Source organism: Protopterus annectens, chromosome 17.part0, assembly GCF_019279795.1.
Source record: "Protopterus annectens isolate FY-2018-M chromosome 17.part0, PAN1.0, whole genome shotgun sequence".
NCBI classification, from domain to species: Eukaryota; Metazoa; Chordata; order Ceratodontiformes; family Protopteridae; genus Protopterus; species Protopterus annectens.
In genome coordinates, this window is record NC_056751.1 from 808488650 (window position 1) to 808560738 (window position 72089).

The 72089-nt window shown below is 41.9% G+C and overlaps 1 non-coding gene across 1 annotated transcript; it reads left to right on the top strand.

The window, feature by feature from the left end:
* Nucleotides 1–23414: 23414 nt before the first annotated feature.
* Nucleotides 23415–23520, top strand: LOC122791907. The gene has a single exon (XR_006363251.1). It is a non-coding gene; the product is annotated as a U6 spliceosomal RNA (small nuclear RNA).
* The last annotated feature ends 48569 nt before the right edge of the window (nucleotides 23521–72089 follow it).

The window sequence follows — 72089 nt, forward strand, 5'->3', positions numbered from 1 at the left end:
GTAAACTTACCCTGAACCCACTGGCATTGCCAACATCCTGGCAAACAGGTTCAGTGCAGATGTCTTCCCCCCATCCCCCCTAGGGAGCAACTATCCATCCCAACAGAGTGTAACCTCTCTAACATCACACAGTAACAGGTGAGTGCTGCCCTCCCCAAAGCATACATCACAGCATCAATGGGACCAGATAGTGTCCCGGCATGCATCTTACACGAGCTTCATGACAGATGTAACCCTCACATTACATCACTGTGCAATATCGGAATTACTACAGGATATGTACCCACGGAATGGCGTACAGCGACAGTGGTCCCACTACACAGAGTTGGTGCCACAAGGGACCACAGACACTATTGCCCTATAAGCCTAACTAGCCTGTTCTGCAACACTATGAAGCGTATTGTCATGGGTCTCTTACACATACACATCGGGAACCTACAGACACTGTGTCCTACACATTTCAGCGTTGTTGTGGGCAGATCTTGCCTCTTGAACATGTTTGTATTCTTTACACAGTTAACAGGTCCATCAACATACGGACAGTTGTCCACACAGCCTACCTGAACCTTGCAAACCGCTTCCACACAATAACCCACTGGGCCATTATGCATAGGCTCACCAGCGTCGATATGGATACATATCTCACATGGTGGATTGCTACCTGGATCAGGGTTAACACCCACATGGTCAGACTTGCAGGTGCCATGTCTGACTATACACCAGTTACACGTGGCATTCCACATGGCTCGGTCCTGGGACCTCTCTTGTTCAGTATATATTTGTCTGACGTACAGGCTACCACAGGGGGAATATGGCTGACCTTGTTCGCACTTGACTGCAAACTGGGTGCCATAATTAACTCTCCGGCTGCCACATGCATACTCAAACAGGGTCTCACAGAGATGGATGACTGGTGCCTGAGCCATGACCTACAGCTAAATGCCATTGTTTGCATAGTCATCCCCTTTGGGAATAGCAACATGACCACACATTACCACATTGGTAGTACTCCATTACATATGGTAGGAGTTGTTAGGTGATTGGGGACATGACTTTTTTGCACTGTCGCCTTTGACATTCACGTTGCCAAAGTACTCATATACTATATTATACTATACTCATCACAACCATGCTTGGTTACAATGCCACGTTTGGGGTGTACCTTACCCAACACCTGCAGCAACTGTACTGGCCACAGAAGTTCCTCACCAGGCAGATGTAGGGACTCACACGGATGACCTGCTCAGTTCGGATGCAGTAACTCCAGCTATACTCAGTCGCTTACCACCTACTCGGATATGATGTGTGCCTGTTGTTTACAGAAATACCCAACCCAGAATTACTGGACATGCTCCACCTCAGGATATCCGACTCCCTTGGAGCTACACACTCCAGGGACATATACCTCAGCACAGATGTTAATTGGACATGCTGGAGGGACAGATTCTTATCCCAGGGCCTCCACTCACTCCGGATTGCGATCACAGTTTCACATAGGCAGAGCCACCCACTGACCACCTACAGGGGACATCTTGATGGCTGTATGGGTGATCATATGTTTACCCCTGGGATATCTTGTGTGTCCCTGCTAGACGGAGGCACACTAGCCTAGACGTACATGGGCTATCTTGTGTGACCTACTATTCACTGGCACAGTGTAGTAATCTGACAGGGTTGCAAAAGCCAAACACACTCTGGCTAATCTTGTACATGCCCTAAGGCAGATAGCCTAGTATCGACCTCTGAACCTATACTTATGTTCGGAATGCACAATATTTATTGCTGATACTGTTTGCAGGTCTTTATCAACTTTGCTTTCCCAGTTTCTATGAACAACTTAGGTATCTGCAGAACATATTTGATTATGACAGGGTTCCACTATATTATATATGTGTCTGTTGTCATGTAACTGTGTGCACAGGGTGGATTGCTGGATAGTGAGAGGTTCCTGGGTTTACACATGCAACTGCCAGATATGTGTGGCCCACTGCTGTACTCAGACATGGCCTAAGTGTGTGAGCATGCCCAGTTCAGGCTTTCCATGTTTTGTTGCCTGACATTTGTCTCATTTATTCAAGTGTGTGAGCATGCCAAGTGTGACCTTTCAGTATGTTGCGATCTGAGGTCCACTACATTTGTGGATGTGTGTGAACATGACCAATATTAACATTTATACTGTGTGTGTGTGTTGGAAGTCAAGTTCTGTTCTTACTGCAGGACTCACCTTTGTGTCATAACTCAACAGGGATTATGCTATGCCTGCAGGGTTTCCATGAGATACTTTGCATAGACCTATCAACATTCCTTCATACTGGCTGACCACTGCAATACTGTCATGGTTTAGTGGTTCAGTACTTTAACTATAGTGCACAGTATCCTGGGTTCGAGGCCCATCACTGCTTTATATTTTCATACTGAGCAGATCAGACTGCTTAAGGGCCAGTTAAGCAAATATGAGCATGTTGGCTTTTGTTCAGCTATGCCCTACTTAGACCAGGCTTGTCCAACATTGCTGAATATTCACCAACTTTGCTGGACATTGCCCAATATTACTCAACATTGACCACAGTTGCACTAGTTGGTGTGTGCAATTCTGTTTGCAGAAACTACATGGTGGTAAATGCTGTTCAGCACTGCTTTACAATGCTTAACACATGGCAATCATGCCTCAGGTGGTGCTGCAGGACTGCCTATGTCGGATGCACATACTACACTCCCTGTACATGTTTGAAAGCAGGTCGTGTCAACTTAGGCATCCTTTTTACTATATGTGCGAGTCAGAGAGAGGTATCATTTCCAGAGTTCCTACTGAGCCAGTGTATGTGCTATGCATTGCCTCTTTGCCAAGGCCAAAGCATACTGGGCACGCCTCCTTCTGCCTACTGGGGCAGGCTCAGGTTGTTCCTCCTCCGAGTCACCCTGTGCCTCTGCAGGCCTTGGCAATGGTGGGGGGCTGTTTGGCCCTGCCCCATGCTGGTCCTGCTGCAGCTGTTTTCACAGGATCATATTATGTAGCATAGCACATACCATGACAATTTGGGTACATGTAGTTGGTGAGCATGGCAAGGCTCCAACAGATGTGTCCACTCACCGGGACCGTGACTTGAGCAGCCCAAACACATGCTCGATTACATTTCGTGTTTGTGCGTGTGCCTCATTATGGCATTCCTGTTCAGGTGTGTGTGCATTTCTGATGGGTGTCATCAACCATGGCTCCAGTGCATAGCCAGCATCCCCCACTAAGTGACCATGTGGGATGTCCCCATTGGAAAATGTCTGGTACAGCTATGTCAGATGCCAGATATGGGAATCATGGTAGCTTCCAGGGCAGCCAGCACACAAATTCAGTATTATGCCCTGGGCATCACACACGACCTGGCAGTTGATGGAGGGGAAGCCCTTGCGGTTGATGTAGACCCAACCCCGCTCGCCGGCTGGTGCTTTGATGCATATGTGCGTGTAGTCTATTGCACCCACTACCTCAGGGTATTCCGCTATTTGCTGGAAGAGATGCATATTGCTGGCCAATACCTCACGGGAATTGGGGAAATATACATGATCACTGACATATGCTGACATGGCATCCAGGAACTGGTGCAGTACCCTGGATGCTGATGCCTGTGATATCCCCATCATATCACCAGTTGGTCTCTGGAAGGTACCTGTTGCTAATATTCTTAGGCCAACACATACCTTGGTTTCCACTGGGATGGGTACCCCTCTGTTGGTTTTGTGTGTGAGGCATGGCCTGCACAGCTCAACAATTTGCTGCAGGAGGTCACTGTCCACTCTATAGAGCTCCACTATCTCCTGCTCATGTAGCCCCTGGTAAGTTACCCTGGGCCTGTACACTCTTCTCCATCTCCTCACTGTGGGTTGTCCAGCAGCATTTCCATTGTCACCACCCTCAGCATGTTGCATATGTCACCTTATAACAGCAATGGCAGCCCCTAACATTTGTCTCAGTAAAGCTTTTTCAGTTTTCACTTCTATTAGCTTACTGCAGTGTCTCTTGTGAGAAACATTATGGACTGTTGTTTGCAGAGTTTTAAGTGCTAGGCTGGGCTGGGCTAGTGTACTGCCTGTGTAATTGCCTGATTCTGATTGTTTTCACCTGCCAGCTCTGCTAGTACTCCCTGGTAGCTTCCTATTATTTGTTGTGCTTCCTATTTCCTTTCAGTTTCCTCGGGGGGGGGGGGCAGCGCCGCGCACACAAGCGCAAACACACTCACAGCAGCTCACACGCACACGCACATGCTTACACGGACTACAACTTGCTTATTCGGGTTAAAACGTGTGCACACCAGCGCAAACACGCTTACAACATTTTAAATTGCCTTATACATGCTTACTCCAGCTTAAACGTGAGCACTCATGCTTACACGTGCGCACACTGTCTTACTCGGGTTTACAGGCACGCATACCCGCTCAGCAAGAAACTTTGGTGTTATTCATGGCATACACCTTCCATTTCTTGACTTTACCTAGCCTACCTGTTGACACACCTCTTTCAATGTGTAAATGACAGCTGACACATGCCACTCTGCTCCAATGAGCTTCCCTTCTTTCATACATACCCCACTCGTGATGTCACCAATCTTCTACTCTGTTACTCCCCTTGTCCTACTCCTACACTCCACTGACTGTGCTCATTCACTATGTAAACCTGCGATTCACTATCCTAACCCTACTTTGCATAGGATTGCCTACTAATGCTTGGTTACATCTCTTAGACTGTGCTTCCCCCCTTAGCAACCTCTACTCGGTGGACATGTTGTCTTCAGCCTGCCATTCCCTTGCATTGTAAATTAACAATTTACATAAAATCCACATTTGTGGGTTTTAATTTTTATTTTTCTGGTTTTTAGAGCACAACCCATTTGCGCAGCGCTGCGCTACGCTTAAACATTGGAAATCGGAGAAAAAAATTATTTTTTTTCTTATTGCATCGGGAAATATTGCCATTGGCCGTATATTTGGCCATTGGCATGCTTCCTGCACTGGATGCAACCTTTATTTGGAGCTGTCACGGCTCCGTTTTGCTATTTGCAGAACGGTACTCAGTTGTCACTTAGTACATTTCTGCAGATAACACTGCTCTTACTCGGACAGGTTCAGGTGTCCTGAATCGCAAATCTACCTCATTTGCATGCCTTTTGCCTGCAATTGAGGTAATTTGCATAACCCGGCCCTGTCCGTGTAAGAGCCATTTTAGGAGCTCTCTTGCACGCCCCTGCAGGCTGTTCCTGGATCGCTCGTCGGACATGATGGCTGCATGGAGTCTTACTCTACTCTTAGACTCCGTGCAAGCCATCATGAATCCGGCCCGCTGAGAGACTCTTGGCACTGTCTTGATGTTATAAGAGAGATGAAGACCAACGATGAATTTGTAATGGTGACTGTGGATGTGATACATTTATTTTCTATTATACCACACAATATAGGACTTGAAATGTTTGAGAACTTTTTGTTGAGATATGGGGACATGCACACGGTAAAGAGAAAATTAATGGTGGAACTTATGGAAATGGTCCTACTAAATAATTTTTATTACATTTGAAAGAGAGTATTATAAACAGATCACGGGCATGGCAATGGGTGCCAGATGTGCACCCATATACGCCAATTTGGTTTTAGCTGAATGGGAAACACAGTGTGTCATCTGCAGTTATATGTCCAAAATAGCACTTCATTTGTGCTTTTTGGATGATATTTTGATTGTTTGGAAGGGGACTGAGGAGGAAGTACTAGAATTTGTAGATTACATAGGTACAATGACATCATTTTAAAATTCACTAGCAAGGTCTATGATACAACATGTGAATATCTTGATATACTGTTATATAAGGACAAGGGTATCTTGAATTCCAGTATTTATCGGAAAAAGACCTATTCTAATTTCTTCTTACATTTTAACAGTTGTCACCCATATTCCCAGAAGAAGAACATTATGAAGGGACAGATGGTGAGGTTGTCTAGACTTGTTAGTGAGGATGTCCACTTTCATAATGAAATGGTAAAATTGAAGGACATGTTTATTGAAAGAGGATATCCCCAAGATATATTGAACAGAATAAGTAAGGAGGTGGAAGACAAAAGAACAACTGTGTTTAAACCTATACTTAAAGGAGGTTTGGTTTATAACAATATTGTTACAAATGGGGTATATACAGAAAAGAAAAATAGGAGAGATGCTTTAATACTCCCATTTAATGAATCAGTGGGTAGGATCAAGACCACAGTACAAGAAACTTGGCAAAGTGTATTTAAAAGTGAACTGACTGACATTATAGGACCTTCACCTGAATGTATTTATAGTAGAGGTACAAATTTAAAAGAATTAATGGAAACAGATGCTAACTCGAATATGTACAAGATGTCCAAAATGAGTAAATGTGGATTATGTAGCATATGTAAATATATTAATGATGGACCATATGTTGCAATTTACAACTATAGGAGAACCATTAGATGTCCTGGATTTGGTAATTGCAACACTAAGATGGTTGTTTACGTTGCTACATGTATAAGCTGTTCCACATACTATGTAGGGAAGACTATTAGAAAGCTAAGAACACGTATTTTAGAACATGTTAGGGACATCAAAAATAAGAAATTAGTAAGTTCACTATATACACATAGTCAAAAATGTAACGATTTTAAAAAATGTTTATTTTTCGTGATTGACAGAGTCTCCCACACAATGAGAAGGGTGGGGATGATAAGACCCTATTGGAAGCTAAAGAGTGTTTGTGGCAATTGAGATTGGATGTTTCCAGTCCATCAGGTATCAACAAACATATCTCCTTTTCTAGTATATTAAAATACAAATCTCATTGTATTTAGTCAATATATTGTGGTGTTGCAATACAGTTTTTAACAGTGTATTTATGCATTAATGATTTTAACAATATATTTGAGCACTTTATATATTTTTAATTATATATTGTTGGTTTGAAAAAGTATGAAGTGCTTTAACATCATCAATTAATTGTGGTTTCTGATTGGTTTTTAGTCACTGGGGGTTGTGCTATTGGTCTCGCAATGTGTTCTATAGGGTTATTTAAAGGAATTAATTTTGTAATGTATTTCACTCTGAAGAAGCCCAGTATGGTGAACGGGTGAAAGCGCTTAGTGGATATGTGTTCTGTTTTTATCTAATAAACAGTGAATATGTCGTGGAACTGGTCGTGTTATTGTTTTACAAGTGTGTGGTACGTTCTTTGCAAGTTTTAAATCTTTAAAGTTTGTCAACTCATTACACTCTCAGAAAATATGTTCCCAATTATCTCTTTCTTCCCCATCACACCTCCAACATTTGCTGTCTACTTGAGGAAAAATTCTTTGGAGTCTATTTGGGGTATAAAAATACCTATGTAAACACTTCCAGGCAAATATCCTAAATCTTCTAGACTTTGTTGCATATTTGGGAGACATGCATATATTTCCCCATTGTTTCCTTGTGAATTGCTTATCCAATCTGTCTTCCCAATCTTTTCTAACCTCCTCTAATTGATTCTTATAGTTATCATACAATATTTTGTATGTTCTACTAATTATTCTTTTTTTAACAGCTGCTTCTGTTCTCGATTCTACTAAAAACTATACCAGTGTTTGTCTTTCACTTAGGATCCCATATTTCTTTCTCTTTGTCTATGCTCTGACTTCTATCCTTGATGGGGAAAGTAATCTCTAGCCTGTAGTCCAAATAAATTCTTGGCCTTTTCCCATTCTATTACATTTTCCTCTCTAATTATTTGCTCCCAATACCTTGGTTCTTCTGCAAGTTTTCTCCAATAAATTCCAGCCCCTTCTTGTCTATAGTCTGTATCCCTAATTCCAGTCATCCCTATTGGCAGAATCTCCTTTCTCCATTCCTGTGTTGGCTTACTTCTTAGAATACTTTCTGCTACTTTATGAATATAATATTCTGTATGGTTATTGTTATTCTCCTTAACGATCTGCATCCAAAATCCCAGCTTCTCTTTGTTTCTTATGCTTCCCCCATTTCATCATCATCCCTTTCTACTTTGAATTATAGGTTTCTGCTTGTGCTATGTATAGGAGCCTTAACTGCATAGCTCTGAAATAGCCTTTCAAATCAGTTAACCCCAAACCGCCCTATTCAGTTAGAAGAATCAGCATATCCCTCTTGTCTCTTGTCATCGTTTGTATCTTGCTATACATATCCATTTAACAAAGCTTCCAATTTTTCAGTTTTTGTATTATCTTTTATTTAGTCTCTTCCCACAAATCCTTAACAGCCACATCAGAATCCTTTTCAATGCATAGTCCTAAGTACTTCATTTTATCATGTCCCCATAAATATGGGTATTGCTGAACCAATTTGTGTGTGGGTACAAAATTTACAGCTATTGCCTTTATTTTAGCTTCATTCATTTTGTATCCTGAAAGATTTGAATCTGTCTCAAAATGTTCTACAACACTGAAATGTCCTTTTCTGTTTTTATTGGGTATAAAATAATATCATCTGCAAATACAGCCAGCTTTTTTGACTACCATATCAATTATATCCTTGAATTTCTGAGTCCTTATTTTCTTGTATTATCCCCTTATATAAAGGAGGCAGTCCCACCGACATTACAAATTTCCGTCCCAAAGCCATCCTGTCTCCCCTCTCTAAAATCCTTGAAAGATGTACACATCAACAATTTCTCCGCTACCACTTACAAAATAAGCTAATCACAATATGGATTTTGGCCAGACCACAGCACCTCCAGTGCATTACTATCATTTACAGACACTGTCAGTGATGCTCACAACTAAAATAAACCTGTACCTGCTGTTTTTCTTAATATATCAGAAGCATTTGACTATGGCCTTTCACACTAAAGTTCTCAACCAACTTTCCACACTTGGTCTATCATCTCCATCTAATCAGTGGTTCTCTAGCTACCTTGCCAACAGGTACCAAGCTGTAAAATGGCAAGGATATATCTCTGCATGCCTACTCATTTCCACAGGAGTTCCACAAGGATCCATCCTTGGCCTTCTACTATTCAATATTTTTATCAATAACCTACATTCATCTTCTTGTGAAGGCACCTTGATTCAATATGCAAATAACTCTACCATCATCTGCTCTTTAAATACCTTAATTCACCTACAAGAAATCACTCAACAAATTGTCATCTCCATTGAAACCTGGCTTAGAAGAGCACAACTCTTACTCAACCTCCAAAAAAAAAAAAACTCCTGTTTACCCCAAAAACCCACACCCCTAACAAAGCATCTTTAAAAATCTTTTCAGCAAATGACACTGAAATTGAATTAGTCCACCATACCAAGCTAGTAGGATTCATAATAGATAATCTTAAATGTGACCTCCGCATCCAAAGAAATATCAAGAAAACCAAAAAAGAACATCAAAAACTAGGTATGCTGGACATAAACAAACATTTTCTGAGCACACCCACAAAAATTAGTCTAGCCAAAACCTACCTTCTGCCCTCCCTACTTCATGCAGCACCAGTTCTAAATTTACAATCATCCATAGAAAAAAAAACTTGAAAGCTGGTACAACAGAATTACCAAGTTTGCTACTAATTCATCCTCCTCCCCCTTCACTTTAAAGCTCTGCATTCCCTTAGCTGGCTACAACTCCACCTCCACCTCTCTTACATTCAACTTATAACAATACATAAAAGCATACACAAACCATTAGCCTGCCCAGATCTTACCTCTTTAATCAACATATGCTTCTCTAAATGAACTGTCATATCAGAAGACAAACAACATCTCACTATAAATTAACCAAATAAATCCCCGGACAAAGCCTATACTCATATCAGTAGCAAAATAAAAAAAAAATGGAACTCTATAGCTCTAACCACCAGAACTATTTCTAACCTACCCACCTTTAAATGCTTCATAGAAGAATACTTTACAAAATCATGGACCTGCTCCTGTACCAACCCTGACTGAACTTACTCACTGTACTTCACTCACCCCTTCAACCTAAGTCACACCTCACAACCCTTACCAACCTCCAACTCCACTCCTTTATTTTGTTTTTCCTGCTACCTTACCTTGTCTGCTTCATCTTTGCAGACCTTTCCTTGTCCTTTTTCATCCATACTCCCTTAAACAACCTGAAGACACCCTGCCCTGCACTCTTGTTATAATCTCATATTCTCTCCATCCTTCTTCCTTCTATAACCATAATATGAACGCCATCTCCCATATTAAGACATCACTCAGTTTCCCCTCACTGTCTCTAATCATGTAATCTCTGATATCTCTTTAAATAACTTATTAGACTTGTCTCAGGTTTCATTTATTGTATACTAATCTATGTAACAATTAATATGACTAATGAGTTTTTCCTCACATATTTCACTAACCCATGTTATTGTTTTTCATTGCACTCTATTATGAAACATATGTTCTATGTTTTTCTCATTACAACATTAATTCACTCCTGTGTTTGTAGTGTAACCTGATAGTTTGTGATTTAAAGTATCTGTAACTGAATTTTGAAATATTGTAGTTGTGGAGCTTTTCTCCCTGTACTTTAGCTGAAAATGGGCACTTTCTGGCTCAGTCAGACTTTCCTGGTAAACTTATGCCAAATAAATAAATTAATGAATAATTTATTTTTCTCAGGACAAGCTATTGCATCTGCCTGGAGTTTTATGACCTCAGAAGCAGAGCATTTAGTTAACATAGTCCCCATGTTCTGATTGCAACTTAAAATATGTGTCCATTCATTCATTCTTCAGTTAACCACTTTATCCAATTCATGGTCAAGGGTGTGATGGATAAAGTGAAAACTGAAAATGGATGAAAAGGAATAGCATAGTCAAAAGCAATGGACCCAAGATATTTTCAAAGTATGAAACACATCAAGGAAGATAGGAGAGGAGAATTGCAATATTTGAATTTGTGAGCCAATATGAAAGCCAAACTTTTTTAACTGGTTATAATACACTAGGTGTTATGTTAGACTAAACGTGAAGTTTCTGGAATTATGTAGTTGGTGTTCCTTATAGATTAAGCTGGCTTAAAATGTGTCCACTAAATTGCGTATAGATTAATTTCTTACAGGGTCCTGTTCACGGGAAGTGATTTGTCTCAGAAAGGTAAATCTGTTATGTCATCTATACAATAAAGTCATCACATTCCATGCTTCAGAAGACGCCCAATTATTTTCCTTGGAAGACTGCCTCAGTAACTTTACTTTAAGAAGTGGTTGACTATCATAACTATGATTTGTCCTACTCTACTCATGAAGGGGAATACAAAATGGAAAGAGACATGACCACATTTGTAAAACAGCATTAGAAGACGATATTCTATGTTATAAAGATGTGCACTATTATACAACTTGATTACTAAAATTCAGCAGTGAGTTCTATGAAGAATAATCATTCAAATTCATCAATGAAGAAAGATCCACAAGTAGTGATTTACCATTCTATAAGACTGTCATCTGTTTTTTTATACATATATATACATATATATATATATATGTATGTATATATATATATATATATATATATATATATATATATATATAAAACGTGCTAGCTTGTACTGCATTTAAAGTGTTTTTTGCTACTGTTCTAACTACTTTTCTGGAAAAAAAAAAGTTCTAAACTTGTTTCCCACCTTTCCTGTAAATAGATTTGCTGTATCCAGGACTGTTTTGTAAGTTTCTGAGCCCCCCCCCCAGACCTTTCTGCGTAGCAGGGAAGCCTTCTAGCTTATTAGTGGGAGTGGTAAGCACTAGGTAGCCTATCTACCACAGGAGGAGTGGTTTCTGGCCCAGAAATTGTAGTTCATTGGCTGTTTGGGCAGTTTTTCCATCTCTTTCAACTTTCTGGATTAAAAGCATGTGTTTGCGCACCATGCAGCAGCACTCAGCTGAGGTAAACTATTACCACCGCCAGAAAGTCTGTTCTTCAATTTTCCCCTTAGAACGTGCTTGTCCTTTTACTTCTTGCACTTCAATTAGCATAATTGGCTAGCACTTTAACAGGCTTTTGTAGCATTTATTGTAGTACACTTAGGTGCTATCAGCACTAGCTGTTCCTACACAGTAACAGCACCAGTACTTATTAGTTATGACCACCCCTCCTGGTATGATTGTAGGGCGATTTCCTGTGCTTTCTCCTGTTAATCTGGTGCATTTGGGCATTCTGAGACAGTGTGGCAACTGTCTAATGTACACAGACAACCCTCTCCTCTTACCTCCCAACACTCATACCTGTGAGAGATGCACCTATATCACCAAACTGGAAGCAGTGCATGCTCCAACCAAGACTGGACTAGCTGGTCAAGAGGACAAGGTCAGCACCTGCAACTCACTACATAGAACACACAGCCCTCCAAAACACCAACCATCACAACCCACACATAAAAACACAAACCATACACCCACCTTCACAGAGGCTCTCAATAAAAATTTACCCAAACTACAGAGTCCCCTGAGACAGAAATGTTCTCGACCACCACAACACAACACCAACCCCAGAACACATAGCTCACCACCACAGTGTCCCCTCAACCAAAGCCTTTAAGGCAAAACACTTTGCCCAATGTACTCATCATAGGAGACTCATTTGTGAAGCACACTGATGTCATACTCACTAGATGAAAAAGGAGAAGGTGACAGTCAGTTGTCTATGAGGTGCCAGGATCTGCTACATAACACATGCACTCAGGTCACTCCACAACAAGTACAAACATGACTCATTCATTGTCCATGTGGGTGTGAAGGACCTGAGATGTACCTCCCTGGACATGAAAAGAGATGTGATGGAACTCTCAGATTATGTGGCCCAGGCAGGTATAACCCTAGCCCTGAGCAGTATTCTACTGTCACTCAGAATGATACCACAGTATGAGCAGAAAATGATTGACTTCAACAACTGGCTAAGTTTCTGGTGTCATTCTAAGGGGATCCGGTATCTGTGTGCCTGGAGCGACATGATCGACAGACCACGATGCTTTGCCAGAGGCGGCCTGCATCTGTCACCCCTGGAATTCTGGGTACTGGCTAAGGCTCTTGCCACCCCTACAGTGCCTTTTTTAAGCAGTGTTCCAAAGACCAAAATTCCACCATAACAGCTACAAACAAATGCAATCTGAGGGTCATGCTGCATTGCTGCTCAATGCTAGATGTTTAAATCTCAAGATGCACTCACTCAAAGCTCTCCCCAAAACGGAGAATGTTGACATCTGTGCTGTAATGGAAACCTAGTTTAAAGAGGCAGAAAGCACCCCTGCACTCCCAGGTTACAACTCATTCCATACCTTTTGGCCCCAGAATACAGCCAGAAGCTCCAAAGACAGTGGTGTCTCCATATTCTTAAAGGAAACGCACACCTCTAGACTAGTAGCCAAGCATAATGCATCCGAGATACTTCAGGTACAACTAATACTAGGCAAGACGATGATACAAGTCATAGCCTGCTAAACAACCCCAAACATGTCCCTAGACTCTCACTCCAAGTTCCTAAGCACCCTGGAATCTACCAAGGTCCAATCCAATACTCTCATAATCGGTGACTTCAATTACCCTTCCATCAACTGGGAAAACTATTCAAGTACCAATGTATAGGCCCAACACTTTCTAGAATTTATCAATTCCAATGCCCCAGACCAGCTCATTCTGACCCCCACTAGAGGAAGCAACATCCTCAACCTGGTTATCACCAAAATGGGAGACTGTTGCTCCACACCTATAATCAATTCCTCCCTGGTTAAATCTGACCACAAACTGATCACCATGGAAATCTCCATCTCACCTACACCCCCCACTAAGGTGACCACCCTGAAAAACTTCTCTAAAGTCGACTTTGGGCTCCTAAAAACAGAGGTGGCTAACTTCTCGGCACCCATGCCAATGGAAAATAGCTACATGACTGCCAAATCATACACCACTGCACTATATGAGCATGTACACAAATGCATGGACCTTGCCATACCGAACAGAACTAAGACACTCTCCTCCAAAAAAAGGAAGCCAATCTGGTGGTCCCCAGCCATCAATAAACTCTACAACAAAAGGTAGAAACTGTTGCAGGAAAAAATGAAGTTGCAAGACTGGAAAACCTCCCTTAACAGTCTCAACAAAAAGCTGAGATCCCTTATCAAATCCTCTAAAGCCAGCTATGAAGACATCAGAAACAACCACAAAGCCTTCTATAGCTATATCAAAAACGTCAGAGTGAACATACACAGATTTGCTCTGAGTTATTGCACAATAGCATCTCCTATACTGAGCCAACAGATATAGCCAACATACTGGCCGACAGATTCAGTGCCAACTTTACCCCCCAAGGGCCCTATCACAATACCAAAAGAAAGCCTCGCACCCACCATTTCTGCAGCACAGGTAAAAACTGCATTGTCCAAAGCCAAGCATACAAAATCCATGGGACCTGATAATATCCCTGGCTGCATCCTACATGAGCTACAAAACGAACTGGTACCACATCTGTGTGCCCTGTTCAATCACAGCCTTTCATCAGGCTATGTCCTTAATGAATGGTGCACTGCTACAGTCATCCCACTCCATAAAGGGGGAGCAACTACAGACCCTGGGAACTATCGCCCCATTAGCCTGATGAGTCTGGTATGCAAAGCTATGCAGAGCATCATCATGGACCTGCTTAACAAAGATATAGGCAATCTCCAAACTCCTGACCCCACACAGTTTGGCTTTGTCAAGGGGAGATCTTTATGACATCACGGCTTTCTGGACTACCCACACTGCATGCATTCCAACTCTGTAAGCATGGTTCTTCCTTCAGTCTGCATGTGTCTTCTTGTTTTGGAAAGGCTAAAACCACATCTCCATAAATGCAACTGGGTCCTGACCCTCCACTACTTCCTTCCTTCCTTTGGCTAGCCTGCATATTTTCTGTGTGGGTCATGTTTTCCAAATAATCCAGTTTCACTGCCCATATATCAGTAAGTCTAAGGTTATAAAAATTAATTCTTCCATCATACAGCATGGCACTGACTCAGGATGAGGTAACAGAGAAGTGAATCTTCTAGTCGGAAAAAGAAGATTTACTTCTCTATTACCTCATCCTGAGTCAGTGCCAGCAGTTGTTTAGTCCCAAAAGAGAGACTATAGAACATAAAAGCCGGACATGATTCTGCACGATCTTAAAGAGCTGACATAGGAAGTAGCAAGCCTCAGAAGTATAACAGGGGATCTGCAGGATGAGAAGGATATGATAATGTCCAACATAAATGTGGAGACAGATGTCAAGCTGTATGATGGAAGGATTAATTTTTATAATCTTAGACTTACTGATATATGGGCAAAGATAAATAAATACATTGTCTGAAACTGGATTATTTGAAAAACATGACCCACACAGAAAATATGCAGGCTAGCCAAAGGAAGGAAGGAAAGAGTGGAGGGTCAGGACCCAGTTGCATCTATGGAGATATGGTTTTTGCCTTTCCAAAACAAGAGGACACATGCAGACTGAAGGAAGAACCATGCTTACAGAGTTGGAATGCATGCAGTGTGGGTAGTCCAGCAAGCCGTGATGTCATAATAAAGCTACACAGTTACAAACTAAAATCATGGTTTCTGAAAAAAATCACATAAGTCAGTAAATGGATCTTCGTGCTGAACAACAAGTAAGAGATGGGGAGGGCAAGTCAACAGAGATGTTGATAAACCAAGTTCAAATATCTTCAGTGATATACCAGAATAGGAAAGAGAAGTGAAGCTGTGTCCTGTGGTACTCAGACAAATGAATATGCAGAGTAGCAGAAAATACGATGGGAGATGAGCAGTTCAGATTCAGATCAGAATGCAGCAGAACCGACACAATGTTTACAGGGAGATGGATGGTTGAGAAGAAACTAGAAATGATGAAAAAACTAGACTTGGAGAAAGCATATGACAAGGTCTCAAAAAAGCTGATTTGGGCAGTAATGCAGTGATTCAAGTCCCAAAAACACTGGTAGAATTAGTGCAAGATATATACAATGACCAAATGACTCGTGCGAACAGTGTTCATTACCACAGGGGGGTTCCCAGTTAAGTGGGTGTGCATCAAGTATTCGGCTCTGAGCCCACTGCTATTCATACTACTGATGGACAATATTAGCAAACATATCAGTGGTGACAGATCAACAAAGTTGCTATATGTAGATAATGTGGTATCATATGCAGGCTCTGAACAAGATCTTCAGCAGATAATAGGGGAATGGAATGCAAAACAGAATACATAAGACAGTTGTAATGGCAGCAAATGGAGGAAATCAGAAGAAGCTGAGAATTGAGATAGATGGTAAATAGTGGAACAGGTTAACAATTTGAAGTATCTGGGAGGGATGGCTCAGGAAAAGGGAAGTCTGAATGGAGGCTAAAGCTAGAATTATAGGGGCGGCAGCTAACTGGCACAGAGTGTCAGAGGTAGTAGATGACTGAAGAATGTAGAACTACTGTATTGTACAAAAACCTGGGCACTAAAGGCAGAGCAGTTAAGGAAGCTAGAGGTGACAGACATGAAGTTTTGCAGACAGGTTATTAGATGTACTGACATCTGCTTACTGCCCTGTTGATGGGGACACTTGGGTAAGTGAAAAAAGACTGGCTCCAACAGGTAGGGATGGGAGTCCTGAACTGACATCCATCAATCGTTTTCAATTGCCAAAGGCATTACAGCAGTGTTTTGCAGACAGGTGGGAAAAGCCTTAGATTTGACTGGTATGTTGTGTGCTTGTGGGCGGCTGTCTGTTTGTGGGGTGTAGAGGTGCGCCTTTGTAAGTGTGAGTAAATGTTATGCCTTACGAAATGGAGAGATTAAGAGTAAAACTGTGCTCGGTTTGGTCCGTAGTAATTTCATCATTGCTTAAGACATATAAATTGCTCTGTGTTTGTCAGTACATTGCTTGAGTACCCTGTTTGGAGTATGGTATCTCTGCTACAGCTGCTGTAATGCTTCAATACATGTTTGTCATGAAGTATGTATATGCCTATCTGATTTGGGGTAGAAGTGGTGGATCTCTTAACGGCGTACCCCAAAAGTGTCCCTAATTTTGATTTATACTTTCACTCTGACATACTACAATCCATAATGCTTTTTGATAAAGAAAATATGTTGGATTCTCATGAACAAATAATGACATTCATTGCAATTAAAGACTTTTTTTTTCAAAAAATGAATGCTAATTCATGTAGTCTTATTTTTGTGAACTTACTAAATCAGTAGTATTGCTATTTTCAAAAGTATCTGATTTGGAAGTTTTCTCCATGAGTCAGTTGCTGAGAGGATGAGAGATATGCTACAAGTATACAACTAAGACAAACTACATAAAACAATAGTAACTGAAAGTGCTGGGTCACATAAGAGGCTTGGGAGGTCATTGTTAAGAAGAAACCAAGAAATGTTTCATTGTTGTATAAAGCTTGGCATTAAATACCATAGTTCAGGTTATGCTGTAACAGAATAACTATACAAAGATAACCATATGAGCAGCCAGAAATCAGTTCAAATCAAATATTTTACTGTGCACCTTTTAAGAAATGGATAGATTGGCCTAAACACTGGAATGATGTGTATGCTTTTTTAGGAATAATTCCTGGGAAATGCTATTCAGAAGTGAAGAGACATATGAGGGAACAGTTTTAGTGGCACACCAGGCTGTGATTTGTTTGATGTCTACTGTCATGCAAAGTTAACTAATTAGTTGAATCTAGCAAAGCTGGAAATGCGAGACTCAATTTCATTGAAGGAGGGGAACAGGGAGAAGGAGTAGCTTGGCCAGGAGATGAAACTTGCAAATTTATCTCCATAATATTTTAACACTTTTGTGAGCTTCATTCAGAGAATGTGTAGTACATCAGTAGGAACAACACTTGTAAAACTCACTGCAGTCCAGTCAATGACACATGATCTCTAGACTCTTAAACTTGGCGATTTTTTTTTTTTATTAAAGGGACACTATCCCACCAGAAATTTCAGCTACCTGCCTCGGACTGAGATCTAAACATTGCCAATTGCTCTCCCACTTTGTGACATCACTTTTGATACAATCGACAATCCCACCCACATTATCAGATTTCTTTAAAAAAATTTTTATTCCCTGTCCAAGATATGTTTTGTCTGGAAGAATGAAAACTTCTGCTATGTCGTTCCATGCAACATTGCAATCACCACTGTATCCTGCATAGTGACTTTTCCAGACTGAAAGTTACACTTTTAATTATTTATAAATGCAATTTCAGCTATTTATAGTCTGTGCTGTTGCAGTACATGCATCCTTTAGAAAGAGTAACGGGCAAGAGAGGGAGATGCCATTGTAATATAATGCAGTTTCGGCAGGCTGATATTACTGATGTTGTGTTTACTATTTTTCATTTAATAGTTCAGTTGATCTTTTATAATGATTTTCAATTGAGTACATTCTTGCTCATTTCTTTTTACAGAGCAGTAAGGTGTAGTCATTACATACTAGAGTTTACAATATGTACCAGTGTCTAAATGCCGCTTTATAAATGCGGTATGCCGCTTTGTAAATGCCGGTTTGTAAGAGGCAGTATATAATGAAATCCATAGATATGGAGAGAAATAAAATGAACTGTGTATAGCAAATATTTATTCCACACGCAAATACCAATGTCATTAACGCTTTAAAATCAAACATGCGTTTTCGTCCAAATGATCTGATGAAGTCCTAATTTATGTGGACGAAAATGCATGGTTGATTTTTAAAGCGTTAATGACATTGGTATTTGCGTGTGGAATAAATATTTGCTATACACAGTTCGTTTTATTTCTCTCCATATCTACGGCTTTCTTTTGGTTTAATAGTGACTTTCGGAAGCTTCCACTGTTGGTAGTATATAATGATATAACTGAACTTGCAGTTCCAAGTGCAATATATTTTTTAACATTTTGTGCATAGTAAATCTAGGAGTTCTTTGCAGCTTGAGTCAAACAACAAGGTTAATTTTTTCACTGCTATTGCACTGTAACCTACTGTAAGTTCGTTGCAGTTCAGTGATATTTTACTGCAGGGAAGTAACTATTTCTGTACCGTGTAATATGCCCCCTCTTGATTTTGCATGTGTTCTTTGCTATAATATTCTGCAAAGTACATGAGAGAATGCTAGATTACCAGTCCCATCCAGGGAAAAAGAACAGTAATAATATTAATAATAATATAATTTTGCTGCCGTTGTGTATTTTCTTTTCATTCCGCAAGCTGCTTTATAAGGAGAAATACTTTGGTCAGTGATGAGGAGTAGAGAGTATTGCAACCAGTGGTGTTCTCTGCCTACAAGCTATATATGTCTGATCTAGTAATTTTGGATATCTTTTAAGTTTGTTTGACTGTTGTCAGTGAAGATTGGGTAACTGTCCTGAGTGTTGTGCATAAGTAAAAAACAGTAAAGAAAACATATGAACCTGGACATGGTCTCCACAAATGGTTCATAGGTTCATAGGTTCATAGGTTTATACTAGGCTATCTGCCCTAAGGCATTTATAAGCCTAGCCCAAATTATTGTGGCTTACGCCACCCCTTATATGAAAAAATACTGTGCCCATTAGTTTGTTGTGCCTCTGTCCAGCAGTGACCCAGAGATGATTCCCGGGGTAAACCTACGATCTCCCATCCACAGGTCTAGATTTCTCTTGAACAGAGTCAGCGAGGTGCTCTGCCTCACATGGACCGGGATTTTATTCCACAGCATAGGGAGTCTCTGAGTGATAAATCTATTCCTCCAGCACGTCCTATTTTTATCCGTGCTAAGGTTTAAGTCGCTTGCTCTAGTGGTTTTGGTGGATTTGGATTTTTTGAGGTGGAGCATGTCCATTAATTCTGGGTTGGACATGGCCTTGTATGTCAGGCACATGTCACCTCTGAGCAGACGGTATGCGACTGAATAGAGCTGGAGTTTCTTCAATCTGGCAGCATATGACAGATTTTGGAGTCCTTTATCCTTTTGGTGAGGAACTTTTGTGGTCTCTCCAATTGCTGCAGATGTCGGGTGAGATACATCCCGAATGGGGCATTGTACTCGATCATTGGTCTGATAAGTGAAGAGTACAGGGGAACAATGACCTCACTAGATCTGGATGTGAATCCCTTCATGATCAGGTGGGCAATGTAGAAGGTCTTTCTAACCACTTTAGCAATGTGAGTGTCAAAAGAAAGGCCACTGTCAACCTGGGTCCCCAGGTCCCTGATAACCTCTTCTGTGCTTAGTGGATTGCCACCTATATGGTAGCTTGGGGTTACCTTGTTTTTCCCGAAGGGTATGACTATACATTTTTGGCGTTTAACTTCAGGCCATGGCTCTGGCACCAGCTATCTGTTTCCGTGAGTCCCTTCTGAAGGATATCAGTGTCCGATGCACTTTCCACTATGGCGCCCAGTTTGCAGTCATCTGCAAACTTTGTCAGCCAAAGTCCTCCCATGTTGGCCTGTACTTCTGAGAAGTAGATGCCAAACAATAGGGGCCAAGGACCGAGCCCTGTGGGACACCACTTGTGACCGGCTTGGAGTCTGACACAGCGCCAGCAACTCTAACCCTGTGGGTTCTGTCCTTAAGCCAGTTTGCAACCCATCTTGTGACATATGGGTTTACATTTAAGCTGGTAAGTTTTCTACAATACCCGAGTGGGGTATTGTGTCGAAGCCTTTGCAAGGTCAAGGTAGGCTGTATGGACTGCCTTTCCTCATCAATGGCCTTGGTGACTATTTCAAGAAGTCGACCAAGTTCAAAAGGCATGATCTTCCCTTGACAAAGCCAAACTGGGTCGGGTCCAATGTCTGCAAGTCCCCTATATCTTTGTTTATGAGCTCCATTATGATCCTCTCCATAGCTTTGCAGACTAGACTTGTTAAGCTTATGGGGCGGTAATTACCAGGGTCCGTAGAGGCGGCACCTTTGTGGGGTGGGGCCACAGTTGCCGTACGCCACTCCTTGGGCACGTATCCTGTGGTAAGGCTGAGATTAAACAGCTGCCTTATGTGCGGGTTTAATTCCTCATTTAGCTCGTGTAGCACACAGCCGGGGACACCATCCGGTCCCATTGATGCTGTGTTTTTAGCTTTAGAGAGAGCAGCTTTCACCTGCGCATTTGAGATGTCCGGGAGGCTACACTCGGCTGGGGTAGTTATCTCTCCTTTAGGAGAGGGGGGTGAAGTTTGCACTGAACCTGTCTGCCAGTATGTTGGCAATGTCTGTGGGTTCAGTGATTTTTGTATCATTCTGGACTAATTCTGAGCATATCTGTGAGTTTCCACCCAGGTTCCTAACATAGCTGAAAAAGGCCTTATGATTGTCCTTTGAATCCATGGCAATTTTTCTCTCAAAATTGGCCTTAGTTGATTTTATGAGTGCTCATATTTTTTACTAATAATGATCAGGGTGACTTCCCTTTTATGGATTTTGTTCTATCATGTAATAGCTTTCTCCTCTTATTGTAAAGTTTGTTAATGGCTGGGGTCCACCAGACTGGACGTTTGCCCTTTGTGGAAAGAGTCTTGGTTTTATTTGGGATTGCCTGATCCATGCAGTCCTGGAGGTGTTCATAGAAGGCATTTGTAAGGGCTTCCGCAGCTTGGGTTGTGGTTTCCTCTGACTCAGGGGCCTTGAAGGATACCACACCAGTCTTGAGTAGTGTGAAGTTTGCTTTAGAGAAGTTCTTCACTATGGTCTTTTTTGTTTGGGGTGGGGGCGGGATGTGGATTTCCAGTGAGATTAGTTTATGATCAGATCTCACCAATGAGGGATATACTTCCGGTGTGGAGCATTTTGTCCCCATGTTTGTGACAATGAGATCTAGTATATTTTCTCCTCTCGTGGGAATGCAATACTAATGCAGCTAAATTTAATGGTAATTGTTTTTAACTTATCTTGATTGGCTATTCCCACTAGGTTATTGTTTTTTATTTTTTTTTTCTTCAGGGAGAAAAGTATTTATTCAAGTTGCCACATGCATTGGACAACTTGCCCTACCTTTTTTGATAGGTGCCATGGAACATTTTACATCCAGCTAACACAATCAACTCAAGCTGATAGAAACTTGGTTTAACATGTCATCTGAAGGATGGCACACTCAGGAGTACAACACCCCCCAGTACTACATTGCATGGAGTGGGAATAGAACCCACAGCCTTCTGGTCTTCCAGAACCAAAGGTAAGAGTGCTATCTGCTGTGCTACTGACAACTTGGGTCCTTTGTGACTAAATGCACCAATTCTTTTCTTCAAATTTCTTTCCATGAATTAGCTGCTTGCAATGATATACACTCAAGTTAAAAAAAAAGTTCATACAAAACACACTGGTCTTGGGCAACCCCCATGGTATCAGTTTGAAAGAGAGCCATTAATTCTTTCATTCATCAGCATATATTGCTTGACTGAATGAATGACCCTACCTACTGGCTTTTGTCCTTGAATCACATATCTGAGGCTGTAATTGTTGTGGACGTATACATGATTGTGTATCTCTTTACTCACATATGCTAGAAGCAACCCTGCCCCTGCCCAAACTCCAGCCGTATGCATTACTGTAGAAAAAAACATTTCTTCACAATAATACTACACAAGACACTTGGACACATTTCCTATACATAAGGGCACACACAACACTAACAATTTTCCTCTTGCCCAACCCTTATTCTAATCCTAACCAGGAAACACGCGCATACACACACCAACCCCCAAAACTGACCCATTTAACCACACAAAGCACATTTGCAGATGCTTCCCACTCAAAATCATACATGTACAACACAAACTATCCCCTTTAGCTAGCCCTTAATGTAACACTAACCAGCAAACACATTCCTACTCCAAAACCGATCCACTTTCCTCTTTTGTAAAAAAAAAGATAACTTCACAGCAACACTCACATTTGGAAAACTACATGTTCAGTAAAAACACTACACAATTCATTTAGTCAAGCAAAGAACATTTACCCACATGAACTGAAAACATGTATAGGCACCTTTTTCTACCTTGTATACTAAATGCCTATAGACTGGAAATGTGTAGCAATGGACTGCCATGCTAGCAATCATCCAGACACACATCTTCATGCATCTCACAATATTTCTACTTCTGCATTACAGTGCTATATGTAACTAAACCCCATTTAGTGTTATTAAAATTTAGCAAAATGAGCCTTTTACTATGTGACCTTGGAACCATTTTTTAAAGTTCTGTGATTCAAGCAAAAGTTGTTCATCCAAATTATTTATAGGTATGTAACCACCTAAAAAAACACACACACACAAGTGTATAATACATAACAGAGACATACATTTTATAACTGTGGGGTTGGTATAATGGTTAAAGTGTTTACTTCACAGGCAAGAGGTGCATGGTTTGAGTTTTACAAAGAATAATTACATAAACATAAACTGCCCCACAATGGCAGCTTGCCAGTAATTGTTATTGTGATTTATTTGGCAGCACATATACTAAAATGAGAGTGATACAGAGAATATTAGCATGGCCCAGAGCAAGGATGACATGCAAATTCAAGAAGTAGTCCATGTTTTGGCTCCCCACCCATGTGAAACAGAATTCCTCCTTAACCCAATTCTAAGTGTAACTTTGACAAACGGATGTGTAACAGGAAATTCAGCCCTGGCTTGGCCCCTATGACTCTAATGGACACAGGCACTTGTAAATGCTTCATCTTCCAGGCCTCTACTTGTAAATGCTTCATTTCACAAGCCCCTGCTTTCACTTATGAAGGTTACCCGCAATTGACAAATATTTGGGATGCAATGCTAGGCTTAAAAAGGCCCTTGTGGTCATTAGCCTAGTATACACCTATGAACCTATATGCATACACATTTAAGTGTATACATATATGTATACACATTTAGGTGTGTGTGCGTGTGTGTATTTATCTATCATCTGTTGATCATTTGTCTTATTAGGCCAGTGAACTGTTTTTCATGTGTGACTCGAGATTTTATTCATACTGACTAGTAGAAATTTGGCCACGGCAGCTGTGGAAATCCCCTGCACTTTTGAGTAAGCCCAATGGGTATTTTACATCTACCAGTGCATCAGGCAGATGAGATCTTGACTTAATATCTCATCCAAAGCATGACACACTCAGAACTGCATCACCCCCTTTACTTATGCTACACTGAGGTGTCAGGAATGTAAAATTAATCCAAGCACCTATGTTGGGAATAGAACCTACTGCTTTCTGATTTGTCAGGATCACAGGTGAATATTCTGTCTGTTGAGTAACTGACACAAGCTCTCAATGCATATGTATATTATATATGGAATATGCACACTCTTTTACTTACACCATATATATATCTCTCTCACTATTTATATATATACATATCTATATCTATAAATATATGTATGCATACATAAACAGACTTATAGATATAGATATACATAGAGAGAGAAATATAAAATCATCAACCTCCTTTTCCCATTTACTACATGGGGTTGGGGCATTGTATCAACTGCAAGCACCTCTTTTAATTCAGTGCCACTCTCAGACTTTCTTCGACAGTCTTGTCGCAATCAATCTCTTTGCTGAAAGTCTTTATTTCCTCGTTTCCTCTAAATCTTCTTCACTAAATCATTTCTGCATTCTTGCCCATATACTTGAACCACTGTAATTTATTCTTTTGACCTTCACTGCAATTCAAGCTATTTTGACTTCTGCTCTGATTTTCTCATTTCTCTCCATCCTATCTTGACTTCTGCTCTAAAGTTCTCATTTTTTTATCTGTCCCATAATGTGCACAACACTACCCATTCCAAGCAATTCGCCCTCATCTCCTATAGTTTCCTCAACTGCTCTGCCTTTACTCTACAAGTTTCAATACCATTCAGAAGTAACAGTTAGACAACTATTTTGTGCACCACATTTTCAGCTTCTTTGTCATTGTTTTATCACTTGACTCTTGACAATTTGTACCATTTGGCTGCAGCCCCTCTGATTCTAGCTTTGACTGCCTCATTCAGACATCCCTTCTCCTCAGCCGCTTCTCCCAGATACTTGATTATGCTAGTCTGTTCTAAATTTCTCCTTATATCTCAATTTCTATCTCAGTTTTCAGCTTCTTCTCATTTCCCCATTTGCTACCATGATAATTGTCTTGCCTGTACTCAGTTTCATTCCCTAAGCCTAGAGTTTTGGATTTCAATAATTTGCTAAAGTTCATTTTCAGAGTGCAAGTAATGCCACATCATCTACATGCAGACCTTTCTTGATCTGTCCCCTCTGACCTGTTCGCTAATATAGTCTGTGAACAGCAGTGGGCTCAGAGATGAACCCTGATACACACCCATTCTCACTGGGAGCCCCTAGCTGAGTCCAAACCCTGTATGTACGTATGTTACTGGGTCCTTGTTCATAGCCTGCACTAGTTCTACCAATGGTAAATATATAGCTATAGATATAAATATATGTAGATTAAAATGTAGATATAAAAATCTGAATCTAACAGCAGTTATCTCAGGCAATGTAAGAACTGCCTTATAACAGAAAATTAACTTTTTTATTAACAAGAATATAACAACAATACTAGGGAATAGATCACAGGGACCATAAAAGCCCTAGCCATATATAACTTTAAGGAGGCACACTTGAAAGTTTTTGCCACACTTTATAAGTACTTCATAGTGCACTCTTCCCAAATCAAGCAGGGCCATGCATGATACCCAAACGTATATATATGTCTACCCATCCAATCATCAATATAAGCTTTAAAGGCAGACAAAGTGCTACTTTGCTTAATCTCCAGTGGTACTTTATTCCATAGGCTGTGAATATGTTGAGTTCAGAACCTACCTTCCACAAAGTCTTATTTATTTGTGGTTGTAAATTTAGGTCCCACGTATTCTGTGTGGAGTCCCCATGTCTTCACTGCAGTCCTGTGGGTTTCTTCTTGGTGCTCTGATTTGCTCCCACATTCCAAAGACATGCAGTAGGTGGATTGGACACTCTAAATTGCCCATAGGTGTGAATGTGTGTGTGATTGAGAGGTACGGATGAACTACTGCAGCTGGGCTAGCCACCTGGTGGTGTAAACCTTGGCTCAAGATGATTGTCACTGTTAAAAGTGACACCCTGGCCCCATATGTAAAATGGGAAAATGTGGCTGAGGATGGTATGGGTATTTATAGAGCATATGGTTTTGCAAAGAAATAGGATGTCATATAGGATTAGGTGTTTCATATCTTGAAAAGTGAGAAGCAGGTCACCTTGGAATGGCCAGTGGGCTACTGAGCATAAGAAGATTTGTATTCCTCAGTCAGTATAGTTGAAGGGTTTAAGAACTTTCATTTTCTTGGTAAGAAATATTTCCATTTGAGCAGTATGCTTGGTTTGGTGCATACCAGAGGATGCATTATATTCAATGATGGTTCTAATAAGGGAAGAGTTCAGTGATTTAGATTGCCTCTTTGGATCTTGAAAATATTCCCTTGGAAAGTAACTGGGCCAGATAGGTGTTCCTGACTATGGCAGAAATGTGATGATTGAATGAGGGAGTTGTCCACATTCATACCCAGATCTTTTTTGACCATATGTGTTTAAGAAGGAGTACCACTTATAACATATGAGATGGGAACAGCTTTTTTGTTTTATACTACGCTGCAGTGTTTTGCATTTAGTTTGAGGCCATTTTCAGTACACCAGGTATTTGCACATTCCAGCCTTTTTTGAAGCAGTTTAGTGTCATATTAATGTTTGACTGAATAACAGTGCCCAGCTTGTAGTCATCAGCAAATTTAGTCAACCACATTTCAGGCATTGAGGCTTGAATGTCTACAAAATAAATGTCAAACAGGAGACAGCCCAGCAAGAATGTCTACAGTAACCCACTAGTTACAATTTTATGTTCAGATAAGATACCAGCAATTTTCACTACTTGGCATCTGTTGGATGGTGAGTTTACAAGCCAGTGAACAATGTAGGATTTTTTTTACATTAAGCTTGTCTAACTTTTCCATAATACTAGCATGGGAGATGGTGCCAAATTCCTTAGTCAGGTCAAGAGAAGCAGTGTGCACAAAGTGACCACTATCAACAGCCTCGCTAACCTTTTCAAAGAGATTTACCAGGTTGAGGTAACAGAACCTTCCCATCACAAAAGCAAATTGAGTGAGGTTTAGATAATTTATGATGATTATCATACTGATCACTGCTGCAGTAGCCTTAGCTATATGGGTTATATCTTGCATAGGATATAACAGCGGGCCAGCTTCCAAAGCCTCTGGGCATCTTCCATGCATCCAATTCATTACTTAGCTTGATCTGAGCAGACAAGGTAAGGTTTGTGTGCCAAGCTGTTCAGAGCTTTCCTGCTGCCCAGAAAAAAAACTGCTCCTTTGGGGGCATTTGAGTATTGATGGTCTGCGATCACTGTTCCATTCCTGGGCAGATAGGTGCCCTTCAGAGAAAACCTTTCTACATTTACTCTTACTGTTTAAAGTTAATTTTCTTGTAAAGTACATTTGAACTAGGGAAAAGTGTCTTTATTGACTGTCTCATGACTTTTATGTAATTTTAAATGGGAGCTCACTTTACCTGAAAGTTTAAAAGTGTTTACAAAGTACAGTTGTGTACACTTACCATACATGTAGATGTTCAAGTGTACTCACTGTTGCAGTCATCACACTTGGGTTATCTGCCTGCAGGTAGCCCTCAGTCGGCCTGAATACCAGAGACTTAGTATTTCTGCGTCGGTTGCTCTTGCTCCAGGACTGACGTCAGGGGTATATAAACAGACAGCCGACGTCATTACATCAGTTTTTCTTGCCCCAAATGTCAGGAGCCCCCCAATAGGGAGCTAAGTTATGGTGGGGAAAACATCACCAGTAAAAAGAAAATACCAATACCCCTGAAGGGGGTGAGTAATAGACATAGAGAGGAGAGAGAGAGAGAGAAAGAGAGAGACAATGGGGGGCTGAAGGGAGGGAAACCAGGACTGCAACAGTGAATACACTTGAACATCTACATTTATGGTAAATGTACACAACTGTACTATGTTCTTCATGTTTCACTGTTGCAGTCATCACACACGGGTTGATTCTCAAAAGTGAAAAAGGGTGGAGACAGTCAAGAGTTGGGGCTGGCTAGTATGCCCTGCAGGACTGCTGTTGCAAAACCCACCCTGGATTTGGAAAAGATAGGCAGGTGGTAATGCTTGGTGAAGGTGTGTACAGAACTTCAGGTAGCAACTTCCAGGATGTCCCTTGTAGGGACTCCCCTGAGGAATGCTGTAGAGGTAGAAGTTGTCCTAGTGGAATGTGTTCTGACCCCCTGAGGGGTTGGTTTTCCATGGTGCTTGTAGCAGAAATGGATGCAGTGTGCTATCCATTTGGAGATTGCTTGTTTTGAAATGGCCTTGCCCTCTACCCCTAGTGCAAAGCTGACTAGTAACTGGTCAGATTTTTCTGAAGGGCTTAGTCCTATCAAGGTAGAATCTGAGCTGTCTGTGCATTTCCAAGGAGTGCACGATCCTTTCCCCTTTATTCTGAGGAATAGGGAAGAAGGTTGGCAAATGAATAGATTGGTTGAGAGCAACACTGGACACCACTTTAGGCATAAAGGAAGGGTTAGTCCTGAGGGGAAACCCTGTCAGCATGGAAAATAATGAAGGGTTCCACAGCCATAAGTGCTTGTAGCATAGGCACTCTTCTAGCTGAAGTGATGCCCAGAAGCAAGGCTGTTTTCCAAGACAGGAATTTTAACTCTGCTGACACTGCACTCTCAAAGGGGGTAGCGTGAGCTTTTCCAGTACAAAGTTAAGGTCCCAAGTAGGGGTGGGTGCTCTCCTTGGTGGGCTTAAGTTGTTTGCCCCTCTCAGGAACTGTTTGATAAGAGGGTGAGAGAAAAGAAGTGGCTCAGTTTTATAATGAGCCAAAATGGCAGAGGCATGGATCTTAATGGAGGAGAAGGATAGGCCTCTGTGGAGTAGGTCTGCTAGGTAATACAGGATTGGTGGTAAGGAGAGCAGTGCTGCGTCCTCTCCTTTATACTGAATCCAGGAACAATAGCTTTTCCACTTAAAAGGAATAGGATTTCCTTGTACTGGGTCTTCCGGCTTCAAGAATGATGTCCAGTACCTGCTTGCTTAGGTTGGTCACTGGGGGAGAATTTAAGGAATAAGCCAGGCTCCAAGATTCATGGTTTGCTGTTGAGGATGCAAGATCTGTCCCCCCTGCTGAGTGGGGAGGGTTGGGATCTGAGGTAGATGCCAGGGTGAAACTGGTGACAGGCTGCACAGTAGTGGGTACCAGTGCTGGTATGGCCAGTCTGGAGCAATCAGGATTGTTCTTGGTTTGTCCTGTCTTATTTTGAGTAATATTTTTGAGAGAAGAGGCAGATGGGGGAATGCATAGATTGAGAGTTTTTTCCACTGGAAGGATAGGGCATCCACTTTCCCAGCCCTGCTGTGAGGTGTCTTGGAACAGGATTTGCTGGGCTGGTGATTGCAGGGGGAGGCAAAGAGGTCCACCTCTGGGGTCCCCCATTTCTGGGTTAGAATACTGAAGGTGCTGAGGTCTAATTGCCATTCATGTGGGTCTAGGAGATTTCTGCTTAAGTCGTCTGCCAGATAGTTTTGTTTGCCTGGCATGAATTGAGCTTGCAGATGAATCTGCATGTCCAAAGCTGTGTTCCACAGGGCCATAGCTAGCCTGCAGAGTTGGGTAAGAGTGTGGTTCCCCCTTGCTTGTTGATGTACCACATAACTGTGGTGTTTTCTGTTTTTATCAGCAGGGGTCCTGGTGAGAGTAGAGACCTGAAAGCTGTCAGAGCGTGCTGAACAGCTAGCATCTCTTTTTGGTGGATGTACAGATAAGATTGACTTGGGCTCCAGTGGCCCTGAATGCACTTGTCATCCAGGTGTACCCCCCCCAGGCACAGTCTGATGCGTCTATGGTTAGGATCTGGGTGGCAAGAGGTTGAGTAAAGGGAAGTCCCTTGTTGTGGTTGCATGGTACTGCCCACCAAAGAAGCTCTGTCCTTAGACAAGGTACAATAGGTATGATGGTTTCCAGATCCTGAGAATGTTGGCACCAAAGACTTTTTAAGTACCATTGAAGTTTCCTCATATGCAATCTGGCATATGGAATTAGTAGGATGCAAGAGACCATGAACCCTAGGGCCTGCAGGATTTTCCTTGTGGATAGTTGGGTTCTGGTGGCAATTTAAGTGAAGTAGCCTGTCAGATAGGCTTGTTTTTCTGGAATAAGGAATGCCATCTGGGATGCTGTGTCCAAACTTGCTCTCAGGAATACAATCTTTTGACTGGGACTAGTTTTGATTTATTTTCATTGATAGTGTAGCCCAGAGAGGTTAGAAGGTTCTTTACAAATGTCAGGTGCTGCAACAGCTGTTCCTGACGGTCTGCCTGAATCAGGCAATCATCCAAGTATGTGTAAATTTGAATTTTTCTCTGTCTGCAATAACCAATGGCTGGAGCCAAGCATTTTGTGAATACTCTGGGAGCAGAGGATAAGCCAAAGGGAAGTGCAGAGAAATGATAATGCATAGGTCCTGCCCTGAAACGTAGGTATTTCCTGCATGAGTCTCTGATAGGGATGTGCAGATAGGCTTCTTTTAGGTCTAGGGAGGCTAACCAGGCATCTTTGGACAGCATAGAAAGAAGCTGCTGAATGGTGAGTATTTTGAATTTTGGTACCACCAGACCACCAGGAAGGTATTTAGAGTAGAAAGATCTAGGATTGGGTGCCAAGTGCCCTCTTTTCTGGGTACCAGGAAAAGACTGGAATTGAACCCTTGACCTATCTGTTCTGCCAGAACAACCTGAATTGCCCTTATGAAGAGGAGGGATACAAATTGGTTTTTTGCCTCTACCCACTGTCTTGGAGGAAGGTCTGGGAACCTTTTTGAGGATGGCAGTTAGTGGAAGTAAAATTTGTACCCCTGGTATACAATGTTGAGGACCCATCGGTCTTTGCTGATGGAGGTCCAGTTTTTTGCACAATGGGCAAGTTTTCCTCCTAGGGGCACAAGCAGTTGGGCAGAGGTGAGGAGAGGAATAGAGAAGTCATTGTGAATTCTTTCTGTAAGGGGGTGGCTTAGCACTCCCTGTTTTTGAAGTGGAGGCACTCCATTGCTTAGATCTCTGCATACCCTGAGACTGGAGTCTGGGGGGGGGTCTGTTTCCCCTGTGTCTAGTTTGAGATGGCCTTGAGGGACTGGAAAGGACCAATGTTTTGAGGGGCAATGCCTACTGAATCCAGGAGGCTGTGCTTGCAATCAATCATTGACTGTCTGCATAGCTTTAGCCTTTTCTTCCATCTTTTTTAGAACCTCTTCTGCTTTGGTGCCAAACAGATTGTCCTTGTTCAAAGGAGCGTCTAGTGATTTTGATTTGACATGGTCTGGCAAGGTCTACTCCTTAAGCCAAGTATGCCTTCTCAGTACAGAACCAGTGACTGCTGTCCTGCAAGATGCTTCTAGGGCATCAAAACCACATTGCAAAGTATGCTTGCTGACTTGGCTTGCAGAATGCATAAGCTTTTGTAATTCTTTATTTTCTGCACAGTCTGTAAAGGTAGCTAATTTTTGCTTAATAAGTTCCATAATATGTTGCTGGTATTTCAGCATGTGAAACTGGCAATTCAATGCAGGTGTATACCTTTTTACCCCATCTGTTTAAAGCTGTGGAATCCCTGTCCGAAGGAGTGGGGTTCTTAGCTGTAGTTGCTTTTATACCTTTAGGCCCCTGGGAATGACCTCTGGGTCAGCAGTATGATTTTTGAAAAGAAATTTGTGAGAGTCAGGGACTCTGTAGTACCTGTCTGGTTTTCTTGAAGCAGGGGATAAAGTATCAGGAGTTAGACTGGATTCCATAAAAACATCATCCGCAACATCCAGAACTGGAGGTATTGTTAAAGGTCTATGTTATGGCAAATCTAGAAATTCTCTGAGTCTCTTTTTGGACTGAGGTTAGTCTTGGCATTTCCAGTGGAAATGCTCTCTTAAAAGTATGTAGGGTTTCACCAAAAGAAAAATCCCCTGGAGGAGAAGCAGAGGGAATGGATTCCTCTGCATCCGAATCCTCAAAAGCAGATAAAGGCATGTCTTCATATTCAGAAACCTCAGAGTCGTCGGACTCTTGGCCTTTTAAAGCTGCTGGGGACAGGTCTCTTTTTCTCTTAGCAGGAGAAGGTTGGCTTCCCCTAATCAGCATAATCAGGTCTTCCGCCATTTTAAGCATTTGATGTTGTGGCAAGGAAACAGGTGCTTGAGTTTGGCTCTTCTGTTTTTTAGGTGTAGCTCGTACTCTTGGCCTTAGAAACCTGGCAGTTTTAGAAAGAATTAGTAGATGGGAAATAAGTCGTCGGTTTGTGTCGAGAATCGGTAGTGCAAAGAACTTCCTCAGAAGCTGGTGCCTACACCGCGGCTCCGGACCCATTCAAGATAGAGACATCCACAGGTTCCATAGTCAAAGAAGAGTCTCGTGGCATAATGGACTCTGAACGGGTTTTGGTAGTGGCCTGCAAACCCATTGAAGTGGGTATCAGAGGCTGTGAAAGCGTGTCACTGAGTACCGGTGAACTGGTGACTAGCTTAACGTAAGCATCGTCGGCAGTTTTGGACCTGTGCAGTTTGTCTTTGTCTTTATCCTTAAGTTTTTTTCAGAAGATTGGTAGTCAGATGGCTTACCGAAACCATTTTGGAATACGGAGACCGAGAGCGAAAGTATTTAGTGACAATAAGGGCCCAATGATGAATAGTTCAAGAGTCGAACAAAGCACAAAACCGACAGAACCTCATGGTCTGGGCCTAAACAGGTGACACAGTAAAAATGGAAATCTCGGTGTGGTATTTGCTTTCCACAGGCGAGACAATTGTTAACTTTTTCCTGACATTGGTTACAGCAAGAAAAAAGGATCCCCAATGGGGTACTTAGCTTTAGAAGACTTCAAGATGATTCAATTCGGAAATGAAAACTCAGGTAGCGGCCATCCGGCACTCGTGCAAACTGCTTCTGCTTCGGGCTCCTCGGCAAGAAAGACTGATGTAATGGCATCGGCTGCCTCTTTATATACCCCTGACGATGTGATGTCAGTCCTGGAGTGACAGCAACCGATGCAGAAATACTAAGTCTCTGGTATTCGGGCCGACTGAGGGCTACCTGCAGGCAGATAATCCAAGTGTGATGACTGCAACAGTGAAACATGAAGAACATCTACTGTTTCTGTAGAGAAACTGAGAAATGGTGTTTGTTTTACTTTTTGGAGCTGGGCAAGTGTTTCAAAATTCTTTTTATTGTATTTTTACTGAAAAAAGTTCCTTTTTTGCTACTTTCCATTTTCACCAACTAGTGCTGCAAAACTTCCCCATGAAATAAGCACCATTTTCAATTAGACCATGGAACAAACTACCAGTTCCTCAGTCAGACCTTCTTCCACCCATAAAAAGAAAGAAAAACTGTTAAGCAGTCTTTGCTACCATAACAGGCAGGTGGGTAACTCTTCTGATGTCAAAGCTAGTTCATCAAATTAGTCATCTTTTTATTTGGATCCCTCTGGTGTAGTCCATACAGCAACCATGGACTGGGGATTAGCCAGATCCTCTGTCACTGTTGGGGTTCCCTGAGTGGGCAAGGGAGAGCCCCTACTGTCAGTGTTGGGAGAAGGGACAGGGAGTGTGTCCATGCTTAGTCAGAATGCAGTGCCCACCACTGGGGAAGCTGTTGCTAGAATTTGTAGGTCTGGTACTTCATAAATCTGTCAAAAAGAAACAGAAAACCAGACATGTTTCTACTCATGACCAAGTTTGTTTAGACAGGAGTTATTTGTTGGGTTTGGCTCAGGGTCCTGTACAGGCTCTAGACCCCTCTTATAAGGTGATTTTTGATAAAAGGAAAGGGGATTCTTCTTTCCTCAAGGAGGTTCAAGATCTTGAGTCTGTAGGGGATTGTGAAGGGACAGAATCATTTATTTTTCTCCTCAGATTTCTGATTCAGATTCTGAGGAGAGTATGGTGTCCGAATCTCCCTGAGAGGGCTGTCTTTTTTGAGACTATTTCCAGGATGAACCAATGTTTTCATGATGAGAACTCAGGTCTCTCAGCCCCTAACAAAATACTATGATTTGTTACAAGTGGAATTTCCAGAACCTTCACCTATGCATCCAGTGGTCTCAGTCTTGGAGGATGTTTATGTCATAGCCTGTTGATAGCCTGAGACTCAGCCTGCTGCCCTTAAGAAAGCAGATAGATTGTATAAAGTACCTCTGTCTTTTAAGTGTTTATACACTAATCCCAGACCTGACCCAGCAGCTGCATCTACTGCTAAACATGTTCTTAATTCCAATCCATCTCCTTCTGATAAAGATAGCAAGGCTTTTGATAAGTTTTGGGGAGGAGTGTATGCTTCTGCAACTTTGATGTTTAGAATTTAAAACTGTCAGGCTCATATGTTGAAGTTTGTTCTTATTAACTGTGAAAGAATGAGTAACACTTAAGCTTGTTTCTTCATGTGAAGAAAATTCTGCTATATGTAATCGGGTTTCTTTCTCATCACTACTCATTGTTTTAATTGTGATTATGCCTCAGTAAATAATACTTCCAAGGCTACTGCCATTAGTTTTGTTTTAATGACGTTTTCCTGGCTGTATTCTCAAAATCTCCCAGGTTTCATTTTTGGATAATCTGCTAAAGAAGTTATCAAAAATGAGAGAGATAAGCCAATTTAGGAAATTTCTCAAATTTTGCAGTCCTCATTATCTAATTTCTCCAAGGGATTTTCTGTTCCCTCATTCACCTTTTGCAAAAAGACAAAATTAACAGTTTTGGCACTATACTAGTAAGCAAATTTGAAAAAGCAATGGCAGGGAGGTTCCAAAAATAAAGCTGTAACCTGCAAAACAAAAAGACAGTCAAATGAAAATGACTGTACCAAGGAACTTGACCTCGCCCTCTCCCAAGCTACAGTAGGCAATTTCTTAATTCATCCAGAAAGTCTGAATCTCCACTTCTCTCTTTGGTGAAAGATTGATCCGATGTTGTCATTTTTATTCATTCATCAACTGATGGGTCTCTGCTCCAACATTGGATTCGGCTATGCCACATTTACGAGACTAACCGTCCAGCTCTTGGGTGCCTCCCTTTGTCCACAATGCTTCACTCTCCTGGTTTACCTCAGATCTCCTTTGCCACCACATTGTTTGGATGTGGATGTCTGCTCTCAAGCAATTGGAGGATTAGAGATTGCCTTATATATTTTTTTTGTGAAAACTTCCTATAGTTCCGTCATTCCGCCTCCTTCTTTTACTCCATCTTCATATTTATCTATACTTTCTATCCATTATCTTCATATCATTTCTCCCTTTCCTTTCTTGTCCTAGGCCTTCTTCAGATCCTAACAACCCCTCCACTGACTAAGAACACTGATCCTATCATGCCTACTCCACCAGGACATCCACCCCATTTCAGCCTTCAGTCAGTCTTTATACAAGAACTCCCTACCCTTTCCTGATACCTCACCAGCCCAATGCTTTGATAAAGTCCCTAGGAAGAAAACATGCAAAAGGAGGCACTCAGATTCCCTGCAGGAATCTGTCATCAAAGACACTGACTTTGAAAGCCTCCCAGATCTCCATCTGATAATGTCTCTTTTGGAGAGATACTAGAACTTCTTAAACAGATAGCTGGGTGGTCTTCTGATACTCCTTCCCAGGTGGAGTCAGTTTTTCTGGAGGCTTTCTGGGCTGGCCTGTCTACATCTTGGGTGGCCCCTCTGGCTGATAAGTTAGTCAATCTTACCTCAAACTGAGCATAAAAGGAACTTGATAAAACCGAACCTATCCCTAAGAGACCAAACAAGTTTCTAGCCCCCCCCCCAAAGATAGGGCCCACTGAAACAAGAGTCCTTAATGATGCCATGGTTGTGGCAGCAGCCACCAAGAGAGTGCTTGCAGAATATAGCACATCTGTAACCATCCTAATAGAGAGTCGAGGGCATTGGACAGGGCTGGTAAGTGCATTTATGCCTCAGCGATATCTGTTCTTCAGTTGCTGAATTATTTGACTCATTCCACCAGGTTACAAAGGGATTTAATCAAGGAGGTTTCCAAAACTCTTTTGGGGTCCAAGAAAACTTCTTCACAACTGGCCACCCTACAGTCCATGTCCAATGCATCCATGATGTTAATCTCTTGCAGCACTGAGGGTACCTCTAGGGCCACAGGTTCAGGCATAACAGTAAGGAGGCATGCCTGAATGCACTTGTGTGATTTTGCAGAACCCATCAAGTCTTCATTCATCAGTGCTCCCTTTAATGCATCATCTTTGCCTAGCTTCAAAGTTAAAATAACATTCTCCAGATGCGAACATGTAAAGACTCTAGCTGATGTTGGGATTTGTTTTTCTTCTCCTCAGAGATCTTTCTCCAGGAATAAGTGATGTCACCCTTGAGGCAGAGGTAGCCCACAGAACCAGGGCTTTATAAATACCCTCTCTGACAAATGCTATCAGCTCTCCTGAAGGTTTATCTGATTGCTGCACTCTGACGTCAGTTGGGAATGCACATCTCTGCACCCAGAAGCCTGGGCATCGATCACAAAAGTCACTTGGGTGCAGAAAACCATATCCAGATGTTATTTCATACCATTTCCCCAAATTCCTGGAACAAAAATTAAAAACATCCCCAATGTGCCACCTAATAAGGAGGCAGCAGCACTGGAAATAGAAAAGCTGCTAGAAAAAAAAGAGTCATCGCAAAAGTCCTCCCAGACCAAAAAGGATACGGAACGTACTCAAGATTCTTTTTAGTGTTAAAGAAGACGGGACTTGAGAGACCAATTCTGGATCTCAGCAGACTCAACCAGTATGTAATATATTTAAAGTTCTGGATGGTGATGGTTCAGTCCATTTTACCTCTTTTATAAAAGAATGGTTATATGCACTCAACAGCTCTTCAAGATGTGTATCATATCAAAACAAATGGGCATTCAAGAAGATACTCATGCTTCCAGTTGGGTCCAGCCATTATCAGTTCAGAACACTGACCTTTGGTCTCACAACATCCCCCAGGGCGGTCACCAAATGCATGGGGGTGGTAGCGCCTCATCTGAGACTGCTGAGATTCTGAGTGTTTCCACAGCTAGATGGCCAAAACCTAACCACCACATCCAGGCATCTATTGATTGAAGCGAGGGTTTACTTGCTCCATTTATGTCACTCTCTGGGTATCATGGTCAATTACACCAAATCCCAGCTTACTCTAGCACAGACCCTAGAGTTCATAGGTGCTCATCTGGATATGACCAACCAGGTAGCTACACTTCTTATAACAAGAGTTCACACTCTCAGGTCATGAAGACGATTTCTCTTTCCCATCCAACAGCATGGCTTTTCTTCTAAGCATTAGGATTAATGGCAGGCACAATAACTCTGGTCCCATTAGCCAGGTATATGAGGGTCTGTCAATGGACTGTATCAGTACAGTGGTCTATACTTCTACATCCTCTAAGTGAAACAGTCAAGAATTCTAAAGTTTGCAAGAAGAACTTTCTTTGGTTTGTATATTCAAAAGTATCTCAAGGTTGTCCCTTTGTTCTCCCTCAACCAGTAGCTACAGCCACTACAGATGTCTCCCAAACAGGGTGGGGGGGGGGGCTTCTTGGAAAGGACAGTCCAAGGTGTATCATCCCTGAACAGGCTAATCTGCACATCAATGTCCTGGAGATGACAGCTGTCCTACTAGCATTGCTGGCCTTTCAAAATGTTCTACCTTTGGGGATGATTGAGATATATACTGACAACAAGTCAGTAGTCTGGTATATAAACAAGCAGGAGATAACCAGTTCTTGCCCATTATATTGAGAAGCAGTGAGAGTGTGGAAATGGGCAATCTCTTCCAGTCATTTTCTTTTGGCAATGCACATACCATGGAAAGCCAACATGCTTGCAGGCAGACTAAGCAGGCCCATTTTAATGCCACACAAGTGGTATCTCAATCAAACAATGGCAAAAGAGATTTTTTTACCACTGGAATCAACCTTTCTGCAATCTTTTTGCACCCTCAACAACAAGTGCAGCAGGTTCTCTGTCCTGAGCCCCCACAGGGGGAGTCACCAAGAGATACTCTAGTCTATGACTTGCCCTTGGGTCTCCTATCTGCTTATTCCATTACCATTAATCCCCAAACTGCTACAAGAAGCATTCTGGTTGAAGAGCACAGTCATCCTCATTGCACCCTTTTACCTCGACAGATCTGGTTTCCTTTCCTCTGGCATCATCCTGTTTCTCCTCCTTGGATACTGGAGCCATATCCATGGGCTTGAGTCTGGATAGCTTCCAATCGAGATGGAGGGAGAGATGAAATGGATGTTCTTGCATCTAACAATGCTCCTATAAAAGTTAGATTTTGTGTTGGTTCCAGTGAGGATTTGTCAAAGTTGATTGTGATGCCTAGATGGTCATATAATTGTAGAACTTTTTGTTTTGCTGTTAGTAGTAGCTGAAATGAGCTAGTCGTCTAAGGATGGAAACACCCGGAATCCTTGCAGTCTTAAGTAAGCTGCTACTACTGCCATGGATTTGGTGAACACCCTGTGGGCTGTGGTAAGACCAAAGGGCAGAACTCTGAATTGGTAATGACTGGCTCCCAGCGGAAAGCAAAGGAATATTCTGGAATATCTGTCCATCTTTATATTGTAGTATGCATCCTGAAAATCTATAGAGCACATCCAGTTGTCCTTTCCTAAAAATGGAAGAATGGACTAAACCGTGACAATCCAGAATTTGTTTTTTCAAACAGATTTGTTCAGTTTGCTGAGATCCAAAATTGGTCTCCAGTCCCATCTTTTTTGGCACTAAAAAGAATCTTGAGTAAAATCAGGATCCTATTTGGTCTGGTGGGACTTCTTGGATGACTTTTTTTTTAGCAGTGTGTAGAAATTAGACACTATCATAGGTGCTAGCATACCTGGCTGAAGTTTTGTATATAATTTCAGACTGTCCTGTGTATTGTATGCCAGCACAACTAGCTATGATACTGCAATTAAGTTCTTACATGTTGATTTATGATCTGTTTGAACAGAATGTTTTAAAGACTCGAACAGTGTCTTTTTACATTTCTAACTGTGCATGTTTGTGAAGAGAGATTCTAAAGGCAAATTGTCTCAGATTTAGCTGATCAGCAGATAGTGTCATCGGAATGTTGAGAGTTGCTATATGTTACTGTCAGAAGCTGAAAGACAGGAAGGAACTTTTAGAAAACCGCTGTTGGTTGAATTTAAAAATATGCAATTAGAACTGGAACAGTTGACAGTTTGGCTAGTCTATAAAAGAGCCTGCTAAAGAAAGTTACATCCAGTTAACAGTCAGTTGTCAGTTACAGTTGTCAGATGAACTGTGCAGTGGATACCCAAAAAGGACTCACCAAGAACTGTAAGGTTGCCTTTGTTCTGTTGTAGTAATTTAGTTTAGATCAGGAACAGTGTTCTTTAGTTAGGAAATTATAACTAATCAGCTAGATCAGTTAGAGTTTTTCTGAATGTTGGATCTTTGTCCTACAGTATTGATTTAATTTTTCTGGTGATTGAGTTCTATTTGTTTATCAGAAATTATTGTTTTATATTTTTAATCATTTTGCTCAATATTAAATAGTTTTCAATAATTTACATTGTGGCTGGATAATCAGTGTTTTTCTTTAGTGATTTTAGAGTGCTTATACTTGCCTTTTTAACTTCCCGGCCCACTCCAAAAGCCTGGCTGCTTAGGTAATTTTCTAGTTGTTTTAGTACTTAATTTTCATAACTGAACACCTTTAAAAAAGTGCATGTAGACACTGATTGCTGGCAGCATTACCGTATTATTTTGGGGAAGGGACACAGCTGGAAATCTGTGTCACACTTTCCCAGTAGTGGTTGGATGTGTGAGATTTAATTTATTTAAGTGTGAGTGTATCAGAGGTCTTAAACTGGGGCACATTACTCTGAAGTATGTAATAAGGAGTTATATTTGAGGTGAACAGAAGTATACTGTCCAGTCCCAGGCTATAGGGCATGTTCCTGTTGTGCTCTTAGGGAAAAATTGTGGAATATTACTCCTGTTTAAGTGACAGTCTCGCATTGGAGTCAGTAGTGAGGATTGAAGCTCCTTAGTTACTGACCCAGGATAGTGGGAGACATCACATTATTTGGTGGCAGTTCAGTGGGATATTTATCTGGACATCACATTAATTGGTAGCAGTCTGGTAGGATATTAACTGGAGGTCACAAGCAGCTTTTGAATTTGAATAGCTCTGTTCCTTTTGACTGGGTGGAAAATCAGGGAATTTCTTTGAACTAGGAGGAGAAAGGGAATTAGATAGCCTCTGGAAATGATTCTCTGCACCCAAGTATCAGAGGTGATTTCCTGCCAGGCTTTTAGGTGCAGAGATAAGCAACCCCCAATTGCTTCCAAAGGTGGGCAATCGAGCCTCCGTTCAGGACTGCTGGAAGGGTTTCCCGAAGAAGGAATCTCACAAATCCTGATGTTGCAAGCCACCTTTGCCTCAAGGGTGGTATCTTCCATTATTGTTCTGCCCTCTGCCTCTGCGGGAACCTTCACCAAGCATAGTCTGGGAAGACCCCTGAGACTTCCTGAACCTATGAGAAGTGAAAAAACATACTCCTACGACAGAAAGGGTTTTCCCATCCTTCTCACACCTGGTTAAAGCGTCTTTAACAATTGGGCCAAAAAGGGAAGAGCCGTCAAAAGGTTCACTGACAAACAAAGACTTGAAGGACTCCATAAAATTGCACAGGTGCATCCAGGTATGCCTTCTTATGGAAATGCCTGAACCCACTGCTCTTGTCATTCCTTCAGCAACATGAGAAATGAGCCTCATGGATGATTGGAAATGGATGTCAGGCTAGCCAACTGAGAGGTGACTGCATCCCATACCTCTACAGAAACAGCTCCTGAGAGAATATCCAACAGCTCCTTTATCAGTTCTCTCTGCAATTTCATAAAATGTGCCAGGTAGTTTAAAGACCGTAGGGCAAAGGTTGATGAAGCATAAACTCACTTCCTGAATCTATCCATCACCTGTGACTCCTTGTTGGAGGGATGGATAGAGGAGCTTTCTTCTGCTAGTTCCTTTTTAGTGGCCGCCACTAATAGTTCCTTTTTAGTGGCCGCCGCTAACACCATGGCATCTACAGGAACTCCCTTAGTTCAAAATAACTTATCCTCTGTAGCTGTGATAATTATGTCTGGTCCCTTGGGGATTAGTTTGGTGGCATCAGGGGTCTTCCACATCTGATGAAAGATCAATTCAATGAGGTTGTCAGCAGGTGGATATACCCAGGAAGTAGATGGATGGGTACCAAAAGCCTGCAGGTACGTGGATTCCTTGTTTGAAGGGTTGAGGGACTTCCAACTCCCTCTCTGCCTAAGTATTTCCAGGATATCTCCAAAGGAGACATCATCAGGAGGTGATCTGGGGAACCCTTTGCCCTCATCAAAATCCATGTCTTCTGTGATGGACTCTTCTGGAGAGTCCAGGTGTTTCCTCTTTCACAATTTCTTCTGAGGAACCTCCTCAGAAGGAACAACATCTGGGGAGGTTTCAGAAGAAGAAGGGGTACCCTGCTGGGTAACATGATGCTGCAGTACCCGCTGACCCTGTGGAGGGGTTGGTTGTTGGTCTGGACCCAAAACAGCCAAGGATGGGGGCTCAACAGAGGAAGGAACCCACCTGGTACTAGAAGTAGCCAATGCCCTCTTTATGGCCTTGAAGTCTGACCCAACAGAAGAGAAGAGATGCTCCAACGCTGAAAAGGAAGACTCCAGTGCAGAGGTCCCCCCTGTTCCAATGAAGTCCCCATCGAGTCCAAAGTTGGACCTAAACTCGTCCTTGTTGATTCACTGAAATGCCGGGGCTGCTCAGATAAACTGGGAGTAGACCCCAATTACTTACAACCAACCGCCAAACTGCAGCCCTGACAGGACTCCGGTTCTGACACAGCCAAAGTGCTCACGGGAATCATCTGTCCTGAAGAAAAGGACCATGTCAGTTCCGGAAAGCTTGGAATCAAGGACTCTAAAGTACCCATGGAGGTTAGAGCAGATTGGGAAGGGAAGTAGAAGGTGTCAGTGCCTGTCCTAAAGGGGTAGGAACCAACAGAGTGCCTGACATACCTTGGGCCCAAAGTATCTTCATCACCATCTCTCCACATCGACTTCAGTGAGACTCCTGGAAGAAAGGACGGAGACCACTGAGGGGGACTTCAGTCGATCTAAGAATGGAGACAGTGGTCTGTCAACAAAGGGGTCCACTGAAGGTGAATACTGGGTCATGGTAGTGGAGTAAAGGGAGAAGACAACTGATCTGGGGCCAACAAAGGAATCAGAACCAAGGAAGCAGAAATTGGTTGCGAGGTATGCTTCGGGGTTGAGGATTTTGAAGTCGGCTCTGATGTTTTCATTTTTGAGCTCGGAACCGAGGAAGTACTCAGAACCAAAGCAGAGTGTTTCTTCACCTCTGAGAATCTAGAGGAGGAAGAAGAAGAAGAAGCAGCATGTCCAGATTTATGTTTGGTCTTGTCTGGAGATCCAGATATGGCCTTCCCAAAAGAGGAGGGAAGAAGGCCTTTCAGAATAAGTTTATTCTTTCTATCTACCAATGCTCGGTGACTGAAAGCATGGAAGATAGAACAGTCCTCTTGTAAGTGCAAGGGACCCAGATAATATACACATAGTGCATGCTGGTCAGAAAAAGGAAATTTGTGACCGCATTTTGACCATTTTTGAAACCAGACTGAGTCTTCTCTTTATCTCTTTAAAAGCCATCTTCAAGAGAAGTTAGTGATGACAATGCCCACACACACACACACACACACACACACACACACACACACACACACACACACACACACACACACACACACACACACACACACACACTTCGAAACAGAGAAAGGCACCAATAAGAAAAAACTCAACAAGACAGAAAAGGATTTTTTTTATTTTGAAAAAAGAGTTACCAACAATGGTAAACAGAAGATTTACCAAGCAGTAAGATGGGAGGGTAAGGGATATCATCAATGGTACGAAACAGCTACCTAAAGGAAGTTGGAAGGGAAGAGACAGTTAGAACAAGAAAGAAATTCTGCCTAAAGCAGCTGAAAGCCATGAAAAGGATGTGACAGATGAAAAAAAAACAAGGTTTCAAACAAGTTTAGGAGGGAAAGGAAGACATTTTAAGTAAAATATTTGACTTAACTGAAAGGCTCGAGAGAGAGATGGAGAAACCATGACTGAAGCTGAAAGTGGCAAATGAGATCTCAAGGTAATCTCTCTAAGAATTATGGTTAAGGACTGTGCTCAAGAGATTTTTGGAGTTCACGAGCTATAGAAATGGCTGAGTTGGCTCCAAAGGATTGGAACTGAGCACACAGGTGATGACAGAATGAAGACTATATACAATTCTGGAGAGCATCATTTTGGTAATTCACAGTAGTAATAAGTAAAAGTCATGTTCTTAGTTCAATTCTAAATATAAAGAGGTTGAATAATTAGGATAGTTTAGTATAAATGAGGAAAAGGTGATAGGGAAATGTTATGTAAAGTGGTAGAGTGGGTAGGATAGCCAGGTGAAGATGAGGAAGTGAAGATGGGTAAAGAATCTGTACAGACAGGGTGGAGAAGGTAGACAAGATTTATGTTCACCCAGGGGGTACAGCATGAGCAGAGCCATGAGTTTAATAGGTTGCCTTTCAGAAGATGCTTGAAGGAAGGATGGCAGGTTACAGTTCTAATAGTCTGCGGAATAGAATTCCATGTTTTGGCAACACAATAGCAGTAAAGGCAATTCCAATTGCTTTTTGAGGTTTCTAGATGGTGAGAAGTTGTTTATCATTAGAACAAAGGGGTCTATCTGGATGATAGGAAGGAGGAATAGAGCTTAGTGCAGAACAACCATGGGGTTTATAAATGATGTTGTGGGTAGTAGCTAGTTGTACGAAGCTCAGGCTGGGGAGCAGTTCAAGCCAGTTGAAACTTTTAAGGGCCTTGCGGTGATGTGTATAGTATTTATTGGCAGCAAATGTAGCAACTTTGTTGTAGTATATTTCAAGTTTAGTTTTAACAGATCTCTGCAAGATGGTAAGGATAGGGGTACCGTATAAAAGTGAAAGAAGAAGGTAACTGGTTATTAGGTTGATTTTAATTGTTACATATTGAAAGAATGAAAGTTACAAAGTGGGAACGCTGAGATGAGTGAAAATGCCACAACTTGAAGTTTATTTGTTTTTTAATGCAGTACAGTGAAGATCGGAATATTTTCCCTTTCTTCATTGTAGTACAATCTCGGAGTTGGAATATATATTTAGTGGGAGGTGTGGGGGGTCACAGCCCCCCACAATAAAGTTTTCGAGTTGCAGCATTTTCGCTCATCTGCGCGTTCACACTTTGTAACTTTCATTCTTTCAATATAGACCCGACTTTAACAGAGTATGTAAAAAAGTCTTTTATGTCTATAAAGTATGCCAAGTTCCTGGAGAGGTTTTTTTTTCATATTATTTTGAACATGGAGTTCAAATCTGAGGTTATCATCTGTCACACCAAGTAGTTTTGTATGGGATACAATATCTCTGTATTGTTAAGTGAGAAGATTTTGAAGCTGGATTTGTTGTTCAGGTGTGCTTTGGGGAGGAGTAGGAGAGTTGGGGGGTGAGTAATAATTGGGCATTGTGAAGCTAGTTATCAAGAGAGGTAACAGCTTCTGATGTGATTTCAAGAAGATGTGCCAGAGTGTCAGGTGAGCATATTAGTGTTGAATCATCACCATACTGTATAAATGATGCTTGCCTAAAGAGGTATAGATGTCATTAATGAAAATGTTAAAGAGAAGTAGACCAAGAATTGAGCCAGGGGGTACACCATTGGTAATGATGAGATATGCCATCTAGCAGTTGCTATCTGTCAGATAAGTAGTTTTTAAACCAGTGAAGTGAAGGAGGGGATAGGCTGAGATGGTGCAGCCGTTGAAGGAGTTTGCTATGTGAAATGGTATTAAAGGCTTTGGACAGATCTAGAAATATGGAAGAGATACATTTGCCAGAGTCCATTTTCTTGTTTATATTATCTAAAAAGGATAAGAGTGAAGTACTACGGCCATGGTGGAATCCATGCTGAGTATTGGTTAAGAACTGTTCTGAGAGGAGATAGTGGAGAAGTTGAGTGTGGATACATTTTTCTATGATTTTTGAGAGATGGGGAGAGAATTGCAATGGGACAAAAGTTAGAGACTTCTGTAGAGTTTCCCCTCTTGTGCAGAGGAATGAATCATGACCTTTTCCAAATGGAAGGGACATAAGATTCTTGCATGGATCTATTGACTAAAATAGCTACTGGGTAAGATATGGCTTCTGCTGCCATCTTGAGGTATTCAGGTGGGAGTTTTTCGGCAGCTGTGGAGCAAGGTTTTAAGTAGCATTTTTTATAGTAGCTATTGTTACAAATTTTAAGATACAGTTGTTAGCATTTGTGGCTATGGATTGTTTGGATTCATATTTTTCAGAGGTTAATGTGGCAGTGGAGGGGTTAGTTCATAATATATTATGGGTCTGTGTAGGGGAGGGTGATGATGCTCTCTATAAGCTATTTATTAAATGTAGTTATTTTCATGGGGAAGCAAGTTTGAGAGGGGTGCAGATCTTTTTTGATCCAGGATTGAGTAGTGTGGGAATAGAGGACCAACATTTTTTGGATCATTTTTATGATTAAGGTGTAGCTGGTCATGATATTGTTTCTTATCTTTGTATATTTATTTTTAGCTTGATTACAAAGTTTCCTGTATCTCTGAAAGTTTTGCATTTTTTATTTAGCCATTCTCTCTAAGCCTTGTCTCTTGTATGCATAATGCTTTTGGTGAGGGTGGATAGCCAGGGGATCTGTTTTGCTTTTACTCTTTTTATACGTAGGGGGCAAGGTTATTTAGGGTGTTTGAAAAAAAAAGGCATTGAAAGTTGTAAATGTATAATCTAATGGAAAAATTTTAGTATGGTCCAGTTAAAGGACCTTAGGATACTGTTAAATACATCTTTGTTAAATTTTGTCAGATTCCTGGTTGGTTTAGGATGGTTGGTATTGGGTTGATGAGTGGTAAAACTGTGTGTGTATGCAGGGAGATGGTCACTTAGGGAGTTAGGATAGGTTTCACTGATAGCATATTTACTGGTTTCTGAGACTAAAATCCAATCAAGAATTGTGCCCTTATTACTTTTGTTGTATCTAGTTAGTGTTGTGATTAGTGGAGTCAGACCAAATAGATTTATGCAGGATGAAACTGTCAAGAGATTACATTTTGCCAGTTAGAAATTACATCACCCAGAATGATTTTTTCATAAGTAATACTACTAGATATGCAGGAGAGAAATTCTTCAAGTATGGGTATGTTGTTACCGGGGGGGTATAAATTACAATAATACAAAGTGTTTTTTTTAAGTTTAGCTTTAAAAGTGTTATGAGTAATTCAACTGAGTGAAATATGGGGATTAAGGTGGAGTAGCAAGAGAGGTTACAGCAGCTGGGATACAGTAGAGTGATTTTTCCTCCTTTTTTGTAGAGTCAGTCAGTCCTCATAATGTTATAGCCTGGAGGTAGTATTTCTGTATCTTTCATAGTGGATTTAAGTCATGTTCCAGTGATGGCTAGGATATCTGCGGAATAGAGTGATATCCATTCATGTAGATCTTTAATTTTATTACAAATACTATGAAGATTTAAAGTTATCAGGCTTAGTTTTTTGGTTGGATTTATGCTTGATGGAGTGAGAGACCAGCATGTCTGTAAATGAGAAAAGGATTGGGTGGAAAATGTATTTGTATAAGAAATAAAGAATGCATTACAGAAGGTATCACTTGTAACTGAAGGAGGAGAGTTATCTGGGCTGTTATGGTGCTTTCAGGAGCTGGCGGTACTGAGGTTTAGATGTAGATTAGTAGGGCCAGGGTTTAGGTGCATGTCCCCACATAATTTAATCTTTGAGTTCCAAAGCAAAAGTTTGGAACAATTCTTAAGGGTGGGTATATATTGATGTTTTGTTTTGAGGAAGGGTGATTACAGTGAAGTATTCTGAATTCAAGACAGACAGTTGTGGATAAATTGAAGATGCTAGGAGATATGTTAGAATTGTTATTATATTTGTCTAGGTTAAGTAGGAGGCTGAAGGTTGGGGTTATGGTAGTGTAGTTTAAGAGACAATGATAGTATGTTAAGTGGGAAGTCAGTACCGAATATGAGAGAATAACATAAGGATCAGAATTTGTATACAAGAGTTACTGATTGGGGAGAGTTGTTAGAGGGCTAGAGTTTAGGAAAATGTCTTTTAGATGTAAAAGTAGATGGACATGAGGGATTGGGGTGGTGTAAAAGGATAGTGGTTGCCTGGAATACACAGAAAGAGGCTGAGATGATTAAGAGATTAAATAATACATTGTGGGGAGGACTTTTTAACTATCTTGCCATTGAGTGTTCAAACAGGGTAGGGTTTAGCTGGCATGAATGAGAGAGAGGTTGAGATGATTAAGAGATTAAGTAATTATATTGTGGTAAAGGAGTTTTGAACTATCCTGATGTTGAGTGATACAATCTGTTAGGGGAGTGGTATAGTGCAGAATAAATGTAGAGTAAGGGTGGGTGGGAACTGGGGGTAGGTTGGGGGAGCAGAGTAAGTACAAATGAATCAAGGGTGAACAGAGTGGGGTCCAACTGTTGACAATGTTTGGAGATCCCAAAAGAAACAATCCATAGATTATACTCCTAGCAGGTCAGAACTTCAACCCAGCTATTGTACACAGCTATAAAGATAAAAAAGTCCAAAGTAAAGCAGATTTAAAGGGCATAGTGCTTAACAGTATAGTGTCATGTACTTAGCTACAGTTTGTTCCTTTGAGTTAAGGATGTTGAGCCTTATCTTTGGGTTCCTAATATGTGATCGAAGAAGCATTCTTTCGAATGCGTCTTGATCGAACTTGAAAGCACGAAACGGCAAAATATCAAAATGGCATATAAGCAATGTCTTTCCCTGGGAAAGAAATCACTTGGCCACTTCCATTACTTTGCCATTTTCGTCACTGTAGTGTGATCTCGCAGTTGGTATATTTAAGTAGGAGGTGTGGGGGGGGGGGTGAAGCCCCCCACTTTATATAATGTTTTAAAGTTTTTTTTTCTCTTCTGTAACAGCATTTTTTTTCCCTTGGAAAAAAATCACTGTTCTAAGTGTTCAGGATTGTAAGCTTTTGCTTACATGGGGTTGATAAATTGGCGTTCACTTTTATAAGCATTCACTGATTTAATATAGACCCTGAGTGTAATGGGGAGGGCAGAGGGTTGTGTTGGGGGGACATAGCGATCAAATGGCAAGTATTAAAGAGTGTGGCACTTAACAGTAGTATAATATTGTTGGCCATGGTTTGTACTTTGAGTTAATGATATATGAACTATCCCTTTCAATGTGATGAGAAGGGCAGAGAGGATGAGGAGAAAAAGCTGAATGATCAAATGGCAACTATTAAAACTATATTTAGCAAATATAGGCTATTATTCTTATGCTACGTTCGGGTAAATGCTAAGTTTACATTTTATACAGAACTATTGGACAGGCTTTTATGGGATATTAGGTAGGGTACTGCTGACTCTGTCCTCTGTACATGTACATACCATTAACATTTAATAAGACACAATTATGCAATTGTTTATATGCTAATAGTGCCTGGGTCTCTATTTCCCCAATAGCATACAAGTGACAGGAACACCAAGTAAACGGTGGTACTTTTTCAATCTATGAGGGAAATATCACTTCTTGATAGAAATGTATATATACATTACACTGGAACCTAGTTTATATACAGGTTACCCCTAGTGTACAAGTTAATAACACCTAAGTATTCCTCAATGCATTTTCCTGAAAGAAGAGACTTCACCATTTTGTTAGCCTATCTTACACCATATGTTTGAGTACTAAATGGGTATGGTTAAAAAATGTGTTTAAATGTAAATGTGGAGAGTTATCTAAAATAAGATTTTAGCTTTAAGACAGGGGCAATATTGCAGTTGCTGTTCAAGCCTGGATCTCTAAATGCGTCCAGGCGCAACTGCCATTCTAGCTCCCTGTTTTCTAAAATCAGTGAAAGTTCCTGTCACTTGTCAAGGGGTAATTATGAGGTATTCCCTCTTTTATAAATATAGGTACTTGTTTGATGTATTTTAAATATATCTCTGGCAGTATAGTTGGTTTTACATACAACAGAGTTGTTAACAAAATATTTGTTTATAGCATTGTCATTTCTTAGAAAAGTTTTTATCACTAATATTATTTTAGGACCTATCAATGTGCTTAAGATAGGTTAGTTTTATTTTGGTCTTTGTCAAAACTGACCATGTTATTAGTACTGAGCTTTTCTGTATTTTAAAAAAAATGTTCGCCGCTCAGAGGTAATCAAATGACATCACTTCCTCTTAGAGCTTTTAAAAGTAAAGTGATGCTTGAATGTATTGTTTTTTTACCTGTGAAAAAGCCACGGATCTCCGTAGCGAAAACGTTTCAGTTAAATAAAACACGTTTGGTTTTTAATCGTTGTTTTGGTCCTGCTTGCTGACAAGGAACTCGCTTTGAAGGTTTAATAATAGTTATCAGCCATCTGGAAAGAGTAACCTTCGATACCGGAAGCCCTTTCTTGCCTGCAGCATAAGAGAGAAAGAGCTGGTCTGACTTTCTGAATTGTTTTGTCCTGTCTAGGTAATACCGTAATTGGCGATGAACATCTAATGAATGTAATTTTTGTTCAGCCCTGTTGGTATATTCTGGGAAAAAGACAGGTAACTCAATGGAGTGGTTTAGATTTGCTTCCGATTACACTTTTGGTAGGAAGGAAGGGTTTGTTCTGAGAGTTACCCTGTCTTTATGAAAAACCAAATAAGGAGGACGGACAGACAAGGCTTGAAGTTCCGATACCCTTCTGGCAGATGTTATAGCTACTAAAAACAAGAAAGAAGTTTGAGGGAGCAAGAAGCTGCAGGTTCAAAAGGGAGCAGAATTAGTGAGGTTAGAACTAAATTCAAATCCCATTGTCGGGGTGGATCTTTGACTGGAGGTCTGAGCAAAAATATGCCCTTGAGAAAGGCTTTACAAAGTTTGTGGGACATAATATTTGCTTCTGAGAGTCCAACATGAAAATTAGCAATGGCCGCTAATTGTACCCTGATAGTGGCCGATGATGACTCTGAATGAAAAAGCTCCGCCAGAAAGTCCAGAACCTCATGAATGGGTGCATGGAAAGGATCTAAGGACCTAGTTTGTGCCCAGTGTGAAAAACGCTTCCATTTACTTGCATAAGTCTTCCTAGTATTGGACTTATGGGAGGCCAGAATGATATCACGAACAGGAGGAGAAATAAGGGGAAGCCTGGCTATGGCTGGAAGTGGAGCAACCAAGCTGTGAGGTTGATGGAATGTAGAGACTGATGCAGCTTGCCCGTGAGGTGGGTCAACAGATCCGGAAGGGGTTCCAGATGCCAAGGCTGTTCCAGTAGGTATTTGTGCAGGAACGGGAACCAAACTTGTCGAGGCCAAAATGGGGCAATGAGAATCATTTTGGATCTCAATGCGGTTGTTTTCTGAATTAATTGCGGGATCAACGGAAAAGGAGGAAAGGCATAAAGAAGACCCCGGGGCCAAACGTGAACAAGAGCGTCTCTGAGGGGTTGGCCTGGCAGAGGAAAATGTGTGAAGAAGTCGAGGCACTTGCTGTTTTGGGGAGTTGCAAAAAGGTCGCAGCAAGGCTGGCCCCACTTTCGAAAAATTCCGTCTGCTACCACTTGATTTAGAGACCACTCGTGAGGCATGAGGATAGTTCTGCTCAATCTGTCTGCTATGACGTTGGACTTCCCGGGGATGTGCGTTGCTATCAGAAACCGTTGAGATGAAATCGCCCATTGCCAAAGTCTGAGTGCTTCTCGACAGAGGGGATAGGACCTTGTTCCACCCTGCTTGTTTATGTACCACACCACAGACATATTGTCCGTTTGAATTGCTATAGTCCCCGTGGAAAGAGAGCTCTGAAGGGCTTGCAACGTCAAAAGCACCGCCCTCATCTCCAGGACATTTATGTGCAGGTGGCATTCTGATTGTTGCCAAGTGCCCTGGACCATCCTGCCCTGATAATGCCCCCCCCCACCTGATCGGGGAGGCATCCATTGTGACAGTGGCAACTGGAGGGGGGAGAACAAAGGGTCTTCCCTGAAAAAGCTGAGGGGAAACCATCCACCAGGAGAGATGTTCCTTGCAAGATGGGGTTATCAAAATGTTGTGGGACATTGGTAGCTGTTGAAAGGACTACTGAGAAAACAGCATCCACTGAAGGAGCCTCATGTGGAAGCGGGCTAATGGAAGTAGAAGAATCGCCGCCGCCATGAGGCCCAACACTTTCAATATTAGCTTGACTTGGACTTTGTTGGGCTGAAACAGGGGCTGAACATTCCACCTTATGTCTGTCACTCTCTGAGGTGGTAATGTTGCAGACATTTCTGTGGTGTTTAATACGGCGCCTATAAAGTTTATACATTGACAAGGCGACAAGGAGGACTTTTCAAAATTTATAGAAATACCCAGACTGTTGCAAAGTTGAATAGTGTAATCCCTGGCCATTATGAGATCCTGTTTGGTGGTAGCGGAAATGAGCCAGTCGTCTAAGTATGAAAACACCTGGAATCCTTTCTGTCTCAGGTGAGCCGTGAACACTGCCAAACATTTGGTGAACACAACCGGGAGGCTGTGATGAGACCAAAGGGCAGGGCCCTGAATTGAAAATGACTGACTCCCAGCTGGAAGCGGAGAAACCTCCTGGAGCACCTGTGTATCTTTATATGGTAGTACGCATCCTGGAGGTCTAACGAGCACATCCAGTTGTCTCTGCCCAAAAAGGGTAGAATGGACTGCAGTGTTACCATCCAAAATTTTGCCTTTAGTACAGAGTTGTTTAACCTGCTGAGGTCCGAAATGGGTCTCCATTCTCCTGTCTTTTTTGGTACCAAAAAGAATCTGGAGTAAATTCCAGATCCTAGCTGATCTGCTGGGACTGCCTGGATGACTCTTTTTTCCAACAGCTTTTTTATTTCTAGCTGAGCCTGACCCCTTTGTATGGGTGGTACGTCTGGTAGGGGTTTTGGCGGTTGTACCAGAGGGAAAGTGAAAGGGATTTTGTAACCCTCGGATATAATCTTCTGTACCCGTGTGTCTTGGGAGAGGGATTGTCAGGCTTCCGGGTACAGAGATAATCTTCCCCCGACTGCCTCCGAAGGCGGACAGTCGGGCAGCTTCTCAGAGATGCTGAAAGGGTTGGTCAGGAAAAGATTCCCTAGAGCCCTGGTTCTGAGGACCCCCTCTGCCCCTGGGGTGGTGACTGCTATTATTTCCCCCTCTGCCTCTAGGGGGAAATTCACCACGTGCGGCAGGCGCGACTCCCTGAGGTTTGCGGAACCACATCTTTTCTCCCTTCTGTCCCTTAGGATAAGGTCTAGAAGGTGTGGAAAAACGGACTCCCACGGCAGAGAGAGTCTTACCATCTTGCTCGCATCTGGTGAGGGTATTCTTCACCTGAGGTCCGAACAATTCCGAACCGTCAAAGGGGGTGTTGGTGAAGGATGCCTTGAAGGGATCGGCAAAGTTACAGAGTCGCATCCAAGCGTGATGTCTCAACGCAACGCCTGTAGCAGCGGCCCTACTCGCTCCATCGGCTGCATAAGAGATAAGCCGCATGGAGGAGTTAACAATGGAATTCAGGGTAGCCAGCTGAGAGTTTATTTTGTCCTTAAACCCCGCAGCAGAAGGATCCTGTACCGTTTCACCCAGCTCTTTGAGCAAGTCTCTCTGAAGGCGGGTGAAATGACATAAATAGTTCAGCGATCGCATAGAAAAGGTCGCTGAAGCAAAGGTCCACTTGCCGTACCTGTCCATGGTCCTGGACTCTTTGTTAGGAGGATGAACAGATACAGAAGGATCAGCCAATTCCTTCTTAGTGGCTGCTGCTACCACCATAGCATCAACTGAAACACCTTTGGTGAGAAAGGATTTGTCATCTGGTGCAAAAATAAATTTAGAAGGCCTCCTAGGGGTAGGTTCCATTGAATCAGGAGCTGCCCACGCCTTTCTAGCCACTACCTCCATTAGTGGGTCGAAAGGGGGAGACACCCAGGAGGTGGAAGGGCGAGATCCAAAGGCATCAAGGTAAACCGACTCGTCCTCGGAAGGTTTGAGAGTGGATCAATTTCCCCTCTGTCTTAGGATTTCCAGGATGTCTGAAAAGGAGACATCCTCAGAGGGGGATCTGGGGGAACCTTCCGACTCATCCAAGTCGGTGTACGATGTGACAGATTCGGGTGAGTCTATGTGCTTCCTCTTGCACTTTCTTTTCCTAGGGGGTTCCCCTGAAACTTCAGGGGAGCCCTCAGAAGAGGAGGAGACACCCAAGGTGGGTACCCTACGCTTTGAATCTCTGCTGTCAGGTGTAAGAGGATGGCCAGAGACCGTAACAGGCACTACAGAGGGAGGAGCCGCAGAACTTAACCTTGGAGTGGACACTGGGTCCAACACGCTCCTCATCACCTCGAAGGCTCCCTATCAGATACCAAAGGTAGCACCAGCTCCGAAGAGACCGGAACCACCCCCGGAACCAACAGAGAAGGCTCAGAGAATGATGTCGGGGCCGAACTAACCAGAGCCGAAGCTTCAAGAGGGAGAACGGGATCGGACAAGGGTCCGATGCCACTCGCCCCCTCGGAGCCGACAATGGAGTCTCGGCGCCCGGACCTCTCCTCGGATGGAACCAATGAAGAGGTCGGAGCCGACGACACTGGAGCCGAAGGAGGAAGTATCAGCTCTGACGTGGGCAAGGTCACAGTTCCAACAAACTCCGGCTCCGAGCTCGAGAGATGAGTCGGAGGAGGAATGGATAGCTGTATCGAAGGAGCCACAGTCTGATGAGATGGGCTCTGGAGCATTTGGGCCAGCGCCTGAGATTTTATGAGTCTACTGACCACCCTCTCGATGTCGTGGTCGGAGAGTCTGGATGACCTCGATGAATGAGTCCTATGACTCCGCTCACATAGGAGAGGGGACCTCGGAGCCAATCTGATGGACTCTAGTGAAGGGGACCTAGAGTGCTTGCGTGCTGGGGTCAGCTCCGATGATGGTTTCGGAGCGGAAACCACTTTGCTCGCCTCGGAGCCAGCCAGAACTGAGGTCGGAGCCATCTCGATAATGCCAGCCCTCAGCTCAGAAGCTGGAGCCGAGGGTTTGGCAGTTTTTGATGACTTCCCCGAGCCAGACTTGGACGGGGAGTCCTCAGGCTTTAACAAGCCCATTTGGATGAGCTTGTTACGCCTTTCCTGCAGGACTCTTGAACTAAATCTGTGACAAACGGAACAAGAGTCCTGCAGGTGTAAAGGCCCCAAGCAATAGACACAAGATGTGTGACCATCTGTCAGAGACATTTTCTGACAGCACGAGTCACACTTCTTGAATCCCGAAACCTTAGGGTCCTTTGACATCCTGACAAAAAATAAAAAGGTACACAGTCAGTCCACACACACACACTTATTTAAGTTAAGGAGAACTGACTAAAAACCCACACACACACTGAAAGGGGTGGGGGAAAACTAAGGAAAAGCCCGTAGGCCCAAGATAAAAAAAAACTAACTAAAGAAAGGGGAAAAGGGCTACCGAAAAGGGTAAGGCAGTTAGAAGGGACCTAAAGAAGGGTAACTAACTGGAAAAAAAACTACTGAGACTGTAAATATATCTGAAAAAGCACTTACTGACCAGAGCCGGTAAAAACAGACTACCTCATAGCAAAGCGGCAAACAAGATCTGGGAAGTTAGCACATGGTATTGTGGGATATAGGGCTGCCTCGAGCCAGTAAAAATAGCTCTCGAGCTATAGTATAGGCCGAGTCAGAGCCGAGGATCGGCTCTGAACCCATCCCATCCAGCAAGAATGAAGGCGAGAATGACAACTTAACATTGTTGTATATATTAAATGAACAAACAAGCTTGTCTTGCTGCAGGTGAACGCTGGGGTTCTAAAATAGCAAAATTGTAAAACAGGAACACAATGAACCCACAGCGTTAACAGATGCTATAAGTCTCAATCATATAATCCAAATAGACGATGAAAAGTAAACGAACTCTCTTTATTCAGTAACGAACATGTAAACTCGAGATAAGCGCTTTCACAAAGATGCTTCATCAGATCTCAGGCAAACTAACTTGTATATAATAAAACCGCCCCCTAAGAGATCGGATGAGGGAACATGTTTATCACATGAAGAAGGGCACTACTCAGAACGCCTTGGCGAAGCATGTTATCATGACAAATATACAACATAAATTCTCCTTCAAAGCATTGGAGGTGATAATTCCCAATCCTAGAGGGGGTGACATTAGAACTTATACGGAAAGTAGAGAGACAGAATGGATAATAAAATTGAGAGCAGATCAAGGCTCTGGCTTGAATGAGAGAGCTTCGATTTGACCTAAGTTGAGGCAAAGGAGAAATGTTAAGTGATATGAAAAATAAGGATACATATCTCCCATGTTGTTTTTTATATACACACTTTTTAACACCTATATTATAAAATATTATATTTAATTTATTTACATATATAAATAGACAGCCCAATACACATAGTATATACATCCATATCAAAATCTTTGTGTCAGAGTGAGATGTAACATATTTTATATTTGATGCATTCATTATAACAGTGGTTTATATGTTAACACTAACATATATGCTATGTATTTGACATGCCATCATGGATTGTTTTTATTATATACAATTTTATCAGTTTTATATAGATTTTATAGTATTGTAGGTTTTAACTATATTTTTGAAGTGTATTTACAGAATGTATCATCTGATATGAGATTGCTGTCTCTTTAAATATTAATTGTTTTCATATTGTCAACTAATTCTCAGAGCATTTAATGATGGAAATTTTTTGTTAGTTTGCCTGAGATCTGATGAAGCATCTTTGTGAAAGCGCTTATCTCGAGTTTACATGTTCGTTACTGAATAAAGAGAGTTCGTTTACTTTTCATCGTCTATTTGGATTATATGATTGAGACTTATAGCATCTGTTAACGCTGTGGGTTCATTGTGTTCCTGTTTTACAACATTGTTGTATATATATTCATGGCTCATGTCCATTTATATTCATTATTTGATTGATATATTATTATTTCCATGTTACATAACCAACTGGTTATATATATATATTTGTTTGTGAACCCATGGATACACTGACATATGAGTGTTTATTATTTGTCTTCTTTGAAGTCTTTTTCTTTTTCTGTTTCTGTTGTGGGAACAAACCATCATTAATTATGCAGGGTTTTTTACTCTCATTGGTTAGGCACTCTTATAAATATTCATTGAGTAATGTCTAGTGTTTTTGCTGTGTATCACTGATGAAGGCATATATTTTTTTGCTGAAACCGGTCTGATTATTAAAGATATGTATAATCAGTGAATATTTGAGTAATTGTATCATTTTTACTGTTTCACGTATCTACTTGCTCACTAAAGCAATTATATAAGTCAGCACTAAAAAATTAAAAGCACTACACCCTCACAAACTCCCCTTGAGTACCTTGTTCCCCATTGGCCCTTTTTTTCAATTATAAAGGAATTCCCAATACTATTCTAGCATGTCCAAAGGTCAGTTGTCAATCTCCTCTCTGGTCCAGCTGGTGAATCTGGAATCAGACAACCCTCTCCTCCTCCCAACAAATTCCAACACATGTGAGAGATGCAACCATATAGCCAAGCTGGAGGCTAAGCTCTCTCAACTCAGTAATGGCGTAACCAGTCAGGAGGAGAAGGAAACCACACTCACTACAATTCCAGTCTCACAGAGACCTACCATGACAGCAAACCAAACAAATAAACACACAAAAACATACTCGGAGGCTTTAAATAAAAATCTGACAAAGCAGCAGAGACCTCCAAAGCAGACACCCAAGCAACCGCTACCCCAAAACAAAACACGTGCAACACATAGCTCACAAAGCCAGTGTGCCGAGCAGTCACAGCTCTTAAGGCTAAACAACACACCTGATACACTTGTAATAGGTGACTCTATCGTCAGGCACATTGACGTCCCACTCACCAGGCTGAACAAGGAGAAGGTCATGGTGAGCTGCCTGTCGGGCGCTAGGATCCGCCACATAACACAAGCACTCAGGTCACTCTAAGGCAAGTACAAATATGACTCAGTTGTTGTCCATGCTGGTGTGAATGACCTGAGACGTACCTCCCTGGACTACATGAAAAGAGACATAGAGGAGGCTCTGAGCATGTAGCCCAGGCTGGTATGACCCAGACCTTGAGTAGCATCTTACCCTCACCAAGAATTATGCCACAATATGAAGACAAGATGATCAATTTCAACAATTGGCTTAAGTACTGGTGTCATTCAAAGGGGATCCAATGCCTGTCAGTCTGGGATGACATGCTCGAAAAGCCACGATGCATCGCTAGAGACGGCTTGCACCTGTCACCCCTGGGCTTTCGGATATTGGCAAAGGCTCTTGCCATCCCCATAGTGCCTTTTTTAGGCAAGGCTCAAAAGACAAACCCACCTCCATAGGTATCACAAGGGATAAGAAACTAAGAGTTATGCTACTCAACACCAGAAGTCTAAACCTCAAGATGCACACACTCAAAACTCTCCTTAGCATGGAGAACATCGATATCTGTGCAGTAACAGAAACCTGGTTCAAGGCTCCCGAGAGCACCCCAGCACTACCAGGTTATATCTCATACCATGCTTTTCGGCCCCAAAACTTGGACCGAACAACAAAAGGAGGGAGAGTATCATTATTCGTCAAAGATACCCACACCTCCAGGTTGGTGGCACAGCACGAGGCATCAGAGACTATCCATGTGCAACTAACAGTGGGTAAAACTGCCTTCCAGTTTATAGCCTGCTACAGACCACCCTCCCAAACCCAGGAACCCCACTCGGCCTTCCTGAGAACACTGGAAAATATGAAGGTTTCTCCAAACACCATTATATTGGGCGACTTCAACTACCCAAACATAGACTGGGAGCATTACTCTAGCTCCAACACCCTAGCCCAAAGGTTCCTAGAATTTATAAACTCAAATGCTATGGAACAACTTGTTACCATCCAACAAGAGGGGAAAACATACTGGACCTGATCATCACCAACATGGGGACTCTATTTTCCAGACCAGAAGTGTATCCCTCACTGGTAAGATCAGACCATAAACTAATCTCACTGGATATTCACATCCCGACCCCACCCCCTGCCCAGAAAACCACAGGGAAAAACTTCTCTAAAGCAAATTTCACACTCCTCAAAACCGAGGTGGAATCCTTCAAAGCCCCCGGGCCTGTGGAAAATACGTCCCAAACCACAGAATCCTTTATAAACGCATTCTATGAACACCTTCAGGAATGCATGGATCATGTAATCCCAAATAAAACCAAGACCCAATCCTCCAAAGGCAGACGTCCTGTCTGGTGGACCCCAGCCATAAACAAACTATACAATAGAAGGAGGAAGCTACTACATGATAGAGCAAAATCCCAAAAAGGGAAGGCATCTCTGATCAGTATTAGCAAAAAACTACGGGCACTCATAAAATCGTCTAAGGCCAGCTTAATGAGAAACATTGCACAGGACACTAAGGATAATCACAAGGCTTTCTTTAGTTATGTCAGGAACCTGGGTGGGAATTCCCAGATATGCTCAGAATTAGTCCAAAATGACAGAAAATACACCGAACCCACAGACATTGCCAACATCCTAGCTGACAGGTTCAGCGCAAACTCCCCCCCCCACCAAAAGGGCAAATATCTATCCCAGCAGTGTGCTGCCCCCCTGACATCTCAGATGCTCAGGTAAGAGCCGCCCTCTCCAAAGCAAAAAACACAGCATCAATGGGACCAGACGGTGTCCCGGGCTGCGTCCTACATGAATTCCAAGAAGAGCTAAACCCAAACATAAAACTACTGTTCAATCTCAGCCTTACTACAGGATATGTACCCAAAGAGTGGCGTACAGCAACAGTGATCCCTCTCCACAAAGGTGGTGCCTCAACAGATCCTGGAAACTATCGCCCCGTAAGCCTGACTAGCTTGGTCTGCAAAGCTATGGAAAGGATCATCATGGACCTCATAAATAAAGATATTGGGGACCTACAGACACTGGATCCTACCCAGTTCAGCTTTGTTAAGGGCAGATCCTGCCTCTTAAACCTGGTTGATTTCTTTGAAACAGTCACCAAGGCCATTGACGAAGGGAAGGTGGTCCACACAGCCTACCTGGACCTCGCAAAAGCCTTCGATACAATACCCCACTCGGGCATTATAGATAAGCTCACCAGCTTAAATATAAACCCCTATGTCACTAGATGGGTTGCAAACTGGCTCAAGGACAGAACCCACATGGTTAGAATTGCTGGAGCCATGTCAGACTCCAAACCAGTTACAAGTGGTGTCCCACAAGGCTCAGTCCTGGGACCTCTCTTGTTCAGTATATATTTCTCGGAGGTACAGGCCAACATGGAAGGACTGTGGCTGACCAAGTTCGCAGATGACTGCAAACTGGGCACCATAATCGACTCTCCAGCTGACACAAGCATCCTCCAAAAGGGCCTCATAGAAACAGACAACTGGTGCCAGAGCCATGGCCTCAAGCTAAACGCCAAAAAGTGTATAGTCATCCCCTTTGGCAAAAACAAAGTGCCCACAAATTACCACACAGGTGGTAATCCATTAAGTACGGAAGAAGTAATTAGGGACCTGGGGACCCAAGTTGATAGCAATTTCTCATTTGACAACTACGTGGCCAAAGTGGTTAGAAAAACATTTTATATAGCCCACCTAATCATGAAGGGATTCACATCTAGATCAGGGGAGGTCATCGTGCCTCTTTACTCATCCCTCATCAGGCCCATAATTGAGTACAATGCCCCTTTTTGGATGTACCTTACACCAGACACCTGCAGCAACTGGAAAGACCCCAAAAGTACCTCACCAAGAGGATCAAAGGGCTCAAACAGATGCCATATGCTGCCCGGTTAAAGAAACTCCAGCTCTACTCAGTGGCATACCGCTTGCTCAGAGGTGAACTGTGCCTGACGTATAAAGCCATGTCCAACCTGGAATTAATGGACATGCTGCACCTCAGAAAATCCAAATCCCATCGAACTATGCACTCGAGAGACTTGAACCTCAGCACTGAAATAAATAGGACATGCTGGAGGGACAGATTCATAACCCAGAGGCTCCCTTCACTCTGGAATAAAATCCCAGTCCAGGTTAGGCAGAGTCCCTCATTGACTTTCTTCAAGAGGAATCTTGATGAGTGGATGGGAGATCGTAGGTTTACCCCGGGTATCACTTCTGTGTCACTGTTAGACAGAGGCACAGTACAATAACCTCGAAAAAGGGCATAGCAAAATTAATTTAAAATGGGTGGCGAAAGCCAAACACACTCTGGCTAGGCTTATAAATGCCCTAGGGCAGATAGCCTAGTATGAACCTATGAACCTAAGAACAGGTGGCAGACGTACAGATGCAACTTTTAGGAAGGCTGCAGCTGCAGTCAGATAATTGACGTTTCAAATGATCAACTCTGAACTGTACAAAGCTTTCCTAATATTTATAATTTTCATAATTCTTCAAATATTTATAATTTAGTATAGTATAGTGTTTATTTACTTATTGACAGCGACAGCAAGTCACAACATACATAGATTAGCATGGAGCTCCTAGGGTCACCGGGCAACCTCCTAGTGTGCCCATGCGTTAAGATGGCACTGCTTCTGGGCTTTCATCTGAAGACCCAAAAGCTTGTCATTACTACTATAAAACTGAAATATAAAGTTATGGAATATAATTATTGGCAAAATCTTCCTCTTTTTTTTTTTTTTTTTGTTGTATGCCAATGTTTGTATCAAGTATGTGCTAGCTAGTTAACATTTGATGCTTTGCCTTGTATTGCATTGTATTGTATTGTAATCTATTGTCAACATCATTCAAGATTTGTTAACTGTGGACCTTTTCTAAATACCAATTGTTTTCTATTCATTTACAATATCTGCATAGCTAGAAACTTACATAAAACAGATTTAATGAATCAGACAAGATAAGAAACTAATGTAAGTAATTTCAAAAAGAATAAAAACTGAGTAAGCACATAAAGCATATATATGAAAGCGGTTTATGTATGCCCTGTGAAAGGAAACTTCTACAGCGTTCTTGCTCTACATAGTGGCATCAGACATATTGCATAAACAACATAATTTAACATTAAAGGCAAAATGGTTTATACGTGTGTGAGTTTAATACAGGTTTGAGTATCTCTCTCTCTCTGTATGTATATATATATATATATATATATATATATATATATATATATATATATATATATATATATGTGTGTGTGTGTGTGTGTGTGTGTGTGTGTGTCTGTCTGTGTGTGTTTTATGCTAAACAAAGAACCCTTAATAAAGGAAACTAACAGAAGTAAAAATATAAACATATTACACTGGTGATGTAAAATATTGACTCTGACCAAAAAAAGCAGCATTTTTACAAAGGGTTTACTCCTCACACCCTTGCATCTCTAAATATGTTAACTCCATGACTGTATAGTCTTGGGGGTAAGAATAAACTTCTTTACCCACTTTTCCAAGAGCTTGCTAAATTCTCTAAGCATTTCTATAAAATATAAGCTTCAACGAACACCTTACACAACCATTAGGGAAACATGTATAACGATATATAACAGACAATACGAGTCATTACCTGCTGTGGCAAGTTGCTGCTATGCAATGCACAACAGCAATATACAGTTAATGGAAAAGATTACTGACTGGTCACCTTATTGATTCCATGAAAAGAATGAAAATGGCAGCATAAGAAAATAGAAAAAGGAAGCAGAGGAACACATGGCAGGAACACTTAAGGGCAAAACAGAATGGGGAAGGTAGGGCACATATCTTTTGTGGGGAGATGTTCCCCCCAAAAATATACATATCTATATCTATATATATATCTATATATATGAGAGAAGGGATGAAAGGAAGGGTGAAAGGCATGAAGGAGGAAGAAAAGATAGGGGTATGCTGCAGGACCATACAAACAAACATGTAACAGGACAAACACTAGGAGGGGGTGACATAAGATATATACAAACAGACTAACAAAGGGCAGACAGATGGCAGGGTAGGGTATGGGCAGCATACCAGGTGCTGATTGGCTGTGTGAATTATTACACACAAGGCTGGTGGTAATCTCCAAAAGGTTTATCTTTTGGAATATTTTAAATTGAATGTTTAACTGTTGTCTTGTGTCTGAAGAAGTTGGATTACTTGTTCAACGAAAGCGTTAACATAAACTTTTTGGAGATAGCACCAGCCTTGTGTTTCTTTCATCAGTTCATTGGTTTTGTTTTTTCCTGTGAAATATTACTTGAACCCAGAAGATGGAGGTCTTGAGTCTGTGTAGCCAGTAACATTGGTCACAACTACCTCTGGTGGCTCAATGGTATGGGGCAGCTGGTCCAACAAATTTGAAATCCGCTGCAGGAGAAGTGGATGTAGGGGTAACCCAGGATGTCAACATCTGCTCATCCACCACCTTCACTGCCCACTTCAGCTCTATCTCAGCCAAAGCAGGTGACTGGAGAAAAGTACCTGCCAGTGAGCGTACACATCCCCTCTTAGAGGGACACTCCATCTCACTCATCCACCCACCTCAGCTGCAGCCTCAACCGGAACAACAGCAGGAGGCAGCTGACTTGCCTGCAGCTCTGAAGTACCACCATGAACTGTAGAAGTGAGGCACAAAGGAAAGGGTACTATTTATGATAACGGGTCACAACTGATACATAATATATCCTATAGGTGCTGACAGGAATGTACCAATCCTGAAAATTGCCCCTCCTTCTTGTGGTAGCAAGCAACATGCTTTCTCACTCTGTCTAGGCTGAAAGCACAAAGGATATAAAAGCCATCACAGTCAGGTGTGAAGGAGATATAGACAACATAGCAAACTACAAGTCCCTATATGGTGTCCATAGACTGAGACAGATGCTGTACTGCTACGTGTATGTGCAGTGAAGAAGGAAATGGTGCCCACAGCATTAGAAATGAGCTGCAATACCACATATATGTGCAAAGAAACAGAAGCAGCTTCCTTACCACAATTATGTGCAAAGAAACAGAAGCATCTACCTTTCCACATGCATCTGCAAAGAAACAGAAACAACTACCGTACCACATGTATGTGCAAAGAAATAGAAACAACTACCTTACCATAGATATGTGTAAATAAACAGAAATAACTACCTTACTGCATGTATGTGCAATGAAACATAAGCATCTACCTTACCATATCTATGTGCAATGGAGCAAAAGTAGGAAATGGTGGTCATAACCCCATACAGGCACAACCAATTGCTCTACCATGCAAAACAGCACAGTGCTACAATACAGTTGCCAGCAAAAGTGCACACAACAGAGAGACAGTCATTCACAGCAGCCAACCTGGTACATCCTGGCATCTATTACAAGAAACAAACTTTATTAGGGACAGTACTCTGAAAGGCAGAAAAAAGTTGGATATTACAATATAAAATGCATCAGAAATAATAGATACAATACTACTCTGGAATTCTTGCCTTACCTCTACTTGTCCTGCAAGAAGATCTTCAGGCTGGTGGCAATGTAGGTTATCATGCTAGTGTTCCCATTACTCAGCAATACCGGTCACCTTGGTCAGCTGCTTTGCCAAGTCATGTCAGGCATCCAGCTTATGGCTGGACCTATGCAATATTGCCACATCCACTCCTTCAACTGGCTGTGCAACAGGTACATCATTTTCTTATTCTCCTTGGCACACCATAACAGCAGGACTGCCTCCACCCACCAGTGTGACCTGCTATAAATAAAACCATCTCTGTAAACAGAGGCATAGCTGGCTTTATTATTGTTTGAGGCAGATCCCCATACTGGTACTCTACCTCCTCAACTCTTCATCTGAAGAGCAAAACAAAAAGTTCCACAATATGGAGGCGGGTGTTCCTGATATGCAGAAGCCAACCAAATTCTGTTTCTATGTCCCACCCCACCCCTCCTAGACTGAGAGACAACTAAAAATATATATGTAATCAGGTGCATAGTACTCATGAATTGTAGGAACCAGTCAAGTCTCATGTCTGTACCTTGCCCCTCCTTCCTTAGACTTTGGCTAAAAAATAAGAAACAATTTTTTTTCTTTTAAACTGTTACAAATGTATCAAGCAATTTACTGCAGTTTATACCCTGCATAAAAATATGTGCAAGGATATAATGTGGGCACAGTCTGCAGCTACCCACACCAACACGTTTCTGACTGGCTTAGTGAAAGGCCTTTGTGAGGATGTCACCAAGCAGTGACAATGCCTCCTGAAGACAATGGAGTCAAGAGATGATGTCATGGTAGGTATCATTAGAGCTATGGTTGTATACATCAGCACCATGTCCACCTCCATGTGGATGACAGCAGTTGCCATTGTTGTTGCCCTATCCATGTGTCTTGCCTGTGGACAAGGGTGGGTTTGTACCAAGGGTGGATGCATACTGAGGCGGTCACAGGGCATACAGTGTGCATCTGTGGTAGCAGGAAATTTCTCCCTATGTTGGGGGCAGACACAATGCAAAAGTGCCAGGTTTATATGATCCCATCAATGAACCCCATACAGGTCATGTTCTACCAGTATCTCCATACAAGTCTCAAAGAGGCATCTAGTCTGCTACATGTATCTACTGCAGTAACCCTAGTGCATGGGCACATAGTGTTTCCCTCGCCCAGTGCACATAATAGTTCATGTGTGACACTGATCCCTGCAGCGAGTCCCATCCCTGCCTCTAGTGCTTAGTAACTACATATGTCCAGACTGTGTAAGCAGCAATGTGTCCTTATGTATCTAATCACCTGTGTAAATGATAATGACTGTGGTTCTCATCATACTCCCTCCTGCACTGTGTACGTGGAGATGTCTGGTGCCCAGTGTGACTCAAATGTGCACTGCCTGAACAGTCTTTATATACTATTGCATGCATTATTCTTTTTCTCTGTGATGCCACACTGCCACTATATACACACTAGGACCTGTGAAGTTGTTCTAGATGTTGCTGCTTTGCCTGCACTGTCATATACTAAGCATGACACTGTCGGGGGGGGGTTAACTGCTGGAGAATGTTGTGCTGGAGACTGTGACAAAGTAAGCTGTTGCAGGTGTGCAGGTTCTCAGATCTGGTATCTGGGCTGCAGGACTGAAGCTTGAACTGCCTGCTTCTTCATAATAATGTTGTATAGCATGAAGCATGCTGTGAAGAGGATGCTTCATGCTATGCAACATGAAGCATGCTATGAAGAGCTTGTAGGCTGTGAAAGGGGTATACTGCAGTGCCTCCCCAAAAAAGAATGTTTCTAGGCAGTGAAACCAGGCTGTCGGAAGGCAAAACATTCATTTTATGTTCTTGGTTTGTGCATGAACAGTGTTGCATTGTGGTTCTACCAGTAGTTGGTGGCTTCCATACGGCTGCTGTCATTCACAAATTCAGTGGGAATCCTGCATCACCTGAAACCCAGAGGAGGGCGTATGGGGAGAGAGGGAGACATATATATACTGTTTGTGGTTATAAATATGTGGGATACCTGTGTGCCTACCACTTCCCTGCTAGGTTTTCCTGTGGAATGTCCAGGAAGAATTGATAAAGACGACTTGCATGCCATGTGTGGAAATCATGGCCACAGATAGGGTACTGTGCAGATATACCTATTTATCAGCTATGTGCAACACACACCGTCTCTCAGTTATTAGAAAGGTTGCCGTCCCTGTTGGTTTACCCTTCTCAGTGGACATCAAGTAGGGCTTTTATAACCACGTGTATGCAATTTATGGCTCCCAGAACTTTGGGGAGGCAAGCAATGTCACAGAACCTACATTGTAATAGCACTTTCCTCTGTTATTTTGGGGAAACAGATGTGCACATCCATAAGTGGCAGTAATTTATTAATGAAATTTTTAAGTATTCTACAGGTTGATGCCTGTGATATACCCAGTGGGTACTCCGTCTCTTTTTCTCTCTGTAGCTAGAATGACAAGTGCTAAACATATCTTCATACGCACAGATATGGGAAGTACATGAATTCCTCCACAGCCAGTATGTGGGCTGTACAAGTCAGCCAATGCCCATACAATGTCTTGGTCCACTCAAAAATTGTCCTGGAAGTTCTAGTACATCTATGGTGAGAAGTTATCCTATGTTTGTACGATTTTTGCTCATGCCTTCTGCCACCACAGGTGCCCACCTGTGATGCCTTTACATTTATCTAATGCTGATATGTGACTGATGCTACTCCGAGCATTTTACCAGATGCACTTCTGCAGGTTTCAGTGTGCCTTTTATCTTTATATTCAGATGTAATTACTTGCTCAGCTTTGAGCCTAACAACTATGAATCATGACATGCTTTCAGCAACCTTTATTAGTATTTAATTATTATACTAATTAGATTGTAATTCTTCATTTGTATATCATTATCCACTAATTTACATACCCCTCGCTCTGCTCTGTTTACCTTGTTACCTTAAAGTGCTAACTAATTCTACGAGTTGCTGCTTACCTACACATTCTCATTTTTGGCACAGTTCTGCACTGTGTACTATACAATATTGGCCAAAGTTTTGATATATGCTCAGAGCTATTCTATTATTGAGCTTATACATAATATCCAAAATCAAAAATCCACAAACAGAAGACTTCACTTAAGCTAGTTTTGTATGACTGGAAAAGTCCATGCTTCAAAATATCAACCAACCAACAAACAGTGTGTGTTATTTCTTATATTATCAAATTTAGTGCTTCTGATTCACAGATGGCTAAAAAAGTCAGAATATAAGAAATCAGAAATGCAAGTAGTAGCACATCTGAAGAACTTTTAATGACAGAAAATAAACATTCATACAATTTACACAACATGGAAATTCAAAACAATGATGCATAAATCATATAATGCAAGAGTCTAACTCCAAGGCTGTAACACTTTGGACTAACAGCAAGTTCTGTAAAGAGAAAAATTGTTTACCTGCCCCTTTCCGTAAGGTTCCATGACCTCTAAGTCAGAATAAACAGCAAAAGGATTGTTGTTAGAAGGCATTATGGTCACATCTCTATGGAAAATCTGAGAATTTCGTAATGCATGATTTGGCAGAGTAATCCAGTTTTTTCTCACTTCGGTCATTCAGTTTCATCCATTTGTTATTTAGTGATACTAAATCTGATAAGATTAATGCCTGTATGTCAATAATCTATGTATTTATTCGTTCATCTGATAGCAAACAAACATTTAAAGTACAGAGTCAGTCATACAAGCGATTAAAACTGATGGTCGCATCTATGTACGAGAGGGAGAGTGTGTGTGTGTGTGTGTGTGTGTGTGTATATGCGTGTGTGCGTGTGTGTCTGTGTGTGTGTACGTATGTAGGAAGATTAAAATGACACTGAACAATTATCATTTGTTATTTTATTATATCCTGATGTCTGAGGTGTATTCAGTCAATAATGCTGGCCTGACTGCTGGGCACAGGGGTTGTCTGTGGATGAACATGATTAATGCTCTTATCATTTGTTCAAGTTAAGCAGTCATTATCCTGGTTTTGCAGAAGCAGTGTGCATTAGTGTGAAACCAGGGAGTATACTTTAACGGGTCTATTTGTAGCACATTACATATCTGAGGTGCATAGTTAATTAAGTAGCTGTAAATGATTAGTACGGGGATTGTCAGTGATGAAATGACTGTGTATGAGTGGTGGAGGTTTTGCAGTGTATGTAAAAGTAACAAGCTGTCCACATTTTTTTCACTTTCCATCACAGTCAGGCATCAGTATTGTACTCAATAAGTGGCTGTCTGTGACAGTCTGTGTATGTCACAACAACTGATCATTGGTAGATTGCCACACTGAGTTGTTCTGCTGTCTAACAGTGCTTGGTTCTCTAGCTGAGTGTTGGCTGTGATGCCGTCTGTGTAGAGTATGAATGCGCTCCCTGTCTCTGTGTGCAGCATGAATGCACGCCCTGCCCCTGTGTGGAATATGAACGCACTCCCTGTCCATGTATGGAGTGTGAATGTACTTCCTGTCCCTGTGCACAGTGTGAATGTATTCCCTTGTCTCTGTCTGGAGTATGACTGTACATCCTGTCCCTATGTGGAATATGAATGTAAGCCCTGCCTCTGTGTGGGGTATGAATGTACTCCCTGTCTCTTTGTGGAGTATGAGTATACTCCCTGTTTCTTTGTGGAGTATTAATGCACTCTATGTCTGTGTGCAGAATATGAATGTACTCCCTGTCTATGTGTGATTATTATTCCTTCAGTGTGGAGTATGAGTGCACTCCCTGTCTCTTTGTAGGGTATGAATGCATTCCCTGTCTCTACGTGGAGTATGAATGTACATCCTGTCTCTGTGTGGGGTACAAACGTACTCCGTGTCTTTGTGTGGAGCATGAATGTACTCCCTGTCTCTGTGTGGAGTATGAATATACGTCTTCTCTCTGTGTGGAAAATGAATGCAAGCCCTGTCCCTGTGTGGAGTATGAATGTACTTCCTGTCTCTGTGTGGAGTGTGAATGTACTCCCTCACTGTCTCTGTGTGGAGTATGAATGTACTCCCTGTCTCTGTGTGGAATATGAATGTACCCCCTGTCTCTGTGTGATTATTATTCCTTCTGTGTGGAGTATGAATATACTCCCTGTTCCTGTGTGGAGTGTGAATACACTCTCTGTGTGGAATATGAATGCACTCCCTGTTTCTGCATAGAATATGAAAGTAACAATGCACTCCCTGTCACTTTGTGGAGTATGAATGTACATCCTGTCTCTGTGTGGGGTACAAATGTACTTCCTGTCTCTGTGTGGAGTATGAATGCACTCCCTATCTCTGTGTGCAGTATGAATGTACTTCATGTCCCTGTAATAGTATGGATATACTCCCTGAATATGTGTGGAGAATGCATGTACTCACTGTCTCTGTATGGACTGTGAATGCACTCCGTGCCCCTGTGTGGAGTATGAATGTGCTCCCTGTCTCTGCAAAGAGTATGAATGTACTTCCTGTCTCTGTGTACAGTATGAATGTACTCCCTTTCTCTGAGTAGAGTATGAATGTAGTCCCTGTCTCTGTGTGGAGTATGAATGTACATCCTGTCTCTATGTGAGGTATAAATGTACTCCCTGTCTCTGTGTGGAGTATAAATGCATGCCCTGTCATTGTAATAACATGAATATACTTCCCATCTGTGTGGTCTATGAATGCATTCCCCGACTCTGTGTGGAGAATGAATGTACTTCCTGCCTCTGTTCTGGAGTATGAATATACTCCCTGACCCTGTAATAGTATGGCTATACTCCCCATCTCTATGCGGAGTATGAATGCACTCCCTGTCAGTGTCTCTGTGTGGAGTGCAAATGTACTCCCTGTCTCTGTGAGCAGTATGAATGCATTCCCTGACCCCATAATAGTATGAATGTACTCCCTGTCTCCATGTGAAGAATAAATGTACTCGCTGCCTCTGTGTGGAGTATGGATGTACTCTCTGTCCCTGTAATAGTAAGAATATACTCCCTGTCTTTGTGTGCAGTATGAATGCACTCCCCTGTCTCTGTGTGGAGAATGAATGTACTTGCTGTCTCTATGTGGAGTGTGAATGTACATCCTGTCTCTGTGCCAGATTTATCCATGTACTTTGGTTTCTTCTCCCAGACCCTCAGCTGTATAACATATGTCTTTGGCTACTTGTGTTTTTACTTTCCTCCCAATCTAAACCAAGAAGGGCACACAGAAAAAAGAAGTTGTGTTCTTACCATAACATTCCATCTGTATTGTCGATTTTCATTCATTCTTGACTGTTGGGCCGTTATATCAAGCTTGCACCAGCCAGAAACTTTCAAGCCAAGGCCACCCATACTGTCTCTCTTCCCTTCCTTTCAGATAGAGTTTCACCCATAGAATAGAGAAATGTGGAAGCTTTGTCTGATCAACTGCCCTACTAGTAACCCAGAACTAGGTCCGAACCTCCAGGAGTCTTTTGGAGGGGGTAGGAGGTTGGGATGTCAAGAATGAATGAAGATCGTCAACACAGATGGAACATTATGGTAAGAACATAACTTCTTTATCTGATGTTCTCAATTTTCATTTATTCTTGACTGTTGGGACAGAGTCCCTAGCTACTTTATGCCTCGGGAGGCCCTAAGGAAGGATAATCCTGAGCTCCATACAGCCAAAGGATGCTCTTCCCCTGGAGGCCATATCCAATGTGGTATGGGGGGTAGCCCACGTTGCCACTGCATATATGTCATCCATAGTGGCTCTGGAATGAAAGGCTGCTAAAGTGGAAACTGATCTGGTTGAATAAGTCCTAACTTTTGTTGATAAGTTCGGCTTACTTGGGTCATAAATAAAGGTGATGCAGTCTCATAACCATTTTGATAGAGTAACTTTGGAAACTGGCTTGCCCAGTCGAGAACCCGAGAAGGATAGAAACAATTGGTCTGATTTTCCAAACAATTTCATTCTAACCAAATAAAAGCATAATTGTCTGTGTACATCCAACAAGTACAAACAATACTCTCCCTTGTTTGACAAATTTGGGAAGAAAACTGGTAGATCTATAGACTGGTTAATAGTGGAGTCTGATACTATTTTAGGCAGAAAGGAGGGATTAGTTCTGAGTGATACTCTGTCTTTGTGAAAAATGATATATGGATGTTTCACACACAAAGCCTGCAATTCTGATATTCTCCTGGCTGACGTGATGGCTATCAGGAATAGAGTTTTTCAGGATACAAATTTAATATCACAGGTGACTGCTGGCTCAAAAGGCTGACGGACCAAACTTTGTAAGACTAACATTAAATTCCAAGGAGCAATGGGCTCTTTAAAAGGCGGATTCAAGTGTAAAATGCCTTTTAGAAAGGTTTTGCAAAGATGATGAGATATCAAGGAAAGGTCATTGAAACCATTATGAAAATTTGAAATAGCAGCTAAATGAAGTCTAGTAGCAGAAGCAGAGCCTCCCGATTGGAATAAGGTTGATAAATATTCCAATACCTTATCAGTTGAGGCTGAAAAGAGATCAATATATTTTCCATCAGCCCAAAAAACAAATCTGTTCCACTTGTTAAGGTAAAATTTCCTGGTGGATGGTTTATGAGAAGCCAGAAGTATCTTCTGTACTGAAAAGATAGATTATTCTGTCTGTCAATTACTGGAAGTGGAGGAACCAAACTGTCAGCTTGAGACTTCGTAGGGTGGGATGGACCAACCTCTGTGGGTGAGACAACAGGTCTGGAATTGGATCCAGAATCCATGGACGGTGAACAAAATGAGGCCATAGAAAGGGAAACCAGACTTGACGGGGCCAATAAGGTGCTATGAGGATCATTTTGCTTCTTAAGCGTTGGGCTTTTTTCAAAAATTGGGGAATTAGGGGGATTGGTGAAAAGGTTTAAAGAAGTTCTGGGAGCCAATCATGTAGGACAGCACCTCTCAGGGGGATTAGGAAAAAGTAGTTGCGCATTTGTGGTTTACGGCAGAAACAGAGCGCAGCAAGGCTGACCCCATTGACGAAAGATCTTCATCACTACATTGGGACTGAGAGACCACTGGTGAGGCAAGAAAATGCATCTGCTCAGTTTGTCCGCAATCATGTTGGAATTCCCCAGAATGTGCATTGCTATCAGAAAGCGGTTGGAGGTGATCGACCATTGCCAAAGTCTGAAGGCTTCTGGACATAGTGGGTAGGATCTGGTTCCCCCGTTTGTTGATGTACCAGACCACTTATATGTTGTCTGGCTGAATAGCAATTGTCCCTGAAGGAAGGACAGATTGGAATGCTTGCAAAGCTAAGAGCACTGCCCTCAGTTCTAGGACATTGATATGCAAATTGGCCTCTTGAAGGGACCAAGTGCTTGGACCATCTTTCCCTGAAAATGCCTCCCACCCTATCAGGGATGCAT